The 72,089-nt window shown below is 40.2% G+C and overlaps 2 protein-coding genes and 1 long non-coding RNA gene across 5 annotated transcripts; 2 read left to right on the top strand and 1 right to left on the bottom strand.

The window, feature by feature from the left end:
- Positions 1–29,508: 29,508 nt before the first annotated feature.
- LOC131723324 (uncharacterized) lies at positions 29,509–30,925 on the top strand. The gene is made up of 3 exons (XR_009320228.1): positions 29,509–29,638; positions 30,181–30,285; positions 30,815–30,925. It is a non-coding gene; the product is annotated as an uncharacterized LOC131723324 (long non-coding RNA).
- A 13,478-nt stretch (positions 30,926–44,403) lies between these two features.
- Positions 44,404–45,240, top strand: LOC131723259 (lymphocyte antigen 6D-like). The gene is made up of 3 exons (XM_059016883.1): positions 44,404–44,425; positions 44,488–44,604; positions 45,038–45,240. Exons 1-3 carry the CDS (start codon positions 44,404–44,406, stop codon positions 45,238–45,240), a joined length of 342 nt encoding a protein of 113 aa, XP_058872866.1.
- Positions 45,241–47,355: 2,115 nt separating this feature from the next.
- Positions 47,356–54,428, bottom strand: LOC131723320 (gastrula zinc finger protein XlCGF7.1-like). 3 transcript variants are annotated; one of them, XM_059016944.1, is made up of 2 exons: positions 54,278–54,428; positions 47,356–49,543 (listed from the first exon to the last, which is right to left on the bottom strand). In XM_059016944.1, exon 2 carries the CDS (start codon positions 49,487–49,489, stop codon positions 48,611–48,613), a length of 879 nt encoding a protein of 292 aa, XP_058872927.1. In that variant the 5' UTR covers positions 49,490–49,543; positions 54,278–54,428; the 3' UTR covers positions 47,356–48,610. The 3 variants fall into 3 exon arrangements, with proteins under 3 accessions (XP_058872927.1, XP_058872929.1, XP_058872928.1); XM_059016946.1 differs by having other exon boundaries at positions 54,349–54,428; XM_059016945.1 differs by lacking the exon at positions 54,278–54,428 and adding an exon at positions 51,538–51,569.
- Positions 54,429–72,089: the final 17,661 nt, after the last annotated feature.

The raw sequence follows: 72,089 nt of genomic DNA, 5'->3' as shown, positions 1-72,089 counted from the left end.
TATTTTGTAGCATGGAGCAACATTTCTCATATATATAGGTCTATATTTTTTATGTTCACATAAAAAGTAAAAATATAATTTTTTCTGTCATTGTACACAGTAGAAACTTTATGTTATTTAAAAAAACAAAAAATGTTGCATTATTGTCTACTGTAAAACCAAGGAAATACTTTGTGACAACCAACCCCCTATCGTGTGACAACCAACCCCAGTATGGGGCAGCTTGTCACAGGGGACTGGCGCATTTTCAACCATCTAAATATCATATTTGGAATAAAGTTACGCTGAAATAGAAAACATCAATTTGTACGTGAAGAGTTATTCTTCAATATAACGAGGAAGCTCACAGAATGTCACCAGATCGAGGAAAATAATAAAGAGTAAAAAGTGTGACAACCAGCCCCGGTCTCCCCTTATTGATGTCTTTATATTATAAAGTGACAAGTTGAAGTTGGAATTGTGGTGCTATGATCCAGTTTAGAAAATAAAAACGAATCAGTCAATAATATTGCTATATGTAGTTTATTATAACAAGCAGAAATAAAATGAAACTTTTTTAGAAGTACTGTTAATGTACAAATGCCATTTGTTGGCACAATTTCTCAGGAACATGACATTTAGAGTTGAGTAAAACGCTTAACCCTTCTGGTGTGTTTGGAAGGTTGAATAGCACACAGTTACAGGACTATTACTAGCCTTCCAGTTTCCTGTGCATTTAGCGTTGGAATCTGTGAGTGTCTTAAAGGTGTTTTGACGTTCCTGATACACTATTGCCTGACCCTTAAGCAGTTCTTTGGTCAAACCCAGTTTTTGGCGACTAAATTAAGACTCTGATGAACATATTGAGCAAGATCAAGTATACTGACCCTTATAAAAGTTACCCATCATAGAAGCACAGCAAAGCGTAGTGAAAGAATGGTAAAGCACAGGTATGCATCGCAAAGCCAAGCGAAGTATGGTAAAGCATATTAAAAAGGCATGGTAAATGTATTGTATAACTATAGGAAAACTGCTAAATTACTGTAGAAACTGAACGTAGTCAACTTTTATAAGGATACTGGTGATGATAGAAAATCTTACCATGACTGTGTTACACACCCTGTCTGGTAAATTGTTTGTTTCTTCAATAAATCATTTTAGACAGAGACTAGGATAACAAATTGAAATATATGTGTCCTCGGAAGTGAACAGGGCTAACACCAGCCTTGATTTTTATCTCAGAAAGTGACCAGACAGCAGGGTTGGCGATTTTAAATTTTCTTTTTTTTTTTGAAACCACTAGATTGGCTTTTAAATTGGCCAAGCTGCCTTCATTTTTTATTTACAAGCAGAACATACACATGAGATTGCAACAAAGTTAATAAGCGATTAAATTTAATTAAAACTATATATATGAGTAAGCAATAAGACACGACAGGGTGTTGGTTGTGCTAGAATACACGCATGCCCAGGGGCATAGTAAGGCAGGAGGCTGTAGTTGCTGCGACTTGTTCTTGCCTGTTGATTGTACTGTAACAATGAAATGGCTTGGAATGCCTACCAGCCAATCAGGATGCAGATATCTCCCAACCCACTTTATAATGAAAAATAACCTGTTTGATGCCAGACACACTTTATTCCAATTGTTCTGCATTACTGTATTTACATGAGGCACTTCTGGTTTCAAATGAAAAAGTAAGACTTATAAGACGATGCTGAAGTTGGCTTCTTATTCGCCAGCTTCTTATTCGCATTCCAGCTTCTCATTTGCATCCTGCAAATGTAACACAAATTGAATAAGTGATTGGGGTATTTCAGGGGTTACATTGCTCTGGGCCACTTATTTTAAAGTTGATTCTCACAAAGGGAAACCCCTCTGTGTCACCCATGGGTACCCCAGCCCAAAAACAGACATTATAAATCATTAATAACTACTTTTATAATGTGCTTCAATAATCACAGCTCCATACACCGATTTGTCCTTAATAATCTCATTTATAAATGGTTCTATAGCTATTTATTGCTTGAGCTTTCATATTTATGTGGTATCTATTAATCATTAATAAATGGATAATAAAGTGTTTATTAGCAGACCTTATTATAAAGTGCTTTTGATTATTATTAGTCATTTAGCAGACACTTTTATCCAAAGCAATTTACAAAGACTAGGGGGTGAACTCTGCATTAACATCTGAACAAAGACCTGTCAGTGACAGAGCAGGGAGTTGAACCAGGAACCTGCTGGTATCAAGACCCTTTCTCTAACCACTGGACCACCAAGCCTCCTTGATGAAACCATCCTGACACACTGAAATAGACTTGCAATTTCAAACAAGAAAAGACATGAACCTTGAAACACTCGGGTTTCTACCAATAACAGAAGAATTTAAATATACTTTTGTAAAAGAGCTAGAAAATGACAATACAAGAAAAAGAGAAAACTTGCTGACCAAAAACGTACAAAGTCGTACAGTATTGTGGAAATGTATCGGAACACCTCAAGATGTGTCATTTCTATGCTTTATATTCCTACCTGTGTGATTTACATTTTGCACTCAGTAATCAGTGATATACAAACAATTGGCACTTGTGTCAAAATGTTAGACCACTTTGTGCTTTAATCTTAAACAGCCATGTGCTCCTTTTCTCTTTGTTTTTTTAATGCATTGCATTTGTGGCCTACTGAAGTCATCAGTATATTAGTCCAGTTTTACAATTTAGACTAATTTGCTTATTTTTACAATTTTCCAAGATTTTCAGATTTCTAAAAGCAACCAGCTGTCCAATGATCTCAAAGATAACACAAGTGTAAAGAATTTTAAAAAAGCTTTGCAAAGGACTTTGTAATTGATTTATTTATGTATTTCTTGCAAAGGACTACGCATGTTTTTATTTATTTGTAGTAGCTTCAGTACTTTTTACACCTTGCTTAAAACAACTATCATTTTATGAGTCAAAACGCAATCATTTTAAATGTTTATTAAATGCTGTAAAAAAAACACAACTGAATGAAGAGGTCTCTAAACCCCTCATAATTTTATTTTGTATCTATTTGGTCAAACTAGCTTGACAGGGTAACTGAAGTCTCGCGAGCACCACACCGCAGACGCGATGTGATCTTAAAATTGACAATGAGACACTTTTGGAACGAAATGACCATACAGAAGCGACAGGTTTGAAAACTGCCAGCTCTATACAACTGTTCAAAATTGCTATTGACAAAACTATGATCAAGACTGGTACATATTCTCAACATGACGTTGAAATTACGAGTGTCTTCTCTGAAGGTAGCGATAAATCATACACACACGCCAGTTACTTCGAAATGGACTCCCATATATAGTCTTTCAAATCTGTATCTTTATAATTGTGATGCCCTTTGTTTTTTTTTTTTTTTTAAGTATTTCAGATACACAGCGTGTCTGGTAAATTCTTTGTTTCTGCACTAAATCATTTTATAGAGACTGCTCTAGGATAACTAATTGAAATATTTTCAGAAAAAGAGCAGCTGTATAATATAAAGTACAAATTAAAAGAACCCATTGCTGGTACTGGGAATCCAATACTGGTACGTATACTCGGAAGTGGACAGGGCTAACACCAGAACTGATTTTATATCAGAAAATGACCAGACTGTGCTGTACTGCTTAATTAATAAGGGTGATATGAATGTGTCATTTGAATTCTTCTTGTGCTTTCCTCACAGTGCAAACCCTGTCATGCTATACTTGTGCTGCTGGGACTAATTTTCTCAATTGTAAGAAAAGTATTTCCTGCGCAGCCGGTGAAACATGGTGTTTCAGTACTTACACAGTCAAAGGTAAGACCAGTGCAGACGCACTCTCCTTCTCCACCTTACACCCATACTCTCTCACTCTCTCTTACAATCACACAGACCCACTCTCCCTCTCCACCTTACACCAATTCTCGCTCACTCTCTCTCTTACAATCACAGACTCACTCTCCTTCTCCACCTTACACCCATACTCGCTCACTCTCTCTTTTACAATCACACAGACGCACTCTCCTTCTCCACCTTACACCCAAACTCTCTCACTCTCTCTCTTACAATCACACAGACTCACTCTCCTTCTCCACCTTACACCCATACTCGCTCACTCTCTTTTCTAATCACACAGACTCACTCTCCCTCTCCACCTTACACCAATTCTCGCTCACTCTGTCTTACAATCACAGACTCACTCTCCTTCTCCACCTTACACCCATACTCTCTCACTCTCTCTCTTGCAATCACACAGACTCACTCTCCTTCTCCACCTTACACCCATACTCGCTCATTCTCTCTTACAATCACAGACTCACTCTCCTTCTCCACCTTACACCCATACTCTCTCACTCTCTCTCTTGTAATCACACAGACTCACTCTCCTTCTCCAGCTTACACCCATACTCGCTCACTCTCTCTCTTACAATCACACAGACTCACTCTCCTTCTCCACCTTACACCCATACTCTCACTCTCTCTCTTGTAATCACAGACTCACTCTCCTTCTCCAGCTTACACCCATACTCGCTCACTCTCTCTCTCTTACAATCACAGACTCACTCTCCTTCTGCACCTTACACCCATACTCTCTCACTCTCTCTTGCAATCACACAGACGCACTCTCCTTCTCCACCTTACACCCATACTCTCTCACTCTCTCTCTTACAATCACACAGACTCACTCTCCTTCTCCACCTTACACCCATACTCGCTCACTCTCTTTTCTAATCACACAGACTCCCTCTCCCTCTCCACCTTACACCAATTCTCGCTCACTCTCTCTTACAATCACAGACTCACTCTCCTTCTCCACCTTACACCCATACTCTCTCACTCTCTCTCTTGCAATCACACAGACTGACTCTCCTTCTCCACCTTACACCCATACTTGCTCATTCTCTCTTACAATCACAGACTCACTCTCCTTCTCCACCTTACACCCATACTCTCTCACTCTCTCTCTTGTAATCACACAGACTCACTCTCCTTCTCCAGCTTACACCCATACTTGCTCACTCTCTCTCTTACAATCACACAGACTCACTCTCCTTCTCCACCTTACACCCATACTCTCACTCTCTCTCTTGCAATCACAGACTCACTCTCCTTCTCCAGCTTACACCCATACTCGCTCACTCTATCTCTATTACAATCACAGACTCACTCTCCTTCTGCACCTTACACCCATACTCTCTCACTCTCTCTTGCAATCACACAGACGCACTCTCCTTCTCCACCTTACACCCATACTCTCTCACTCTCTCTCTTACAATCACACAGACTCACTCTCCTTCTCCACCTTACACCCATACTCGCTCACTCTCTTTTCTAATCACACAGACTCACTCTCCCTCTCCACCTTACACCAATTCTCGCTCACTCTGTCTTACAATCACAGACTCACTCTCCTTCTCCACCTTACACCCATACTCTCTCACTCTCTCTCTTGCAATCACACAGACTCACTCTCCTTCTCCACCTTACACCCATACTCGCTCATTCTCTCTTACAATCACAGACTCACTCTCCTTCTCCACCTTACACCCATACTCTCTCACTCTCTCTCTTGTAATCACACAGACTCACTCTCCTTCTCCAGCTTACACCCATACTCGCTCACTCTCTCTCTTACAATCACACAGACTCACTCTCCTTCTCCACCTTACACCCATACTCTCACTCTCTCTCTTGCAATCACAGACTCACTCTCCTTCTCCAGCTTACACCCATACTCGCTCACTCTCTCTCTCTTACAATCACAGACTCACTCTCCTTCTGCACCTTACACCCATACTCTCTCACTCTCTCTTGCAATCACACAGACGCACTCTCCTTCTCCACCTTACACCCATACTCTCTCACTCTCTCTCTTACAATCACACAGACTCACTCTCCTTCTCCACCTTACACCCATACTCGCTCACTCTCTTTTCTAATCACACAGACTCACTCTCCCTCTCCACCTTACACCAATTCTCGCTCACTCTCTCTTACAATCACAGACTCACTCTCCTTCTCCACCTTACACCCATACTCTCTCACTCTCTCTCTTGCAATCACACAGACTCACTCTCCTTCTCCACCTTACACCCATACTCGCTCATTCTCTCTTACAATCACAGACTCACTCTCCTTCTCCACCTTACACCCATACTCTCACTCTCTCTCTTGCAATCACACAGACTCACTCTCCTTCTCCAGCTTACACCCATACTCGCTCACTCTCTCTCTATTACAATCACAGACTCACTCTCCTTCTCCACCTTACACCCATACTCACTCTCTCTCTCTTACAATCACAGACTCACTCTCCCTCTCCACCTTACACCAATTCTCGCTCACTCTCTCTCTTACAATCACATATACTCACTCTCCTTCTCCACCTTAAACCCATACTCTCTCTACCAGAATCACACAGACTCACCCTCCTTCTCCAACTTACACCCATACTCTCTCACTCTCTCTTACAATCAAACAGACTCACTCTCCTTCTCCACCTTACATCCATACTAGCTCACTCTCTCTCTCTTCTAATCGCACTCACTCTCCCTCTCCACCTTACACCAATTCTCGCTCACTCTTTGTCTTACAATCACACATACTCACTCTCCTTCTCCACCTTACACCCATACTCTCTCACTCTCTCTCTTACAATCACACAGACTCACTCTCCTTCTCCACCTTACACCCATACCCTCTCACTCTCTCTTACAATCACAGACTCACTCTCCCTCTCCACCTTACACCCATTCTCGCTCACTCTCTCTTGCAATCACACAGACTCACTCTCCTTCTCCACCTTACACCCATACTCGCTCATTCTCTCTTACAATCACAGACTCACTCTCCTTCTCCACCTTACACCCATACTCTCACTCTCTCTCTTGCAATCACAGACTCACTCTCCTTCTCCAGCTTACACCCATACTCGCTCACTCTCTCTCTCTTACAATCACACAGACTCACTCTCCCTCTCCACCTTACACCAATTCTCGCTCACCCTCTCTCTTACAATCACACATACTCACTCTCCTTCTCCACCTTACACCCATACTCTCTCTCACAATCACACAGACTCACTCTCCTTCTCCAACTTACACCCATACTCTCTCACTCTCTCTTACAATCAAACAGACTCACTCTCCTTCTCCACCTTACATCCATACTAGCTCACTCTCTCTCTTCTAATCACACTCACTCTCCCTCTCCACATTACACCAATTCCTGCTCACTCTTTCTCTTACAATCACACATACTCACTCTCCTTCTCCACCTTACACCCATACTCTCTCACTCTCTCTCTTACAATCACACAGACTCACTCTCCTTCTCCACCTTACACCCATACTCTCTCACTCTCTCTTACAATCAAACAGACTCACTCTCCTTCTCCACCTTACACCCGTACTTGCTCACTCTCTCTCTTACAATCACACAGACTCTCTCTCCTTCTCCACCTTACACCCATACTCGCTCACTCTCTCTTTTCTAATCACACAGACTCACTCTCCCTCTCCACCTTACACCAATTCTCGCTCATTCTCTCTCTTACAATCACAGACTCACTCTCCTTCTCCACATTACACCCATACTCGCTCACTCTCTCTCTTACAATCACACAGACGCACTCTCCTTCTCCACCTTACACCCATACTCGCTCACTCTCTCTTACAATCACAGACTCACTCTCCTTCTCCACCTTACACCCATACTCTCTCAGTCTCTCTTACAATCACAGACTCACTCTCCTTCTTCACCTTACACCCATACTCTCTCACTCTCTCTTACAATCAGACTCACTCTCCTTCTCCACCTTACACCAATTCTCGCTCACTCTCTCTCTTACAATCACAGACTCACTCTCCTTCTCCACCTTACATCCATACTAGCTCACTCTCTCTCTCTTCTAATCACACTCACTCTCCCTCTCCACCTTACACCAATTCTCGCTCACTCTCTCTCTTACAATCACACAGACTCTCTCTCCTTCTCCACCTTACACCCATACTCGCTCACTCTCTTCTAATCACACAGACTCACTCTCCCTCTCCACCTTACACCCATACTCGCTCATTCTCTCTTACAATCACAGACTCACTCTCCTTCTCCACCTTACACCCATACTCTCTCACTCTCTCTTGCAATCACACAGACTCACTCTCCTTCTCCAGCTTACACCCATACTTGCTCACTCTCTCTCTTACAATCACACAGACTCACTCTCCTTTTCCACCTTACACCCATACTCTCTCACTCTCTCTTACAATCACACAGACCCACTCTCCTTCTCCACCTTACACCCATACTCTCTCGCTCTCTTACAATCAAACAGACTCACTATCCTTCTCCACCTTACACCCGTACTTGCTCACTCTCTCTCTCTTACAATCACACAGACTCACTCTCCTTCTCCACCTTACACCCATACTCGCTCACTCTCTCTTTTCTAATCACACAAACTCACTCTCCCTCTCCACCTTACACCAATTCTCGCTCACTCTCTCTTACAATCACACAGACCCACACTCCTTCTCCACCTTACACCCATACTCTCTCACTCTCTCTTACAATCACAGACTCACTCTCCTTCTCCACCTTACACCCATACTCTCTCACTCTCTCTTACAATCAGACTCACTCTCCTTCTCCACCTTACACCAATTCTCACTCACTCTCTCTCTTACAATCACACAGACTCACTCTCCTTCTCCACCTTACACCCATACTCTCTCTCTCTTACAATCACACAGACTCTCTCTTCTTCTCCACCTTACACCCATACTCGCTCACACTTTCTCTTACAATCACACAGACTCTCTCTCCTTCTCCACCTTACACCCATACTCTCTCACTCTCTCTTACAATCACACAGACCCACTCTCCCTCTCCACCTTACACCAATTCTCGCTCACTCTCTCTCTTACAATCACAGACTCACTCTCCTTCTCCACCTTACACCCATACTCGCTCACTCTCTCTTTTACAATCACACAGACGCACTCTCCTTCTCCACCTTACACCCATACTCGCTCACACTTTCTCTTACAATCACACAGACTCTCTCTCCTTCTCCACCTTACACCCATACTCTCTCACTCTCTCTTACAATCACAGACTCACTCTCCTTCTCCACCTTACACCCATACTCTCTCACTCTCTCTTACAATCAGACTCACTCTCCTTCTCCACCTTACACCAATTCTCACTCACTCTCTCTCTTACAATCACACAGACTCACTCTCCTTCTCCACCTTACACCCATACTCTCTCTCTCTTACAATCACACAGACTCACTCTCCTTCTCCACCTTACACCCATACTCTCTCTCTCTTACAATCACACAGACTCTCTCTTCTTCTCCACCTTACACCCATACTCTCTCACTCTCTCTTACAATCACACAGACCCACTCTCCTTCTCCACCTTACACCCATACTCTCTCGCTCTCTTACAATCAAACAGACTCACTATCCTTCTCCACCTTACACCCGTACTTGCTCACTCTCTCTCTCTTACAATCACACAGACTCACTCTCCTTCTCCACCTTACACCCATACTCGCTCACTCTCTCTTTTCTAATCACACAAACTCACTCTCCCTCTCCACCTTACACCAATTCTCGCTCACTCTCTCTTACAATCACACAGACCCACACTCCTTCTCCACCTTACACCCATACTCTCTCACTCTCTCTTACAATCACAGACTCACTCTCCTTCTCCACCTTACACCCATACTCTCTCACTCTCTCTTACAATCAGACTCACTCTCCTTCTCCACCTTACACCAATTCTCACTCACTCTCTCTCTTACAATCACACAGACTCACTCTCCTTCTCCACCTTACACCCATACTCTCTCTCTCTTACAATCACACAGACTCTCTCTTCTTCTCCACCTTACACCCATACTCGCTCACACTTTCTCTTACAATCACACAGACTCTCTCTCCTTCTCCACCTTACACCCATACTCTCTCACTCTCTCTTACAACCACACAGACCCACTCTCCCTCTCCACCTTACACCAATTCTCGCTCACTCTCTCTCTTACAATCACAGACTCACTCTCCTTCTCCACCTTACACCCATACTCGCTCACTCTCTCTTTTACAATCACACAGACGCACTCTCCTTCTCCACCTTACACCCATACTCGCTCACACTTTCTCTTACAATCACACAGACTCTCTCTCCTTCTCCACCTTACACCCATACTCTCTCACTCTCTCTTACAATCACAGACTCACTCTCCTTCTCCACCTTACACCCATACTCTCTCACTCTCTCTTACAATCAGACTCACTCTCCTTCTCCACCTTACACCAATTCTCACTCACTCTCTCTCTTACAATCACACAGACTCACTCTCCTTCTCCACCTTACACCCATACTCTCTCTCTCTTACAATCACACAGACTCTCTCTCCTTCTCCACCTTACACCCATACTCGCTCACTTTCTCTTTTCTAATCACACAGACTCACTCTCCCTCTCCACCTTACACCAATTCTCGCTCACTCTCTCTCTTACAATCACAGACTCACTCTCCTTCTCCACCTTACACCCATACTCGCTCACACTTTCTCTTACAATCACACAGACTCTCTCTCCTTCTCCACCTTACACCCATACTCTCTCACTCTCTCTTACAATCACACAGACCCACTCTCCTTCTCCACCTTACACCCATACTCTCTCACTCTCTTACAATCAAACAGACTCACTATCCTTCTCCACCTTACACCCGTACTCGCTCACTCTCTCTCTCTTACAATCACACAGACGCACTCTCCTTCTCCACCTTACACCCATACTCACTCACTCTCTCTCTTACAATCACACAGACTCACTCTCCTTCTCCACCTTACACCCATACTCGCTCACTCTCTCTTTTCTAATCAAACAAACTCACTCTCCCTCTCCACCTTACACCAATTCTCGCTCACTCTCTCTTACAATCACACAGACCCACACTCCTTCTCCACCTTACACCCATACTCGCTCACTCTCTCTTACAATCACAGACTCACTCTCCTTCTCCACCTTACACCCATACTCTCTCACTCTCTCTTACAATCACAGACTCACTCTCCTTCTCCACCTTACACCCATACTCTCTCACTCTCTCTTACAATCAGACTCACTCTCCTTCTCCACCTTACACCAATTCTCACTCACTCTCTCTCTTACAATCACACAGACTCACTCTCCTTCTCCACCTTACACCCATACTCTCTCTCTCTTACAATCACAGACTCACTCTCCTTCTCCACCTTACACCCATACTCGCTCATTCTCTCTTACAATCACAGACTCACTCTCCTTCTCCACCTTACACCAATTCTCGCTCACTCTTTCTCTTACAATCACACAGACTCTCTCTCCTTCTCCACCTTACACCCATACTCGCTCACTCTCTTTTCTAATCACACAGACTCACTCTCCCTCTCCACCTTACACCAATTCTCGCTCACTCTCTCTTACAATCACAGACTCACTCTCCTTCTGCACCTTACACCCATACTCTCTCACTCTCTCTTGCAATCACACAGACTCACTCTCCTTCTCCAGCTTACACCCATACTCGCTCACTCTATCTCTTACAATCACACAGACTCACTCTCCTTCTCCACCTTACACCCGTACTCGCTCACTCTCTCTCTTCTAATCACACAGACTCACTCTCCCTCTCCACCTTACACCCATACTCGCTCATTCTCTCTTACAATCACACAGACTCACTCTCCTTCTCCACCTTACACCCATACTCGCTCACTCTCTCTTACAATCACACAGACGCACTCTCCTTCTCCACCTTACACCAATACTCGCTCACTCTCTCTCTTACAATCACACAGACTCATTAAATTGTTAACATTGGACAAGTGGGGGGGAGGGGGAATTAAACAAAACAAACCAAAAAAACACTTGATGATGAAGTTTAAAAGAATGAAGAATCTTCATTTCATCCTCACATCGGGTGGAAGAATTCTTTACCAAAAACATGTGTTAAGGAACAAGATAATGAAACAAACAATGACAATGATGTATAGAAAACTAAAACCAGGGATTTAACACTGTGTATAATTTGTTACCTTAAGAAAATGTTGAACGATGGACAAAGCATCTTCAGTTTGTGGTTATGGGATCTCTGAACAGTTTGAATTTCTTTCTGCATTGCTCTCTTAGCAAACTCCATCACTGTTGAAAAAGGCTGCAAGGCCGCTTGTGCTGACACGGAGAACCCAAGAACATCCTGTTGCCTTAAGGACAACTGCAATGGTAAGCCTTTTACTTGTACTATTCATGTTAACACTAGCATGCCTCCTACTGTCGTCTCACTGTGCTGTTGATATCAGTACTTTAGACAAGAACTCTAAAGAATGTCTCCCCAATTGAGAAAATAAAGATCTGAATTTAGCTTACATTTCATTTATAGTCAGAAAGCAGGTATTTTATTGCATCAAATACAGGCACTTTGTTTTTAACAAGAGGTTGAAACAACTGACTTTGATGTAAAGCTGTGTCACAAAGTTCTTTCCAGATAATCAGCCAGCACGCTGCACACCAGCCACCATGGGTCATATCCTAGGGGCTCTGCATCTGGATGCAGCCACAATATGTTCTATTAGCTTGGGATCTGCTGACAAATGGCTAATCTGATTTGCATGTGCACTGTACACACACATGCACACACGCACATGCACATGCACACTCACACTTGAATGTTAAAAGACCTCAAAGTCCATAATGTTATACCAAATAGAGTTCTACATTTTCCTTAATTTAATTTAAATTGTATTTTTACTAAATCTGCTGAAAATGATGTTATTAATCACATTGTACACAGGGACATTTTAACATTGTAATCCTCTTTTTTCATTTAAAATGTGAAGCCTATTGAAAGACCTTTTGAAGATTTAAGGAGACAATGTCAAAAAGTGTTTATGTTCCGAAGGAGATTACTCAACCACCTACCATTGCAGAGATATTATTGTACTGAATTCATAGAACAAGTTGAAACCATAATAACCATTGATAAATAATAGACTCTTTAAACTGGGTTTTATGGCAGTTTTTATTTTCAGGCAATTTCATTTGTGATTAACTTGCTACATTTCAACACTACTAAAACATGTTTGATAATATAATATAATATAATATAACATAATATAATATAATATAATATAATATAATATAATAATTGCTTATCATCCCCAGTACTTCCCAGCTCTGCAGTTGAGGGCATCCTTTCAGCCCTAGTGAAGCAGTCCATTTGCCAATCGCTACTGCAATATTCACCAGGTCCCACATTCTTGTTTTTTAGTGGAACAGTTGAGATGCTACACCTGCCCTGAAACGAGTGATGAATCAACATGTACTGTATCCGTCTGCGACCTTACACAGACTACGTGTATGAACACCTACAAGAAATCTGGAACAGGTAAGTGGTGACAGCAGGGTGTCCTGTCTGTCTCGAGACTCTCTCTGTCCCTCTGCCTGTTTCTCTCCATTCATTGCTTTCTCTCTTTCTTACACTTTGTTCTGCTTTTATTTTGCTAAACTGGTATGAGTTATACTGTGTGTTTGGATACAAACATCAATCACATATATTAACAGTATTTTAAAATGATCATATATCAGAAAACATAATATACATTGTCATTCATATATATATATATATATAATATATATATATATACAGTACTGTGCAAAAGTTTTAGGCAGGTGTGAAAAAATGTTGTAAAGTAAGAATGCTTTCAAAAATAAACATGTTAATAGTTTATATTGATCAATTAACAAAATGCAAAGTGAGTGAACAGAAGAAAAATCTACATCAAATCAATATTTGGTGTGACCACCCTTTGCCTTCAAAACAGCATCAATTCTTCTTGTCTATTTTTGAAATATATATATATATTATACACACACACACACTCTATATGATTATATACAGCATTATTTCTACCACAACGTGCGATTACTCCATGACGAAGATGAAACTCTTTCTTCTTGGTCTCTCATCACTTCCCGTGCTGCTGTTCAGTTTCACTCCAATGCTCAACAGTAGTTGGATATTTTGAAATACACATGTTGAGCTTTCAGTATTCCCTTTATAGGAACAAACCCCACCTACTCCGTGACAAATACCTGTGCTACCATAGGGACTTGTACTGAAAAAATTGATGCATTTCCTCGAGTGTTATGCTGCGGACAACCCAGGTGTAATGGTAAGACCCTTTGTGTTAATCTGGTAGTTATTTATTCATATTAAATAATTATGTTATCTAATATGTGTAGGCTGTGTAAGTTGCTTTGGATAAAAGTGTCTGTGTGGAAGGATGGTGGGTAATTCACTGAAACACAAGGGAGAGGTTTTATTTGAAAACCCTGCACTGGCGCCCAGTTTTAATATTTTGGATATTTCTTTTAGGCCGCAGAGGGCGCTGTTGTCCGTGGCCTGAGTACCGACAACGGTAAACAGGACCACAGAAATACCAATACTGGTAAACAGTTAAAAGCTGGCACAATCACAGGTGCTCAAAATAATAATGAAAACAAAAGGAGAAATGAAAAAGGAAAATAAAACACAGTAATAAAACTATAAAATAAAGGTGCTGCTTACGCAGTGCCTCCACTGCCGCTAAGCCGGTCAGCTCGGGATCTCCGTCCTACGCTGTTATGCACTCTACACTGGGGTGGCCAAGGTTCCCCTATCACTACACACGACCCCTCGGGTACGTAACAATATATTTTAATAAATGGTTTATTTATTACTGGCTGTCTTCCTCAGCCGGCTTGCCTATTTTGGTCACTCGCTCCAACCACTGGCGTTCTTGCCTGGTCTATGTTTACACTGGCCTTCTCAGCCAGCGTCTCTGTGTATTCCCAATCACGGCCACCCAAATGCACAACCAAGCACAGTACATTCCCCGAAGGCCCGCCTCTCAGCCACTCAGAGAGAGGGAAAGCCAACACACCCTCTTCCGCACCTCCCCGTATCACTGCCATGACTGACAGGCGGATCTACGAGGCTGCTGCCCCATTTCTGCAGTACCACGCATGCGCCACAGAGTCAACACAGATCTCTGTTTTAGTAAGGAAGCAAGTACCACTATTTTTAGGATTTATAGTGTTCTGAAATACTGTCTACTTAGGTTTATTTAATGTTTAAACAGGTCTGCGAAATGTCTGCGAAATCTTACTTTTATTCAGCAACATACCCATGAAAAATACATAAATTTACTGTGATTTAAGTAGACCCCTATTTATGAGTCTGATTTCTCAAGTACCGTTACCACAGATAATCCCCAATGAAACGCATGCACTAGAATGTCAGATTAATACGTAGTTATTAATAAACCGTACCATTATTTATTCTCTTACCTGATGGGGAGCATTTACAATTTGCTTCTTAGTAAATGGGATTTGAAGCCATTTGTACTTAAGATATTTATGTGATTGTTTCGAAATTTCACACCATTGAGTGTTGTAGTGTAATGGATTCGGTTGTAGGGTCTGTAAGTTTTATGTATTAAGTAGTTTTATTTTTAAACTGATATAGAGATTGAAGATGTTCTTTATAAGAGGAAAGGAACCATGTGTGCCTGTTAAGACTTTCATCTTTATAAACATCTGTAAAGCTCTATATTATTATTAATTAGTTATTTAACAGATGCTTTTATCCAAAGCAACTCAACAACTGCTGCTGCAGACTCACTTCCAATAGAACCTCCTTTGTTTTAATGTTTTCAAGTCCTAATAAAAATGCCCTCCCCCACCCCCACCAAGATGAACATGGATGGGTCTACTGGTAACTGGAATATTACATATTTCATTTTAGGTAAATGCAATTCGTATTTGTAAATGATTTAAGTTTAGCAGACCCCCTTCCAATAACCCTGTCTACCCTTTTATTTGATAATGATAAATCCCCACAGCTTTGTTTCATACGTCTTGGTGGTTTTACAGCGATATTCACTTGCTTCACATGTGATGAAACAACCGATGAAAGTTCCTGTACTCCAACTTTCTGTGAAGATGGACCATTCTGCAAGAGTGACTACAAACTGAACGGGGCAGGTAAACGCTTCTCCTTCATTTGGGGTTTCTATTTTTTGTGTTTCCAGTTTGGTGCTTGTGAATTCCAGCTGGTGAACGGAGGCCGTTGAGAGCAGTTGTGTTCATGTCTAAGGAGTCCATTCCTAGCAATCCTTTTCGTAATCCTCAAATCTAACATTACAAACACCTCACTGCTTCATTGCTACTTTGCAGCCACATTTCCCATATTTAGAGATTTAAATTACATAACATTCTTATCATTAACTGACTATTATTAAGCATGGTAGAACCCTGTTTTAGAATAACGGAACACATAACTTTGTACAGTATCTTATGCCTCACATATTAACTTTCAGTGGACACTTTCTTTTTTCCAAAGCATGGAATATTGTCCCACATGGAAAATTAAAAGCAGTATAGTGGAACCATAATATGTACATGGTACTGTTTAGTCACCGAGGATTTGATTCTGTATAAATGCCCTGCTTATTGATTTGTCAGAATCACTGATTTGGCACTAGCTGGTTATGTCACCACTAACCTTGCTTTTCTCCACTTTACAGGAGTGCCTGTTGTCACTAAGTCCTGTGCAGCTGATTGCAAAGCTGTTGACAATACAGCAGACAAAAGGGTGAGGACAACTTGCTGCAAAACAGGATATTGTAATGGTAAGGCTGCTATTAACTGATAAAATGGTTCAATCCAATTTTTTCACTTTAATCTTGGATATGTATATAGTTTAAAAACACCATGAGATGTTTTATTAATTATATTTTTATTACATTTTTGAAGAGAGATAATGTAGGTTTATGTTACAAAATGAGAAACAAGGACATAATATTACGAAGGTGTTCTTAAAGCCCTTTTTGGGGTTTAAAATTAATATTCAAGTGATCTAATCCCTAAATCCTCTCTTCGTTTGTATCATGAAGACAGCCCAAATCCCCGCTCACATAGTTATTTCTACAGGAAGAGGTTTGACTTTCTTAATCTTGCCACACAAAGCATCAGGCTCCTAGTTTAATTAGCCATTACAGTTCGACCACAGTTTAGCTCAATTGAATAGCCCTCCATGCCTTTGATTCTAGATGGCAGTGCAATGAGCTGCTGGAGACCTATTCATTAAACCCCTGTGTTTGTCTTTCAGAAAACGCCTTGAGTTGCAACACTTGTACTAATGAAGCTGACGAAACTAAATGTGCAGCAACAGCCTGCTCTCCAACTGACACACAATGTCAGAGCACTTATACCCTCACTGCCCCAGGTAAGCTGTGATCACAAGGGGAAAGGTGACTGATACCTGTGTCTCTGTCACCAGCTCGTTCCTCCTCTGCACATTTAAAGGACAAGTATGTTGTGGTATTTGTGAAGTACAGTGAGAGTCTTGAAGGTTGCAGGTTCATGATTACACTCTGAGTTGACCTATAAACAACAACATTAATACAATAGTTAACTGTGGTTTTCCAGACCTGTAATTTGCTCTTTGGCACTTTATCACAGACCTTTTTGCACTGTATTTTAATAAGGGGTTGATATATCACCCAGGCTGTGGGAATCACTTGTGAGATTAATGAAGAGTTCATACGATGGTGGTATTGAGCTCTATATTTACATACATTACATGCAATGGTGTTGTGCCTTCCAAGACCCCCTTGACAATAAGAATACATTCAATGTCAATTGATTGCTAAGGGTGTCTGGTGCCTAACCTCGTTTGTTGTATTCCTTTTATAGATGTTCCAGTATCAAAGGCATGTGCTCAGGATTGCACACCATCCGCTACTGTGAAGTGCTGCGGTACATCTCAGTGTAACGGTAATGCTAACGTTATTGTTAATTATACAATGGCAGTCACTGAGGCGGCACACTGATTGGTCACATGTTCACATGTTCTAACTGGAGAACTTTAACAAAACACCACCTGGAGGCAAACAAACAAAACAACGGGAATCAGAAATAAAATAAAAAATAAAAGGGCTGTAATCATCCTCCAGTGTAGCTGCTCTCACTCAAACTTGAAACCTTATTGAATACTTGCACTGCACTGTCTCTTTGTGTAGTCACACAACTTCACCCTGGTAAATGGGATCTCATTGCAGAAAGAGATTGCTAAAAAATAGTTATCGTTCAAGTTAATAGTTACAACTCAGCTGCATCCGGGTTAGGCTTTTAGCAGAGATACTGAGATGAGATGGGCTGGGTAACAGTCAATGATAAGGGGAGCAGTGAAATGTTCACATTTACAAATGTCAAGTAGACAGTAATGTTTTATCAATAGGACTTTATCAATGTTTCATTATGAAGAGATTGATAAACGTATTGAAACACTATCAGGTATGTGTCTAATTGAGCCAGCCGTAGCACAGCCTCTCCTTCATTATTCATTGGCTCTCCCTGGCTTGTTTTGCAGTGGACCTCTTGAAATGCTACACCTGCACTGACTTGACAGATGAATCTAATTGTAAAGATATAACAGTCTGTGGGTACGGTGACAAGTTCTGTAAAACCACTTACAAACTAACTGGAACTGGTAAGTAATGATCCCGAAGGGCCGGGTTTCTCTGACTATAACAAGTTTAACTGGCTTCTCTTTCTCTCGTCAATTCCTACTTAGTGTTGGGATTAACATGGATTTTTCCAGCAGCTTCTTTCTAAATAAGGACAAGAACATCTTTGCAGCCATTACAAGAGTCAAGTTTACATTGCACTAATGTTTTCCACATTCAAGTTGCCATCCAATCAGCTAACAATAGTATTCAAGCCAGATAAATGGATCTCTACAATCAGGGCTGTTTTGTAAATGTACCTCCACCTACAAATCCAAGCTAAAATACTTTTTATTACATGCTTCACATTGTTTTTATTCTCTAATACGATGTTTGAAATGGCAAGAGTAACAAAGCCCTATGTCAATTGATGAGATAATAGTTATAGAATTATGACTAACTTTCTTTTTGGATTCGTTGATAGGTGTCACCGTCAGCAAGGGATGTGCATCAACTTGTACTGTAACAACAGCTTTCCCGCGAGATGAGTGCTGTGAGGGAGAACTGTGTAACGGTAATACAGATACTATTGTAATATTATTAATAAAATCACTAACAGCTACCACCAAATCAAAACTACAGAAGCAATGGGGAGTTCTAATACATTTTTTTGACTGCATATATATTTATTATGAAACGTACATATATTATTATTATTATTATTTGTTTATTTAGCAGACGCCCTTATCCAAGGCGACTTACAGAGATTAGGGTGTGTGAACTATGCATCAGCTGCAGAGTCACTTACAACTACATCTCACCCAAAAGACAGAGCACAAGGTGGTTAAGTGACTTGCTTAGAGACACTCAATGAGTCAGTGGCTGAGGTGGGATTTGAACCGAGAACCTCCTTGTTACAATCCGATTTCTTTAACCACTGGACCACACAGCCTCCGATATAAACAGAGCAGTCAGTACTTTTTTTACACCTTGCTTAAAACAACTATGAAAGCACTTATGAGTCAAATGGCAATCATTTTAAATGTTGATGCAATGCTGTAAAAAAAAACAACTGAATAGAGAGGTCTGTAAACCCCTCTTAATTTTATTTTGTATCTATTTGGGTAAACTAGATTGACAGGGTACCTTCCAGCAGAACCCAGCTGTTAATAAATGATCGCTTGGTACAGCCTTCAGTTACAGTAGAAAGCTCACTGTTGATGTCTCGCGAGCACCATTGCAAGAGACACTTTTGGAATGACATGACCATACATACCAGAAACAACACAGAGGCGATGCGACAGGTTTATAAACACTGTCATATATATACAGTATATATATCTGACAAACTAGTCATTTCTAAAGCCTCTGTTATTCATGTGTCTTATCTCTCAAGTACCGTTATCACAGAATGCACTAGAATGTCAGATTAATACATAGTTATTAATAAACGGTACCATTATTTATTCTCTTATCTGATGGGGAGCATTTACAATTGCTTCTTAATAAATGGGATTTGAAGCCATTTGTACTTAAGATATTTATTTGATTGTTTCGAAATTTCACACCATTGAGTGTTGTAGTGTAATGGATTCGGTTGTAGGGTCTGTAAGTTTTTATGTATTAAGTAGTTTTATTTTTAAACTGATATAGAGATTGAAGATGTTCTTTATAAGAGGAAAGGAACCATGTGTGCCTGTTAAGACTTTCATCTTTATAAACATCTGTAAAGCTCTATATTATTATGAATTAGTCATTTAACAGATGCTTTTATCCAAAGCGACTCAACAACTGCTGCTGCAGAGTCACTTCCAATCGGACCTCGCTTGTTTTACGTCTCATCCGAAGGACAGAGCACAAGGAGGTTAAGAGACTTGCTTAGGGTCAGACACACTCAGAGGGACTCGATGGCTGAGCTGGGATTTAATCTTTAACCACTGGACCACCAAGCCACCTACTAAGTCAAACGTATTGTTTAAACTAGGTCTTGCTTGTTTTACAGATAAATTCACTTGCTTCACATGTGCTGAAACAACCGATGAAAGTTCCTGTACTCCAAGTTTATGTGCAGCTGGAACATTCTGCCAGAGTGACTACAAACTCAACGGGGCAGGTAAGCGCTTCTCCTTCATTTGGGGTTTCTATTCTTTGTGTTTCCAGTTTGGTGCTTGTGAATTCGGCTGGTGAAAGGAGACCGTTGAGAGCAGTTGTGTTAATGTCTAAGGAGTCCATTCCTTGCAATCCTTTTCGTAATCCTCAAATCTAACATTACATACACCTCACTGCATCATTGCTACTTTGCAGCCACATTTCCCATATTTAGAGATTTAAAATACATAACATTCTTATCATTAACTGACTATTATTAAGCATGGTAGAACCCTGTTTTAGAATAATGGAACACATATCTTTGTACAGTATCTTATGCCTCACATATTAACTTTCAGTGGACACTTTCTTTTTTCCAAAGCATGGAATATTGTCCCACATGGAAAATTAAAAGCAGTATAGTGGAACCATAATATGTACATGGTACTGTTTAGTCACAGAGGATTTGATTCTGTATAAATGCCCTGCTTATAGATTTGTCAGAATCACTGATTTGGCACTAGCTGGTTATGTCACCACTAACCTTGCTTTTCTCCACTTTACAGGAGTGCCTGTTGTCACTAAGTCCTGTGCAGCTGATTGCAAAGCTGTTGACAATACAGCAGACAAAAGGGTGAGGACAACTTGCTGCAAAACAGGATATTGTAATGGTAAGGCTGCTATTAACTGATAAAATGGTTCAATCCAATTTTTTCACTTTAATCTTGGATATGTATATAGTTTAAAAACACCATGAGATGTTTTATTAATTATATTTTTATTACATTTTTGAAGAGAGATAATGTAGGTTTATGTTACAAAATGAGAAACAAGGACATAATATTACGAAGGTGTTCTTAAAGCCCTTTTTGGGGTTTAAAATTAATATTCAAGTGATCTAATCCCTAAATCCTCTCTTCGTTTGTATCATGAAGACAGCCCAAATCCCCGCTCACATAGTTATTTCTACAGGAAGAGGTTTGACTTTCTTAATCTTGCCACACAAAGCATCAGGCTCCTAGTTTAATTAGCCATTACAGTTCGACCACAGTTTAGCTCAATTGAATAGCCCTCCATGCCTTTGATTCTAGATGGCAGTGCAATGAGCTGCTGGAGACCTATTCATTAAACCCCTGTGTTTGTCTTTCAGAAAACGCCTTGAGTTGCAACACTTGTACTAATGAAGCTGACGAAACTAAATGTGCAGCAACAGCCTGCTCTCCAACTGACACACAATGTCAGAGCACTTATACCCTCACTGCCCCAGGTAAGCTGTGATCACAAGGGGAAAGGTGACTGATACCTGTGTCTCTGTCACCAGCTCGTTCCTCCTCTGCACATTTAAAGGACAAGTATGTTGTGGTATTTGTGAAGTACAGTGAGAGTCTTGAAGGTTGCAGGTTCATGATTACACTCTGAGTTGACCTATAAACAACAACATTAATACAATAGTTAACTGTGGTTTTCCAGACCTGTAATTTGCTCTTTGGCACTTTATCACAGACCTTTTTGCACTGTATTTTAATAAGGGGTTGATATATCACCCAGGCTGTGGGAATCACTTGTGAGATTAATGAAGAGTTCATACGATGGTGGTATTGAGCTCTATATTTACATCCATTACATGCAATGGTGTTGTGCCTTCCAAGACCCCCTTGACAATAAGAATACATTCAATGTCAATTGATTGCTAAGGGTGTCTGGTGCCTAACCTCGTTTGTTGTATTCCTTTTATAGATGTTCCAGTATCAAAGGCATGTGCTCAGGATTGCACACCATCCGCTACTGTGAAGTGCTGCGGTACATCTCAGTGTAACGGTAATGCTAACGTTATTGTTAATTATACAATGGCAGTCACTGAGGCGGCACACTGATTGGTCACATGTTCACATGTTCTAACTGGAGAACTTTAACAAAACACCACCTGGAGGCAAACAAACAAAACAACGGGAATCAGAAATAAAATAAAAAATAAAAGGGCTGTAATCATCCTCCAGTGTAGCTGCTCTCACTCAAACTTGAAACCTTATTGAATACTTGCACTGCACTGTCTCTTTGTGTAGTCACACAACTTCACCCTGGTAAATGGGATCTCATTGCAGAAAGAGATTGCTAAAAAATAGTTATCGTTCAAGTTAATAGTTACAACTCAGCTGCATCCGGGTTAGGCTTTTAGCAGAGATACTGAGATGAGATGGGCTGGGTAACAGTCAATGATAAGGGGAGCAGTGAAATGTTCACATTTACAAATGTCAAGTAGACAGTAATGTTTTATCAATAGGACTTTATCAATGTTTCATTATGAAGAGATTGATAAACGTATTGAAACACTATCAGGTATGTGTCTAATTGAGCCAGCCGTAGCACAGCCTCTCCTTCATTATTCATTGGCTCTCCCTGGCTTGTTTTGCAGTGGACCTCTTGAAATGCTACACCTGCACTGACTTGACAGATGAATCTAATTGTAAAGATATAACAGTCTGTGGGTACGGTGACAAGTTCTGTAAAACCACTTACAAACTAACTGGAACTGGTAAGTAATGATCCCGAAGGGCCGGGTTTCTCTGACTATAACAAGTTTAACTGGCTTCTCTTTCTCTCGTCAATTCCTACTTAGTGTTGGGATTAACATGGATTTTTCCAGCAGCTTCTTTCTAAATAAGGACAAGAACATCTTTGCAGCCATTACAAGAGTCAAGTTTACATTGCACTAATGTTTTCCACATTCAAGTTGCCATCCAATCAGCTAACAATAGTATTCAAGCCAGATAAATGGATCTCTACAATCAGGGCTGTTTTGTAAATGTACCTCCACCTACAAATCCAAGCTAAAATACTTTTTATTACATGCTTCACATTGTTTTTATTCTCTAATACGATGTTTGAAATGGCAAGAGTAACAAAGCCCTATGTCAATTGATGAGATAATAGTTATAGAATTATGACTAACTTTCTTTTTGGATTCGTTGATAGGTGTCACCGTCAGCAAGGGATGTGCATCAACTTGTACTGTAACAACAGCTTTCCCGCGAGATGAGTGCTGTGAGGGAAAACTGTGTAACGGTAATACAGATACTATTGTAATATTATTAATAAAATCACTAACAGCTACCACCAAATCAAAACTACAGAAGCAATGGGGAGTTCTAATACATTTTTTTGACTGCATATATATTTATTATGAAACGTACATATATTATTATTATTATTATTTGTTTATTTAGCAGACGCCCTTATCCAAGGCGACTTACAGAGATTAGGGTGTGTGAACTATGCATCAGCTGCAGAGTCACTTACAACTACATCTCACCCAAAAGACAGAGCACAAGGTGGTTAAGTGACTTGCTTAGAGACACTCAATGAGTCAGTGGCTGAGGTGGGATTTGAACCGAGAACCTCCTTGTTACAATCCGATTTCTTTAACCACTGGACCACACAGCCTCCGATATAAACAGAGCAGTCAGTACTTTTTTTACACCTTGCTTAAAACAACTATGAAAGCACTTATGAGTCAAATGGCAATCATTTTAAATGTTGATGCAATGCTGTAAAAAAAAACAACTGAATAGAGAGGTCTGTAAACCCCTCTTAATTTTATTTTGTATCTATTTGGGTAAACTAGATTGACAGGGTACCTTCCAGCAGAACCCAGCTGTTAATAAATGATCGCTTGGTACAGCCTTCAGTTACAGTAGAAAGCTCACTGTTGATGTCTCGCGAGCACCATTGCAAGAGACACTTTTGGAATGACATGACCATACATACCAGAAACAACACAGAGGCGATGCGACAGGTTTATAAACACTGTCATATATATACAGTATATATATCTGACAAACTAGTCATTTCTAAAGCCTCTGTTATTCATGTGTCTTATCTCTCAAGTACCGTTATCACAGAATGCACTAGAATGTCAGATTAATACATAGTTATTAATAAACGGTACCATTATTTATTCTCTTATCTGATGGGGAGCATTTACAATTGCTTCTTAATAAATGGGATTTGAAGCCATTTGTACTTAAGATATTTATTTGATTGTTTCGAAATTTCACACCATTGAGTGTTGTAGTGTAATGGATTCGGTTGTAGGGTCTGTAAGTTTTTATGTATTAAGTAGTTTTATTTTTAAACTGATATAGAGATTGAAGATGTTCTTTATAAGAGGAAAGGAACCATGTGTGCCTGTTAAGACTTTCATCTTTATAAACATCTGTAAAGCTCTATATTATTATGAATTAGTCATTTAACAGATGCTTTTATCCAAAGCGACTCAACAACTGCTGCTGCAGAGTCACTTCCAATCGGACCTCGCTTGTTTTACGTCTCATCCGAAGGACAGAGCACAAGGAGGTTAAGAGACTTGCTTAGGGTCAGACACACTCAGAGGGACTCGATGGCTGAGCTGGGATTTAATCTTTAACCACTGGACCACCAAGCCACCTACTAAGTCAAACGTATTGTTTAAACTAGGTCTTGCTTGTTTTACAGATAAATTCACTTGCTTCACATGTGCTGAAACAACCGATGAAAGTTCCTGTACTCCAAGTTTATGTGCAGCTGGAACATTCTGCCAGAGTGACTACAAACTCAACGGGGCAGGTAAGCGCTTCTCCTTCATTTGGGGTTTCTATTCTTTGTGTTTCCAGTTTGGTGCTTGTGAATTCGGCTGGTGAAAGGAGACCGTTGAGAGCAGTTGTGTTAATGTCTAAGGAGTCCATTCCTTGCAATCCTTTTCGTAATCCTCAAATCTAACATTACATACACCTCACTGCATCATTGCTACTTTGCAGCCACATTTCCCATATTTAGAGATTTAAAATACATAACATTCTTATCATTAACTGACTATTATTAAGCATGGTAGAACCCTGTTTTAGAATAATGGAACACATATCTTTGTACAGTATCTTATGCCTCACATATTAACTTTCAGTGGACACTTTCTTTTTTCCAAAGCATGGAATATTGTCCCACATGGAAAATTAAAAGCAGTATAGTGGAACCATAATATGTACATGGTACTGTTTAGTCACAGAGGATTTGATTCTGTATAAATGCCCTGCTTATAGATTTGTCAGAATCACTGATTTGGCACTAGCTGGTTATGTCACCACTAACCTTGCTTTTCTCCACTTTACAGGAGTGCCTGTTGTCACTAAGTCCTGTGCAGCTGATTGCAAAGCTGTTGACAATACAGCAGACAAAAGGGTGAGGACAACTTGCTGCAAAACAGGATATTGTAATGGTAAGGCTGCTATTAACTGATAAAATAGTTCCAGCCCAGCTTTAAAATCCACCAAATTGATACATTTTGGTTTGCTTGTGTGTTTTTTTTCACTTTAATCTCGGATATGTATATAGTTTAAAAACACCATGGGATGTTTTATTAATTATATTTTTATTACATTTTTGAAGAGAGACAATGTAGATTTATGTTACAAAATGAGAAACAAGGACACAATATTACTAAGGTGTTATATAAACCCTTTTTATTGTTTAAAATTAATATTCAAGTGATCTAATCCCTAAATCCTCTCTTCGTATGTATCATGAAGACATCCCTTCTCCTCGCTCACATAGTTATTTCTACAGGAAGAGGTTTGACTTTCTTAATCTTGCCACACAAAGCATCAGGCTCCTAGTTTAATTAGCCATTACACTTCGACCACAGTTTAGCTCAATTGAATAGCCCTCCATGCCTTTGATTCTGGATGGCAGTGCAATGAGCTGCTGGAGACCTATTCATTAAACCCCTGTGTTTGACTTTCAGGAAATGCCTTGAGTTGCAACACTTGTACTAATGAAGCTGACGAACCTAAATGTGCAGCAACAGCCTGCGCTCCAACTGACAAACTATGTCAGAGCACTTATACCCTCACTGCACCAGGTAAGCTGTGATCACAAGGGGAAAAGTGACTGATACCTGTGTCTCTGTCGCCAGCTCGTTCCTCTTTTGCACATTTAAAGGACAAGGTCCTGTGGGTCCACTCCATAGTAAATGTATGTTGTGGTATTTGTGAAGTACAGTGAGAGTCTTGAAGGTTGCAGGTTCATGATTACACTCTGTGTTGACTTATAAACAATAAAATTAATACAATAGTTAACTGTGGTTTTCCAGACCTGTAATTTGCTCTATATGGCACTTTATCACAGACCTTTTTGCACTGTATTTTAATAAGGGGTTGATATATCACCCAGTCTATGGGAATCACCTGTGAGATTAATAAAGAGTTCATACGATGGTGGTATTGAGATCTATATTTACATCCATTACATGCAATGGTGTTGTGCATTCCAGGACCCCCTTGACAATGAGAATACATTCAATGTCAATTGATTGCTAAGGGTGTCTTGTGCCTAACCTCGTTTGTTGTATCACTTTTATAGATGTTCCAGTATCAAAGGCATGTGCTGGGGTTTGCACACCATCCGCTACTGTGAAGTGCTGCGGTACATCTCAGTGTAACGGTAATGCTAACGTTATTGTTAATTATACAACGGCAGTCACTGAGGCGGCACACTGATTGGTCACATGTTCACATGTTCTAACTGGTGAACTTTAACAAAACACCACCTGGAGGCAAACAGACAAAACAATGGGAAACAGAAATAAAATAAAAAATAAAAGTGCTGTAATCATCCTCCAGTGTAGCTGCTCTCGCTCAAACTAGAAACCTTATTGAATACTTGCACTACACTGTCTCTTTGTGTAGTCACACAACTTCACCCTGGTAAATGGGATCTCATTGCAGAAAGAGATTGCTAAAAAATAGTTATCGTTCAAGTTAATAGTTATAACTCAGCTGCATTCAGGTTAGGCTTTTAGCAGAGATACTGAAATGCATCCAGGTTAGGCTTTTATTATTAGTAGTAATTTAGCAGACACTTCTATCCAAAGTGACTTACAGAGACTAGTGGGTGAACTATGTATCACAACTGCTGCTGCAGAGTCACTTCCAATAGGACCTGGGCTTTATGTCTCTGAAGGACGGAGCACAAGGAGGTTAAGTGACTTGCTCAGGGTTACACACAGTGAGTCAGTGGCTGACCATGGAACCTCCTGGTAATAACCTACTTTCTTTAACAACTGGACCACCAAGCCTCCTTTGTATCAAAGGTACTGAGATAAGGGGAGATCTAGTCAATAATAAGGGGAGCTCTGGAAATGTGAAACTTACAAATGTCAAGTAGACAGTAATGTTTTATCAATAGGTCTTTATCAATGTTTCATTTTGAAGAGATTGATAAATGTGTTGAAACACTATCAGGTATGTGTCTATTTGAGCCAGCCGTAGCCCAGCCTCTCCTTCCTTATTCATTGGCTCTCCCTGGCTTGTTTTGCAGTGGACCTCTTGAAATGCTACACCTGCACCGACATGACAGACGAAACTAAGTGTAAAGATATAACAGTCTGCGGGTTCGGTGACAAGTTCTGTAAAACCACTTACAAACTAACTGGAACTGGTAAGTAATGATCCCTATGAGCCGGGTTTCTCTGAATATAACAAGTTTACCTCACTTCTCTTTCTCTCGTCCATTCTTACTTAGTGTTGGGATTAACATGGATTTTTCCAGCAGCTTCTTTCTAAATAAAGACAAGAACATCTTTGCAGCCATCACAAGAGACAAGTTTACATTGCACTAATGTTTCCCACATGCAAGTCACCATTCAATCAGCTAACAATAGTATTCAAGCCAGATAAATGGATCTCTACAATCAAGGCTGTTTTGTAAATGTACCTCCACCTACAAATCCAAGCTAAAACACTTTTTATTACATGCTTCCCATTGTTTTTATTCTCTAATACAATGTTTGAAATGGCAAGAGTAACAAAGCCCTATGTCAATTGATGAGATAATAGTTATAGAATTATGACTAACTTTCTTTTTGGATTTATTGATAGTTGTCACCGTCAGCAAGGGATGTGCATCAACTTGTACTGTAACAACAGCTTTCCCGCGAGATGAGTGCTGTCAGGGAGAACTGTGTAACGGTAATACAGATACTATTGTAATATTGTTAATAAAATCACTAACAGCTACCAACAAATCAAAACTACAGAAGCAACGGGGTGTTCTAATACATTTTTTTTGACTGCATATATATTTATTGTAAAACGTACATATATAAACAGAGCAGTCAGTACTTTTTTTTACACCTTGCTTAAAACAACTATGAAAGCACTTTTATCTGTCAAATGGCAATTATTTAAAATGTTGATTAAATGCTGTAAATAAAAAAAAAAAAAACAGAATGAAGAGCTCCCTCAATTTTCAAGTACCATTACCACAGATAATCCCCAATGAAATGCATGCACTAGAATGTCAGATTAATACATAGTTATTAATAATCGGTACCATTAATTATTCTCTTACCTGATGGGGAGCATTTACACTTGCTTCTTAGTAAATGGGATTTGAAGCCATTTGTACTTAAGATATTTATGTGATTCTTTCTAAATTTCACACCATTGAGTGTTGTAGTGTAATGGATTCGGTTGTAGGGTCTGTAAGTTTTATGTATTAAGTAGTTTTATTTTTAAACTGATATAGAGATTGAAGATATTCTTTATAAGAGGAAAGGAACCATGTGTGCCTGTTAAGACTTTCATCTTTATAAACATATTTATAGCTCTATATTATTATGAATTAGTTATTTAACAGATGTTTTTATCCAAAGCGACTCAACAACTGCTGCTGCAGTCACTTCCAATCGGACCTCGTTTGTTTAACGTCTCATCCGAGGGACGGAGCACAAGGAGGTTAAGAGACTTGCTCAGGGTCTCACACACTCAGCTTGACACGATGGTTGAGCTGGGATTGAATCTTTAACCACTGGACCACCAAGCCCCCTACTTACTCAAATGTATTGTTTAAACTAGGTCTTGCTTGTTTTACAGATAAATTGATTTGCTTCAAATGTGCTGAAACAACCGATGAAAGTTCCTGTACTTCGAGTCCATGTGCAGCTGAAGCATTCTGCAAGAGTGACTACAAACTGAACGGGGCAGGTAAGAGCTTCTCCTTCATTTGGGGTTTCTATTCTTTGTGTTTCCAGTTTGGTGCTTGTGAATTCCAGCTGGTGAACGGAGGCCATTGAGAGCAGTTGTGTTCATGTCTAAGGAGTCCATTCCTAGCAATCCTTTTCGTAATCCTCAAATCTAACATCACATACACCTCACTGCTTCATTGCTACTTTGCAGCCACATTTCCCATGTTTAGAGATTTAAAATACATAACTTTATTATCATCAACTGACTATTATTAAGCATGGTAGAGCCCTGTTTTAGAATAACGGAACACATAACTTTGTACAGTAACTTATGCCTCACATATTAACCTTCAGTGGACACTTTCTTTTTTCAAGAGCATGCAATATTGTCCCACATGGAAAAATAAAAGCAGTATGCTGGTACCGTAATATGTACATGTTAGTGTAGAGTCACCGAGGATTTGATTCTGTATAAATGCCCTGCTTATTGATTTGTCAGAATCACTGATTTGGCACTAGCTGGTTCTGTCACCACTAACCTTGCTTTTCTCCACCTTACAGGAGTGCCTGTTGTCACTAAGTCCTGTGCAGTTGATTGCAAAGCTGTTGACAATACAGCAGACAAAAACGTGAGGACAACTTGCTGCAAAACAGGCTATTGTAATGGTAAGGCTGCTATTAAACGTTAAAACAGTTCCACCCAAGCCTTAAAATCCACCAAATTGATACATTTTTGGTTTGCTTGTGTATGTTTTATTTTCACATTAATCTTTGATATGTATATAGTTTAAAAACACCATGGGATGTTTTATTAATTATATTTTTATTACATTTTTGAAGAGAGACAATGTAGGTTTATGTTACAAAATGAGAAACAAGGACACAATATTACTAAAGTGTTATATTAACCCTTTTTATTGTTTAAAATTAATATTCAAGTGATCTAATCCCTAAATCCTCTCTTCGTTTGTATCACGAAGACAGCCCTTCTCCTCGCTCACATAGTTATTTCTACAGGAAGAGGTTTGACTTTCTTAATCTTGCCACACAAAGCATCAGGTTCCTAGTTTAATTAGCCATTACAGATCGACCACAGTTTAGCTCAGTTGAATAGCCCTCCATGCCTTTGATTCTGGATGGCAGTGCAATGAGCTGCTGGAGACCGATTCATTAAACCCCTGTGTTTGACTTTCAGGAAATGCCTTGAGTTGCAACACTTGTACTAATGAAGCTGACGAACCAAAATGTGCAGCAACAGCCTGCGCTGCAGCTGACAAACTATGTCAGAGCACTTATACCCTCACTGCACCAGGTAAGCTGGATCACAAGGGGAAAGGTGACTGATACCTGTGTCTCTGTCACCAGCTCGTTCCTCTTTTGCTCATTTAAAGGACAAGGGCCTGTGGGTCCACTCCATAGTAAATGTATGTTGTGGTATTTGTGAAGTACAGTGAGAGTCTTGAAGGTTGCAGGTTCATGATTACACTCTGAGTTGACTTATAAACAATAAAATTAATACAATAGTTAACTGTGGTTTTCCAGACCTGTAATTTGCTCTATATGGCACTTTATCACAGACCTTTTTGCACTGTATTTTAATAAGGGGTTGATATATCACCCAGGCTGTGGGAATCACCTGTGAGATTAATAAAGAGTTCATACGATGGTGGTATTGAGATCTATATTTACATACATTACATGCAGTGGTGTTGTGCCTTCCAGGACCCCCTTGACAATGAGAATACATTCAATGTCAATTGATTGCTAAGGGTGTCTGGTGCTGAATCTTGTTTGTTGTATTACTTTTATAGATGTTCCAGTATCAAAGGCATGTGCTGAGGCTTGCACACCATCCGCTACTGTGAAGTGCTGCGGTACATCTCAGTGTAACGGTAATGCTAACGTTATTGTTAATTATACAATGGCAGTCACTGAGGCGGCACACTGATTGGTCACATGTTCACATGTTCTAACTGGAGAACTTTAACAAAACACCACCTGGAGGCAAACAAACAAAACAACGGGAATCAGAAATAAAATAAAAAATAAAAGGGCTGTAATCATCCTCCAGTGTAGCTGCTCTCGCTCAAACTAGAAACCTTATTGAATCCTTGCACTACACTGTCTCTTTGTGTAGTCACACAACTTCACCCTGGTAAATGGGATCTCATTGCAGAAAGAGATTGCTAAAAAATAGTTATCGTTCAAGTTAATAGTTATAACTCAGCTGCATCCGGGTTAGGCTTTTAGCAGAGATACTGAGATGAGATGGGCTGGGTAACAGTCAATGATAAGGGGAGCACTGAAATGTTCACATTTACAAATGTCAGGTAGACAGTAATGTTTTATCAATAGGACTTTATCAATGTTTCATTATGAAGAGATTGATAAACGTGTTGAAACACTATCAGGTATGTGTATGTTGAGCCAGCCGTAGCCCAGCCTCTCCTTCCTTATTCATTGGCTCTCCCTGGCTTGTTTTGCAGTGGACCTCTTGAAATGCTACACCTGCACTGACTTGACAGATGAATCTAATTGTAAAGATATAACAGTCTGTGGGTATGGTGACAAGTTCTGTAAAACCACTTACAAACTAACTGGAACTGGTAAGTAATGATCCCGAAGGGCCGGGTTTCTCTGACTATAACAAGTTTAACTGGCTTCTCTTTCTCTCGTACATTCCTACTTAGTGTTGGGATTAACATAGATTTTTCCAGCAGCTTCTTTCTAAATAAGGACAAGAACATATTTGCAGTCATCACAAGAGACAAGTTTACATTGCACTAATGTTTCCCACATTTAAGTCACCATTCAATCAGCTAACAATAGTATTCAAGCCAGATAAATGTATCTCTACAATCAGGGCTGTTTTGAAAATGTACCTCCACCTACAAATCCAAGCTAAAATACTTTTTATTACAGGCTTCACATTGTTTTTATTCTCTAATACAATGTTTGAAATGGCAAGAGTAACAAAGGCCTGTGTCAATTGATGAGATAATAGTTATAGAATTATGACTAACTTTCTTTTTGCATTCATTGATAGGTGTCACCGTCAGCAAGGGATGTGCATCAACTTGTACTGTAACAACAGCTTTCCCGCGAGATGAGTGCTGTGAGGGAGAACTGTGTAACGGTAATACAGATACTATTGTAATATTGTTTATAAAATTAAAACTACAGGTGTTATAATACATTTTTTTTGACTGCATATATATTTATTGTAAAACGTACATATATAAACAGAGCAGTCAGTACTTTTTTTTACACCTTGCTTAAAACAACTATGAAAGCACTTTTATCTGTCAAATGGCAATTATTTAAAATGTTGATTAAATGCTGTAAATAAAAAAAAAAAAAACAGAATGAAGAGCTCCCTCAATTTTCAAGTACCATTACCACAGATAATCCCCAATGAAATGCATGCACTAGAATGTCAGATTAATACATAGTTATTAATAAACGGTACCATTAATTATTCTCTTACCTGATGGGGAGCATTTACACTTGCTTCTTAGTAAATGGGATTTGAAGCCATTTGTACTTAAGATATTTATGTGATTCTTTCTAAATTTCACACCATTGAGTGTTGTAGTGTAATGGATTCGGTTGTAGGGTCTGTAAGTTTTATGTATTAAGTAGTTTTATTTTTAAACTGATATAGAGATTGAAGATATTCTTTATAAGAGGAAAGGAACCATGTGTGCCTGTTAAGACTTTCATCTTTATAAACATATTTATAGCTCTATATTATTATGAATTAGTTATTTAACAGATGTTTTTATCCAAAGCGACTCAACAACTGCTGCTGCAGTCACTTCCAATCGGACCTTGTTTGTTTAACGTCTCATCCGAGGGACGGAGCACAAGGAGGTTAAGAGACTTGCTCAGGGTCACACACACTCAGCTTGACACGATGGCTGAGCTGGGATTGACTCTTTAACCACTGGACCACCAAGCCCCCTACTTACTCAAATGTATTGTTTAAACTAGGTCTTGCTTGTTTTACAGATAAATTGATTTGCTTCAAATGTGCTGAAACAACCGATGAAAGTTCCTGTACTTCGAGTCCATGTGCAGCTGAAGCATTCTGCAAGAGTGACTACAAACTGAACGGGGCAGGTAAGAGCTTCTCCTTCATTTGGGGTTTCTATTCTTTGTGTTTCCAGTTTGGTGCTTGTGAATTCCAGCTGGTGAACGGAGGCCGTTGAGAGCAGTTGTGTTCATGTCTAAGGAGTCCATTCCTAGCAATCCTTTTCGTAATCCTCAAATCTAACATCACATACACCTCACTGCTTCATTGCTACTTTGCAGCCACATTTCCCATGTTTAGAGATTTAAAATACATAACTTTATTATCATTAACTGACTGTTATTAAGCATGGTAGAATCCTGTTTTAGAATAACGGAACACATAACTTTGTACAGTAACTTATGCCTCACATATTAACCTTCAGTGGACACTTTCTTTTTTCCAGAGCATGCAATATTGTCCCACATGGAAAAATAAAAGCAGTATGCTGGTACCGTAATATGTACATGTTAGTGTAGAGTCACCGAGGATTTGATTCTGTATAAATGCCCTGCTTATTGATTTGTCAGAATCACTGATTTGGCACTAGCTGGTTCTGTCACCACTAACCTTGCTTTTCTCCACCTTACAGGAGTGCCTGTTGTTACAAAGTCCTGTGCAGCTGATTGCAAAGCTGTTGACAATACAGCAGACAAAAACGTGAGGACAACTTGCTGCAAAACAGGCTATTGTAATGGTAAGGCTGTTATTAAACGTTAAAACAGTTCCACCCAAGCCTTAAAATCCACCAAATTGATACATTTTTGGTTTGCTTGTGTATGTTTTATTTTCACATTAATCTTTGATATGTATATAGTTTAAAAACACCATGGGATGTTTTATTAATTATATTTTTATTACATTTTTGAAGAGAGACAATGTAGGTTTATGTTACAAAATGAGAAACAAGGACACAATATTACTAAAGTGTTATATTAACCCTTTTTATTGTTTAAAATTAATATTCAAGTGATCTAATCCCTAAATCCTCTCTTCGTTTGTATCACGAAGACAGCCCTTCTCCTCGCTCACATAGTTATTTCTACAGGAAGAGGTTTGACTTTCTTAATCTTGCCACACAAAGCATCAGGTTTCTAGTTTAATTAGCCATTACAGATCGACCACAGTTTAGCTCAATTGAATAGCCCTCCATGCCTTTGATTCTGGATGGCAGTGCAATGAGCTGCTGGAGACCGATTCATTAAACCCCTGTGTTTGACTTTCAGGAAATGCCTTGAGTTGCAACACTTGTACTAATGAAGCTGACGAACCAAAATGTGCAGCAACAGCCTGCGCTGCAACTGACAAACTATGTCAGAGCACTTATACCCTCACTGCACCAGGTAAGCTGGATCACAAGGGGAAAGGTGACTGATACCTGTGTCTCTGTCACCAGCTCGTTCCTCTTTTGCACATTTAAAGGACAAGGGCCTGTGGGTCCACTCCATAGTAAATGTATGTTGTGGTATTTGTGAAGTACAGTGAGAGTCTTGAAGGTTGCAGGTTCATGATTACACTCTGAGTTGACTTATAAACAATAAAATTAATACAATAGTTAACTGTGGTTTTCCAGACCTGTAATTTGCTCTATATGGCACTTTATCACAGACCTTTTTGCACTGTATTTTAATAAGGGGTTGATATATCACCCAGGCTGTGGGAATCACCTGTGAGATTAATAAAGAGTTCATACGATGGTGGTATTGAGATCTATATTTACATCCATTACATGCAGTGGTGTTGTGCCTTCCAGGACCCCCTTGACAATGAGAATACATTCAATGTCAATTGATTGCTAAGGGTGTCTGGTGCTGAACCTTGTTTGTTGTATCCCTTTTATAGATGTTCCAGTATCAAAGGCATGTGCTGGGGTTTGCACACCATCCGCTACTGTGAAGTGCTGCGGTACATCTCAGTGTAACGGTAATGCTAACGTTATTGTTAATTATACAACAGCAGTCACTGAGGCGGCACACTGATTGGTCACATGTTCACATGTTCTAACTGGAGAACTTTAACAAAACACCACCTGGAGGCAAACAAACAAAACAACGGGAATCAGAAATAAAATAAAAAATAAAAGGGCTGTAATCATCCTCCAGTGTAGCTGCACTCGCTCAAACTTGAAACCTCATTGAATCCTTGCACTACACTGTCTCTTTGTGTAGTCACACAACTTCACCCTGGTAATTGGGATCTCATTGCAGAAAGAGATTGCTAAAAAATAGTTATCGTTCAAGTTAATAGTTATAACTCAGCTGCATCCAGGTTAGACTTTTAGCAGAGATACTGAGATGAGATGGGCTGGGTAACAGTCAATGATAAGGGGAGCACTGAAATGTTCACATTTACAAATGTCAGGTAGACAGTAATGTTTTATCAATAAGACTTTATCAATGTTTCATTATGAAGAGATTGATAAACGTGTTGAAACACTATCAGGTATGTGTCTATTTGAGCCAGCCGTAGCCCAGCCTCTCCTTCCTTATTCATTGGCTCTCCCTGGCTTGTTTTGCAGTGCACCTGTTGAAATGCTACACCTGCACCGACTTGACAGATGAATCTAAGTGTAAAGATATAACAGTCTGTGGGTACGGTGAAAAGTTCTGTAAAACCACTTACAAACTAACTGGAACTGGTAAGTAATGATCCCTATGGGCCGGGTTTCTCTGAATATAACAAGTTTACCTCACTTCTCTTTCTCTCGTACATTCCTACTTAGTGTTGGGATTAACATGGATTTTTCCAGCAGCTTCTTTCTAAATGAACACAAGAACATCTTTGCAGCCATCACAAGAGTCAAGTTTACATTGCACTAATGTTTCCCACATTCAAGTCGCCATTCAATCAGCTAACAATAGTATTCAAGCCAGATAAATGGATCTCTACAATCAGGGCTGTTTTGTAAATGTACCTCCACCTACAATTCCAAGCCAAAATACTTTTTATTACATGCTTCCCACTGTCTTTATTCTCTAATACAATGTTTGAAATGGCAAGAGTAACAAAGCACTGTGTCAATTGATGAGATAATAGTTATAGAATTATGACTAACTTTCTTTTTGGATTTGTTGATAGATGTCACCGTCAGCAAGGGATGTGCATCAACTTGTACTGTAACAACAGCTTTCCCGCGAGATGAGTGCTGTCAGGGAGAACTGTGTAACGGTAATACAGATACTATTGTAATATTGTTAATAAAATCACTAACAGCTACCTCCTGCTGTCAGTACCAGTCTTCCTTCTCACTGTATATCTGAAACCTGCCCCCAACACACATGCACACCAACTGGACTGTATAAGAGAGTGTCTTTGCAATGTGACCTATAACTTATGCTCAGTAACCTGTGGGTGGAAAATACCTAAGTGCTAAAGTTTTTAAGAGTGTCAAAGAGGGAGGGGGCGGGGGTTAAAGGTCAGCGCTGGTGCACGAGTTCAGCTGCTGCTAAACTCAGAGCAAAAGCATGTTGTAAGCAAACTGCAAAATCAGGCGACGGAGCAGGAAATGGAACAGCACGTGGTAAGAGTAATGTTCTGTGGAAACAACTCTGCTGAGAAGAATTTATACATAAGAGGTCATTTTAGCACAGCACACAGGCCTGTTTGTCTGTATAAACTGGGAGTGCACACAAGCGTCAGAAGACAGACTTCTGAGACAGCTTCCATTCTCCTCCCCGGGCATCGTGCTGAGGTGTGCCCAACGTGACTCCCAATGGGAAGGTAATCTGGCCGACTACCTAACTATGGTTTAGAGCCTAGTGACCATTTTAACATTCTAATATTGTTCTCTTCTGATGCATAAGTGCATCGGAATTATACTTTGTCAAATGAATCAGTATTATAAATGTAAGAAATTAAATCCACAACCTTACACTCACAGTCTGCTTTACCACCAGATTTGTTTTGCTTAGCACAAGCAACAGTTTATCACAGCATGTCAATCTGTCCCTTTATTGCATGAGAATCCACACTTTGTTTTTTTTTTCTGGTCGCTACTATGACCAGGAACAATAAGAGAAGATATATCTCACTTCAAGGATAAATAATACAAACATTGAAATCCACATTCCTTTCCATTTCTGCTTAGCTGGTTTACCAAGATGATGTCAATTTTCAGTCCTGAAAAAGATCAAAGATGATTTAGAAATGACCACTAAACCTGAGGGAACACAAAGTCTTTTGGCTTGAAACTCTCTTCTGGGATGTCACACATCAATAATTATCCAGGGGGCAATCAAATCAGTCATTCTGAGCCTTGTATTTGAATAAGGCTAAGCACTAGGAACAAAATAAATTGTATCTCTACATTCCAATGACAGACTTCAAAAACATCATTGCATTTTTTGTTGATTTGCTATTTGTGGTTTTATTGAATTCTGACTTTTCTATGATTTTCTCTTCATACTGCAAAATTATTCAAAGTCAGGAAATATACGGTACATTATGTTTAATTATGCCAAAAATGAAATGAAATCTTTATACTAGAAACATTTTAAAAACCTGTGTGACACAGTTAATAAATGAATTACCAGACAACAGTATTTTCTGTTTTTTACCACTTTATGTTACTTTGCAGACAGAGTTGTGCAAACGTACATTTCTGGTGGGGGTGTCTTTGGTATATTTCTTTCAAAACTGATGATTCAGTACGACACAGACCCTCCATGCACAACTCATACTGGGTAAAACTACTGCACACCTGCCTTATTATTGATTGTGTCCCCTGTGCTTGCTTTGCAGTAAACACCTTGAGTTGCCTGCAGTGTGATGCTCAGACTGATGAAACTCAGTGCAAGGCGGGCGTGTGCACTGTAGGCACTTTCTGTCAGAACAGCTACACCTTCACTAACCTTGGTAAGCAGTAAACAGCAGGGTTAACTGTGCAAAGCTGTTTCCTCTGTATGGCTTCCTGCAGTCCATGTTACAAGCCTCTTGCCTTATTGCTGCTGTATAAGCCTCCTTCTTGTCAATACTGACAGATTTATCTAGAAATAGTACATACAGTAGTACTGGGATAAACTTGGTATTCTCATGTTCAAATATCTGTTCAAAATTCAGACAGCTACTTGGATATTCGTTCATTTACAAAACATTGTCAAAGTCATCATATTTAAAACGATATTAAAGTTAAAAATAAATAGGCCAGAAGAATAGGTTGTCAAAGCCTTACTTTACCCTCCCCTCCCTGAATTATCTACAAAGCAAAGAAATAAAAAGTCAATAAAGCAGATATCACTTTTTTTTTTAATTCCTGCCATTGTCACTTCTTTGCAATAAACAAAGTGGCAAAAGACACATTTTCATGAAGTAATATCATCACTGAGGTTTATTTATGCCTTTTATGGCTGAACAAGCAAGTGAAAACTCGAATTTAAGTAAAAAAATATATATAAAATAAAATAAATGAATCCAACTGCTATTGAGTGAGATTTCCTGCTCAAATGTAATAATGCTGGCGTTTAAATTAGGAATTCATTAGCATGTCATACTCTCTAAACAAGCTGGGATCCCTTTCAGGAAATGTACTGCACAAGATTGTATGCCCAGCAGTCACTGGAAACACATGGCATGTGAATCTTTGAAAAATATAACCCTAGCTATCTGTACAGAGTGTGCAGAACCTCGTGGGTGTGTGGCCTCTAACATTCTCTCTTGTATCTCTATCACAGCCAGCATCAAAGTCACAAAGACATGTGAGTCCGCTTGCACAGCGACCAACACAGTGAACTGCTGCCAAACATCCAACTGCAATGGTAATGCTGACATTACTCTTAATCACGGAACTAACTCTGGTCTTTCTAGTTTCATAGTCTCTCAGGTATCACCCAACAACCCTTTCTGCGTTATTCATTGTGTCTCCTTTGCTTGTTTTGCAGTGAAAGCCTTGTTCTGTTATACCTGTGACAAACAGAGTGATGAAACGCTGTGTACAACTGTAAAAGCCTGCGGATCAGCTTCGGGAAAATGTTCATCTGTTTATGAAACAGGTGTAGATGGTAAGCAATGATTGATATGGGCAGCTTTGGAGATAATACTGTACCCTGTCCTTCTCTGTCTGCCTCTTATATAAATCCTTTCCCTTTCAATGTACATTTTTTTCTGTTTTACTCAGTGTGAACAATTGCAGGCTTGGTGGTCCAGTGCTTAGAGAAAGGGACTTGTTACCAGGAGGTTCCAGGTTCAATCCCAGCTCAGCCACTGACTCACTGTGTGTGTGTGTGTTACCCTGAGCAAGCCACTTAACCTCCTTGTGCTCCGTCCAGATGAGACGTAAAACAAACAAGGTCCTATTGGAAGGGACTCTGCAGCAGCAGTTGTGATGCATGGTTCACCCTCTAGTCTCTATAAGTCGCTTTGGATAAAAGAGTGCTATATGATTAATGAAGAACTTAACTGTAGTAAAAGTTTAACCTCCAAATCATGCAGTTAAATTAAATTAATTGTAGATCATTCCATGAAGCCATTTTGCACCTCCATTAGCTATATGCAGATTTAAACAGTGCACATTATAGCACACATGTATTTAAATTAGAAAACATGCTATCTGGTTCTACTTTAGGTTAAAGGAGACTCTTCATTTCTATTCCTTTTTCTTGGTCCGATGTTTGCACTTGTACTCACTCGGTCATTTCACCTCAGCAGTGTCTTCTGGTTGAAAGCATAATACTGCTGAAAGTGTGTCAGTCAATAGCGGAAGCAGCTGATTGGTTATTGAGTTGAAAGAAGCCAGTGAAGGGGTGGGAACAATTTCACTCTCCTGGTGAAATGACCCAGGAAGTAGAAGACAGTCAGAAAGCATGGCTCCCAAATAGTTTTCTTTAACCAAGTGTAGCACCAGAGATCACGCTGTGAAATGAAAATACACATGTGCTACAACATCTGTTTTTGGCCGTTTGAGACGCATAGATGTGCACTGCCTAGACATTTAATGGAACTCGTTCTTTTAGTTACTTTAAATAAGAACAAAACACACTTACAATTGAGCTCAGAAAAAGTCATGGAATTCATATGATTGATTGATGAAACTTAACATGTTTTTTTGTGCCTGAGCAGTGAGTGAGTGGACTGATGAATGTTTTATTTTGACTTCACTGTTAGGTAAACTCACTGTGACAAAGGGCTGTGAGGCGTCTCGTGGTGCCTGTGTACCCGGAAGAGTGGGCAACAAGCAGACAACATGCTGCGATACGGACCTCTGTAATGGTAATACCAATACTGCTAATTTCACTGTATTTACTTAACCTCTATTCCCACTGTTAAGACAATAGCCTCTTTTTACCTGCTGAACCTAGCGGCTTGTTAATCAGCTGAATCCTGGAGGTTCGGGCACAGCCTGGCTTGTGTCAGTAGGGGTCGCTATAGATGTGGACTAAACCAGAAGATTTTCCTCCCCAACCCACAGGGACGCAAACAGCAATGGGCAGCCACGCTTAGCACCTCAGCACAAACAGGATTTGAACTAGCAACCTTGTGAATGCATGCCATGCCCTCGATGTGGCCTTGCCTCATCCCCCTTAGTAAATTCTTTCATAATGTGTTTGCACTGAATAGCTTTTTCATTATTAACATTACACAATTTGTAAGAGTTCATGTTACGTGGTACTGCACCATGATATTATTTTATTATTATTATTTGTTTATTTAGCAGGCGCCTTTATCCAAGGCGACTTACATAGACTAGGGTGTGGGACTATGCATCAGCTGCAGAGTCACTTACAATTACGTCTCACCCAAAAGACGGAGCACAAGGAAGTTAAGTGACTTGCTCAGGGTCACACAATGAGTCAGTGGCTGAGCTGGGATTTGAACCGGGGACCGCCTGGTTATAAGCCCTTTTCTTTAACCACTGGACCACACAGTATCCTATTTACATGTAAAAATTCCACCTATTTACATGTAAAAATTGAAAGTTTGATGTATGTTTGGGCCCTAAATAATCCTCATCTCTGATACACTCAATACCGTGTGGGCCTTATTTAAATTGTTTAAACTCGGGAGTATTTAATTGCTTCCCCCTTTTTAAATCAAACAAGTGCTTTTGTTTTCCAGCTAATTCAATGGCCCAGTTTCACAGAGCCAGTTTCTCACTACTCTTGGAGTGCTAATCAGGGTCCGTGAAACCAGCTTTAAACGTGTTTAAGTTCAAACATTTAGGAAATGGAATGAATTCTAACGTGCCTAATTAGCACAAGTGATCAAATGCCAAGACTCCCTTATTTGCATGCATTTTATAGTTGAGTTTGGAATGCGCAGACATTTCAAAGACAATGGGAACTGCACTGTTGGTTCTTGTTAGCCAGTCCGCTAACAGCAATCAGTCTGTGGGACAGTCAAGGTACCAGGTTGTATCCGTATGTCTTTTGCGTTGTAATTGAAATGTTTGCTAATGATTAACTTTTTTACAAAGAATTGTGAGGGTCTGGAACCAACTCCCCAGTAATGTTGTTGAAGCTGACAGCCTGGGATCCTTCAAGAAGCAGCTTGATGAGATTCTGGGATCAATAAGCTACTAACAACCAAACAAGCAAGATGGGCCGAATGGCCTCATCTCGTTTGTAAACTTTCTTATGTTCTTAACTAAAAAATAACCATCGCCTGTCCCTCCTCGATGTGCAGTTATTACACAAACCCTCCTGCATATTCATTATCTCTCTCATGCTTGTTTTTCAGTACCAGTTTTGAAATGCTACACTTGCAACAAAATTAAGTCTGAAACTGACTGCACTGCCTTAACTGCATGCGACTTCAGTGTCAGGTTCTGTTTTGCCTATTACGATACAACTCCAACAGGTGAGTCATTACGATACAACTGCAACAGGTGAGCCATTACCATACAACTCCAACAGGTGAGCCATTACGATACAACTCCAACAGGTGAGCCATTACGATACAACTCCAACAGGTGAGCCATTACGATACAACTCCAACAGGTGAACCATTACGATACAACTCCAACAGGTGAGTCATTACCATACAACTCCAACAGGTGAGCCATTATGATACAACTCCAACAGGTGAGTAATTATGTGTGAGTGCACATGTATTTACTATGTAACTATTATGTAAATGCACAGTAATTTGACTATTTTGTTTAGACACCATTTACAAAACTATTACTTATACCCTGTAGATTTATCAAGCTTTTAGGCATTTATAGAAATAAACACCATTGTTAAAAAGCATACTAATATGTTGCCCAGTACATGATATCACATTTGCAATCTTAGTAAAGTTAATATCTTACCCATGAAAAGGAACTTCTCATTACACCCAACCCCCCACACAGACAGTACTGGGTTAAAGAAAGGTATAGTCTGTCTGCACCACTTTCTTATTAACTAAAGGGGGACCTCAACACACACTGAATGGCTGCTAAGCCATGCTGTATTATTTGCTTTAGCACACTCTAGAAACAGCATCACTGCTCCATCGTTTTTTTTTTCTTTCTGTGCTGCTGGTCAATCCAATGGTCTTGCATAACATCACATTCTAAACAGTAAGTAGCGGGGTTCTGAAAAATATAGCATTGCACGTCCCCACGTGTTACTGCAACTGTTTAAATAACTCACCTGTCATTTCTCTTTTCATTGTTAACATCCTGACATATTTTTTACACTTCTAACTTTAAAGTCTGTTTCAAAGCTCTTTTTACAATGTCCGCTCTAGTGCAGTGATAGTGTCAGGATTGTTGCCCACATTGTCAAACCAGTAATACAGCAATAACAATCCATGATGTGGTACGGAACAGAAAAGTCAGGGCACTTGTTCGGGTTTATTAATTTTTTGTTTTATTGCTCTTGCTGCAGTGATTTAGAGGACAGATCTCAAACCTCAGGGCACTAGAGCAGACATTTTGAAAAGAGCTTTAAAAAGTTAGAAGTGTAAACAAGATGTCAGGATGTTAACAATGAAAAGAACTGACAGGTACATTATTTAAACAGTTGTAGCAGCACTCGGGGACGGGTAATGCTACAACGTTGTCATTCTTGACTGAGACATGATAGTTCTTGATTTATATAGGTGATAAAGGCTATACAGTAGACTGAAAACTAACCAGACTCTCACAGTGCAGTGTGCTTAATGCAACCTGCAGAGCAGTGACTGTTTCCAGCACCACTGTAGGGGTGATTTCAAGAAAGGTTACAAGAGGCTGTTGTGGCTGCACACATTCACCCTGTTGACTGCATTTCAGAAACACTGATATTCTTGAGTGGGTGAAGGCTAATCATATTCTTTGAACCCGCTCATAGGAACGACCGTCAGAAAGGGCTGTGACAGAACCTGTGCCAGTCTTGAAGATCTGTCAAGGAGGAGAACTTGCTGCACTACAGACCTGTGCAATGGTAAGACAGACCCTACATTTTTCAAAAACACTTCCACAAAGAAAGAGATGATTCTGTTTCTGTTTAGATGAGTAAGTGCTAGTGTAACAGGGCGTAGGCTGGGCGTGAACGGGCGACACCCGGGCACCGCACGCGAGCGTCTTAACCACAATGCTAAAACAGCCGGGCTCGTCTGCGCTCGTGGTTTTAGAGCTTTTAATCTCATCTGACTGACAGGGGACAGAGTCCATAACGACAGTGCATCTCACACCCGTTACACTAGTACCCACCCTGGTTTTCCCTGGCAGATCTCAAAAGTTCTGTGATACCTTGAAGGTTCTCCTGCCTCAATCCTACTTAATTTGCCAAATCAGAATCAGAAAGTGTCCAATGATCCTGAAATGGATCAAAGGTAAGCTGCTTCTAATAGTTTTACATCTTGTGTTTACTGTGTTTCTTGTGCTTGTTATGCAGAGCCTAAACTGAGTTGCTACACCTGTAATGGACTGGCAGATGAAAAGCAATGTACCACGGTCACAGCATGCAGTGCTGAAAGCAAGTTCTGCAAGACAGTTCGCAGCACCATTGCAGGTAAGCATCCTCTTAACCCCAGCACTAGGGATTGAACTGAGTGATCCACGTGCGGTCTAGAATATAAACATGCAGAATTCATAACAAAGATCCTTAGCACAAACGTGGACCAGAGATTGTTGGGGTGGATTATCTGTGGAGAGATCAGGAGAGGTAGGCAGTCAAAAAATAAAAAAGGGCAGACTCCTTTTTTATATCTAACCTGGCCGTGTTTGTAGAAATCGCATCTCTGTATGGCTGGTCGCTCTAACTTTCTGGACAGGTTATGTTTTTGGACAGATGGTATGTTACTGTTGCCCCTTGAAGAGACCTCACAGGTTGACTGGAGCTCCTGACTCTGAAGCAGTTGGGATGTTTAAATCTTTGCTTTCTGATTGGAGAACGCACTTAGTCTGGGGGAAGGTTAACCTTCTTTGTAAATTCTTCCTCTCAGGAAAAGCGACTGCTGTCACGAAGACCTGTGAGGCCACTTGCACAGCATCGAGCACAGTCTTCCAAACTGTAGAGTGCTGCCAGGCCAGCCAGTGTAACGAATACCAAGAAAGGGGTACAGGTGCGTCCCCGTCCACCCAAGCCAGCTCCCTCCTGCTGGCCGTGTCGATCAGCCTGCTCACCATGCTGCTCAAATCAGCATGAGAGGATTCTACCACCAAAAACTCTGAATGCAATGAATTGGTTGACAATACAATGAGTCATTCAGGTTGTGAAAGATATACATTAAAAACAATTACTTAGGTATTTAGTACCAGAGCATATATTACACAGTACTCACTCAGGTGTTATGTGGTAGCTATAGTTTAGTTTAAAGGGAAGGAAGGTAACTTTGTAAAGAATTATGTAGGTGGGTTGTAACGGTAGTAAGTGGCACCAAGGCTTAGTTTTCTGTGCTTCAGTGTACGCAGTCTTGTCACTAAGCCCCTCTTTCGTTGTGGTGGAAATCATTTGTTTGTTTGTAATTTAATTGAGGATTTATATTTCAGACAACTGCCTGACATGAATTAAAAAAATAGAACCAAAACCAGAACCAAATGATAAGAAACACTAGAAAGGGGGGCCTGTGATAATGCTGCTCCAGCTAATGCAAAGCCACAGAGAGGAGTTTCTTTAATTCTAGGCTTTGGGATTTCTTATAGGACTTGTACTCTGCAGTAGTTACTGTCTAGCTTGTGTTTCAGAATATGTTGTTCATGTATCGTGTTTCGTACAATAAACACTATTTTTCTGATGCTATCATTGTTAAATCAGACCTCTTTTTTCTGTGTAAATGTTTTTTGTCTGCTATGCAGAGTTGGGGGTAACACAACGCATTACTGTAATCATATTGCTAATATTGCATTAGATTTGTAATGGGAGTAATAATATTTACTACCTTCCACAAAACAAAGTTACCTTTTCTCTGTGGTACAATTACAATAGTGGTCTTTTCAGTTGTAATGATAAACTGCTGTTGATATTCTTTACAGACGCACCCTCTCTTTCTACTCTGTGCTTCAGTAACCGAAGCTCCTTTTGATGCAATACAACAGGGACTATTTAGATTTATAAACAAAACGTTTAAAATAGTTTCACTGAATGTGCGCTTTGAAGAACTCGAAATTGCATGCATATGAAACACACTGCAGTATAATTAGCACATATTATATATCAATGCATCTACAAAATACCGGTGTGCATCTATTGTGTGAAGTCATTTTATCCATCTTTTCTATACATTGTCAGTTTTTTTACTTCACGTTTTCATGTTTGGTCTACAGCTGTAAAATGCCATTTTCTGGTCTTTCTACACTTTTTTTCTGCAAACCTTCTTATACCTGAACGTTTGAATATGTCCTGCAAGCTCATTTTCTATTGTACAAACCGAAATACTATAAATTGACGTTTTGATTCTCGAACCATCAGCGCTGGAGGTTAATTCAGCTTTTTGTAGTAATGTTAAGAGTTAGGATTTTAGTTCTGTAAGCCTTTTAAGAAAAAGAAAAAAAGTATATTGATTTGAATTACTTCTATTCTTAAAGCTTTGTTTAGGAAATACATTCTTTTCTGTGTCCTTTTTAATGTTGAACCCTTGCAAATTAACAAAACATGTCCTACTAATTTAGACAAAGCTACCAAGCAGTAAATTATACTTGTTTTACTCTTTTCACACTGAACATTAGATAGAGATAGATAGAGAGATAGAGAGATAGATAGATGGATTGTAGTTTAAAAAAAGAAAAAGCACAGAGATTTAATTATTATCATTTTTTGCTTAAAATCATAGCATTTGAATTATTGAAACACTAGTAATAGTCAGCGAAACTTTGACATCATAAAGCTCTATAACAAGACAACATATTCCTAATTCTTAAACTGATTCGTTTATTTTACCCGACAGTTAATACAATTGTTTTAATTAAGATACTTTAAATATATATATATATATATATATATATATATATATATATATATATATATATATATATATATATTATATAATTTACTTACACAATACTTACATTTTCCTAATTTAAAAAACAAAAAAAAATCATAATACAGGTTAAATATTTGTATGCCCATTAGACTGTGTTAAACATCTATCCTCATTGCAGCTGTGTAACAGTAAAACCACTTGCAAATCTCACTTTCTCCTCCTCGAGCTGTCTTCTACTCCACATTTGCTTATTTTCCCCTTATTTTTATGGATCTCCAGTAGATTTGGTTTGACCCATGGTCCGCGCTGTTGTGATAATTTAGAGCGCGTTTTAAAACAGTGCCGTGAATCCAACAGAACCCGCAGTTGATTGCAAAAAATAGAAAAATTCTATTTAGGCTACATAGTTGTTAATTAAATTAGATTTCTAACAGCAACCAGAATTATCCCGGGTTTAAAAGGGGACTTTTTTGACCTGAAAAAAGAAACAAGGACCAGGGGTCACAAATGGAGATTAGATAAAGGGGCATTCAGAACAGAAAATAGGAGGCACTTTTTTCCACAGAGAATTGTGAGGGTCTGGAACCAACTCTCTGGTAATGTTGTTGAAGCTGACATCCTGGGATCCTTCAAGAAGCTCCTTGATGAGATTCTGGGATCAATAAGCTACCAAACGAGCAAGATGGGCTGAATGGCCTCCTCTTGTTTGTAAACTTTCTTATGTTCTTCTTATTATTCTTGAATTAGCAGGTCTTTAGTGGGCCTCAAATTTATCCGTGTTGTTATGGTTACCAAACTAGTCTCCCTTTCTCATTCTGGGTATATATATTTTTGAAGGCGCAGCACAATTATCATTAACTCAAGAAAGGGGCCCTGGTTGTCATAGAGACCAGGCCAGCTGACTTTTAGAAGGACACTGGATCCAATGAGTCTCTTCTGTTCCAACAGTATTACCTGTAGCACTTAGAGTCGGGTGCAAATGTATTCAAACTGCTCAGGGCCTTATCGAGCAATGTATTCTGCAATTTTGAATACTGACTTGGGATACTGTTTTAAAATCTGTGTGTTTTTTTTTTCTTTTGGCACAGTTTTGTGCATGGATAACATTTTGAATTTATTTTGCTGTTGGGTCCTTAACGAGGAATTTTACACACTGCTACAGTATGTACTGGATTTCAAAGTATGTCCTGTATTACAGTTAACATGTCGTCTCTTTAATTTTGGCAAGTGATATTTTCAGAATCCTATCGTCCTGAATTAAAATACTAATGTTGAAATTATAGTACTGTACCAACAAAACCAATACATCTAAATGGAAGCCTACTTATTTTAAAACAGTCCTTTCAGATATGTATTTTTTAATGGCCAATGCCCAATGAGAAAAGCTACTTTTTTGTTCATGTCTGGCAACACAATGTACTGCATATGAAAAATACTGGACTGTGAGGCTGGATTTCAAAGATAATACTACAGCAGAGTGGCTAAGCATTACAGGGTTAAGCAGAGGGTGGGGTAACACAGACAACAAATCCACCACAAAAAGTCAAGGGACAAATTATTATTATTATTATTATTATTATTTTTTACATTCCAGTTTTATTTATGAACTCGTTGATGTTTTTTAAGGTTTCCTAACAGATTAAAATTCTTCCCACATTCCGTACAGTGAAACGGTTTCTCTCCCGTATGAACTTGCTGGTGAATTTTAAAGCTATTTAAATGTCGGAAACTCTTCCCACAATCTGGACAGCGTAGCGGTTTCTCTCCCGTGTGAATTCTCTGGTGGATTTTAAGATTGTAGAAATCCCTAAAGCTCTTCCCACACTCCGTACAGATATACGGTTTCTCTCCCGTGTGCGTCTGTTGATGTTTTTTCTGGCTTCCCAGTTGACTGAAACGCTTGCCACATACGGAGCAGCGAAACGGTTTCTCTCCCGTGTGAATTCTCTGGTGCCTTCGAAGGTGTCGCAATTCTTGGAAGCTCTTCCCACACTCTGTACAGGAATGCGGTTTCGCTCTAGTGTGACTTCCCAGATGCTTTTTAAGGTCGTTTATCTTCTTGAAATTCTTCCCACATTCTATACAGCGATACGGCTTCACGTCCGTGTGAGTTCGTAAGTGCCGTTTGAGCGATTTTAAGAGACTGAAACACTTTCCACATTCAGCACACTGATGGAAGTTGCCAGCAGTTTGTGAATGGTTATCAGATACTGGATTCACTGTCGAACCATTTCTTGATTGTAAGGAGGGATGTATTTGGATGGGGTGTTTAAATGGAGTGGGACCCATCTCAGCCTCCTCTTCAGTATTGGGACCCATGCTGTTACTTAATACAGCTTCTGGGGTCTCCTCTTTAATGTGGATTAATCCCAGTTCACTGATATCCTTTGCAAACTGCACAGGTTCTAGGTCAGCAGGCTCCTCCTTAATGTGGACAGGTTCTAAAACTTCCTGCTTTATGTTCACAGCCTGCATCTTTACTGCTGGGTTTAAACCAAGGAAAGCTAGTTGGTTTTCAGCAGCCCTGTACTGGAATAAAAAAACATAATTCAGGATTTTACAATGTCTTTGTATATATTGCACATATTCACCATACATACATGCAATGGGAAGTATCGATCTTGAACAATATGCTTTGAACTTTATGGTTTTTGTTCTGATATGAACAAAAACCACAATCCAAACCCAACTGTATAAATGGGTAATTGTATGTAAAAAATAATGTGATATCTTGTAACAATTGTAAGCCACCCTGGATAAGGGCGTCTGCTAAGAAATAAATAATAATAATAATAATAATAATAATAATAATAATAATAATAATAATAATAATAATAATAAATGGAGGAATAAGAAGGGTACATCCATCCATCCGTTCCCATGGCGTTGCTATTGTAAAAAAACGTAGTTGAATAGATAGAAAAGAGTTAACTTTCCAGGTAACATTAGCATTTTTGTTTTATTAATAAATTTGGTGGCACTTTATGAAGTAAACACTCTTGAATTAACATAAATGTTTAAATAAAAAAAGATGGTATGTATTCATTAGTGCTGGGACGATCACGGCATTTTCATGTTCAGATATTCACTTATAAAAGGCATGTCGTATGCAGACAGGCTAAAAGAATTGAATCTATTCAGTCTTGAACAAAGAAGACTACGTGGCGATCTGATTCAAACATTCAAAATCCTAAAAGGTATAGACAATGTCGACCCAGGGGGCTTTTTTGACCTGAAAAAAAAAAACAAGGACCAGTGGTCACAAATGGAGATTAGATAAAGGGGCATTCAGAACAGAAAATAGGAGGCACTTTTTTACACAGAATTGTGAGGGTCTGGAACCAACTCCCCAGTAATGTTGTTGAAGCTGACACCCTGGGATCCTTCAAGAAGCTGCTTGATGAGATTCTGGGATCAATAAGCTACTAACAACCAAACTAGCAAGAGGGGCTGAATGGCCTCCTCTCGTTTGTAAACTTTATGTTCTTATAATTTAAATATTCGTTTGTTTTCAAAGTAATAAAAGCCATTATATTAATGTGAACGCAGGTAGAGATGCTAGCAGCAGGGGGCGTGGCCCTTGTGTGTGACTTTACAAAAAATACCTTAACACAAAAATAGAGAAATATCCGAGGATTAAAGCATATGTTGTGTAGGTCTTACTTTACCCCAGTGAATGAACTACAAAACAAAGGATGCCAAATAGCAGCTCAAGTCAAACGTTGTTATTCCCGAAATAAATAGAACATAAAGCTGACACCTGATAGGATAATAATTCAAGAGGTATGTCTTCCGGACACATAGCATTAACCAAGTATATCATCTTTGTTTTTCGAAATACCGTCCCAAAAAATGTTTTTTTTTTCCGACTTCAGAACGTTACCTTTGCTGTTTAAACTGCCTGGCGTTCAGCACAGGAGACAAACTCGTAATTCAAATTCAAAATATTTACATTTTGTCAATAAGCTTTGTAGGAAAAACGTAACTATAGTAAATGCACTCGAAAGCTTACTGCTAAAAGTAAAACACCTTATTTTTAAAATAAAAATATTAGTTTACCACTGTACTTATTTAAAATCGCCGTTTTTAAAATGTATTTTAAAAATGACATTATACCGTGGTGTGAAGATAACTGCGGTATATTTTTTGTTGGTTATTAACGTTGTGAACAATGCCTTCGTCACAGTATTAACGCTTTGAAATGCGCTGCTATTACAAGCATTACAGTACATCTGCACGCCGCCTCCACTCAGCAGAACATTGGTAAATAACTCATTTTACTGCATGGATATTTTATAATCCTGACACTTACATTTAAACCATCATTCTCTAATAGTGAAAAGTATTGCATCTGTTTTTGTTTTGTTTTTTTTTAAATCCCCTTTGAATAGGACGGTTGTGGGACATGTCTCCAATTCCTAATGGACAGATTGATTCGTGACGTCAACAGCCAAGGCAGGGCACCTTAAGAAACACACATCGAGCAAGCACACAATTAAAAGAAAGAAAATATTATACCCTACCGTTATTATCTAGTAAATAAAAAGTAGCTGCAATCTCTCTCTCTCTCAGATTCTGCAAATTTGGGTAAACAGCATGATTTTCCTGTGTGAGTCACAGGAATTACACTCCCCCTGCTTCCCGCACATTAGTTCCGCCTAACTTTGGTTCCCTTTAGTACAAATAACGGTGTGTTTGTAACCACAAAGGATGATTAATAATGTGCAAAGTAATGCGTGTAATGAGCATATTTGTATAATGTCTAAATGTGGTTAGCTAAAATGATTGAGGAGTGGTCTAAAATGAAGTATTTTCAGATCTATATGATATAGGCGATACATAAATGGGAAATTAAATAGAAGTCAACATGTTTGCAGAAATATACGTTTGGGGCCACTTTCCTGCTCCCAGGCAGAATATCTCTCTGTAAACTCTTCATGTTGCATTCACCAGTCAATCTGTGTGTCATTACTGTATAATACATGGATGAAGGCTATATTTGCATCCTGAGCCATTCAAAAAAGGCATAAAACCACAGTAGTGACGTCAAGAAGTGATGAGTCCTCTCTAGAGGAAAATATACTTGAACTTTGACCCATTCGACTCCTCTAGACCGTCGCTTTCAATTCAAACACAAAATGTTTCGTTTTCAATCACACGACAACACAGAAATGTTCATTAATGACCAACAAAATGAGAATACATAAAAAAAAATGATGTAAACTGACACATGTGTATCTCAGCGAAACTGGAGAGGAACAGGAAATTAAAACAAGGTAAAGGCAATCATCCAATCATACAGCTGAAGCGCTAAAGGATAACGACACAGAACGTCTGTACAGCACTGAAACAAGGTTTTTAAAAAAACAACTGTACTGCTGAACCTCGTCTTCTTTAATATTAGCATCACAAGGGTATCAGTGGATTATAAAAACTAATAGATGGGCCTCTTCAGTGAGTCACAGGGAAACAATTCCACCTGGGGTTTGTGTGACAGTTATTTTTATAAACTGTAACAGAAACCCGAGATATAACTGTTTTCCTGTAACTCACTGAAGAGACCCATCTATTATTCTATATATAATATTACTATCGCCTAAATACAACGTGGATAATCCATCTCTCTCTCGGAGTTCTCCTCGTTGTTCAGGACTCAGGAGTCCACTCCAAATATGTCTTAAAATAATGTCCAACCGTCACACGCAGCTATTAGAACATCACCCGCGCTCACGTTTAAACATGTCTCCGCCCACACAAGACAACCAACGAATCACTGACGACCAGCTGGAGCGACAGCCAATCCCAGAGGCGAGGAAAATGGTTCTATTTTAGCTCGAGGTTTGACCAGTCGATTTGATTGGCTGTTTGGCTGTCTTCTGATTTATACTCATGAATATGCATTTCAGTTCTATTAATATGATTGGCCAGTTGGGAGTCTCCTTGCAAATCGCAGCCCTGAACTCGACACAACCCTCAACTCCACTAGCTGCTTGCCAATCGGGCACCGTCTGAAATAAACCTTCAAGTATCCCAATGGCTTCAAATGCAAAAGTCAAATGCATCTAAATACACCAGAACAGAGTTTTCTGGTTTGGGGGTTTATTTTTGAGAGCTATCAGCACACAACGAAGGATGCAAAGCGTTTTATTTTGCGGCAAAGCAATTTGTAAAAGGACCTAAATGAAGAATTATTAGTATAATTTGCACCGAGGCCCGTGCCTCTAGCTGGCTCCGGCTGCAAGTTCATTCAATCCACACAGTGCTTGTCATTAAGAAACACAGACTCAAGTTGGGACAGGCCGGGAAACGCTTGTTCTCCTGTAACAAAAAATGAACGCGCTTCTTTGGTGTGACGTCACATCCACGGTGATTGTTGCTAGGCGGTTCCAAACAAACAGGCGAGTGTAAGAGTAATTAGTGCGTTTTAAAACATCTGTGCAATTGTATAGTAAGAGAATAATGAAATGAGACGCCCATTTCACATCTAAGCCATTCTAGATTGCGTGGTGACCTTAATCATTCAGAAACAGTTAAGCTTGTTACTAATTAATGTATCTATTGTTCGGGTCTGCTCTTTGCGATAGAGTATTGGAAATCTGCTTCACGAAAACAAGAATATCAGATTAACAAAGGCTTTCCACTCAAAACACGTATTACAATATTCTGAGGTAATGTGTCCATACGGAGAACAACGAAGTGAAACTCTTAATTTATAGCAGACTAATACATCGGTGACCGCTATTGCACGTCTTTCTCAATAATATTATCTACTATTATTATTATTGTTTAAAAATGGATTTTTAAAGCATTTTATATCAAACGATAAAGTCTGAGAAAGTTACCTAAACATCGTAAGTTTTAGCCTTCATAACGGCATTAACTTTGGCTTTCAAGACACCAAGTCTGCCATCATATAAGAATGATTGAAATTCCCCTCATTTGAGGGAGTTCTCTCCCTTTTTAATTCGTTGTTCTTCCAAAACATTGACAGCGTCATGTTGTTGGTACAGTTGTGTTATTTAATTTATATTTCCCCAAACGTTTTAACATAACAATGTACTAATAGAAACGGTAACTGTACAAACGTAATGTATATCAAAATACGGAGTTGAAATACAAAGCAAAAAATAAAATAAACTATATACGACACACACATTAAAAAAAAAACAAACATAGTACTACATCCAGAACAACACACACACACACACACGAATACAGTAAATATAAATCTATGGTTAACGGGTGACATTATTTCAAGCATACCGGTTTAAGTTATTTTGCTTCAAAAATGTAACCCCGGTTCCCTGAAAGAGAAGATGACCGCCAAACCATACTTTTGGGAAAGTATACCAAAGCCGTCACGAGGTAGAATGAGCGGACAGCATCTGAAGGACATCTCGCTACCGCCATCTAGTGTTGGTGGTGAGAGCGTGCAACCTAAAGGACCCTGGTGCCTATTGAAGGCAAAGAGGGATCTACGACATTAAGTCGGTAGAACCTGGACAGTGTCTGCTTACAGAGGGCGTGACCTGGGGTAACCATGACAGATGAAGAGCTGGTCAGACTGATGCAGTGTTCTCGTTCTATCCACATAGCATCTCAATGCCCGAACCAAGCATAGGGAATTCAATCTCCTATCCGACTCCTCTGCCAAGGGACTAACAAACCCTATTATTAATTTAATTGATCTTAAATGATTCATTCATTAAATTAGTCTTATCTATACAGAACACGATCATCTGGCCAGGTTTCTGTCACTCAGTTAAGTGCAGCACGCAGCAAAATTCCTTATGCTGTTGTGATGTAGCCAATGCTACAAGTTCACTCCCATCAATATACAGAACTAAGTAACACTTTCCATGAAGTGTCTCTAATGTGTATTTACAGAGCAGTGACTTAGTAAACACATGTGCACTTACACATCATTACAATGCTATCATGCATCCTTACAATGGACTTAACGTGTAAAACTGAATGGAAAGTGTTACAAAGTACTGAAATACAGGACAATGCAGATATTACCATTGTCATTTACAACCGCAACATTGCAACTGCTAGGAGGCTTTTGAGAGTTTGCTAAGAGTGATTTACAGCACCTCCACACACTGCAGTTCTTTTCTCCTGACAGTAGATGGCAGTGTCTCGCTCAGAATGGCAGCACTGGAACAGAACAAAGTTCAATGTGAAAACACTGCAGGCTGTGTATTACTGAGCTCCAGAGTAACAATGAGAGCAGCCTGCTGTGCTTCCCTGCAAAACAGATTCACACTCCCCCACCTAATCAGCTCACTGCAGCATGGATGTGTGGAAGACTGCATGTGTGCAGCATGGATTTATGCACGGAATATCTGCTTTGAACACATTTCTCCAGATCTCTAACATGCAGGATCAAGGAGATGGAATTAAAACAGTTTACTTGTGAATTTTCAAAAGAAATATTGAAAAAAGTTTATTTCCTAAAATCAATAAGGGGTGTATATTTCAAGCCTGATGCCTGTGCCAGTTACCCTTTAAACAATGATCTGTGTGAATCAATCAGGGCCCAGGTGTTTGCTAATAATCTGTGCTAATGGGCTGATTGTTCTGTTAGTGCTCAATACACAGTCTAGGCTGAGTCTAAACTGATACATGGGACTGAATCAAAGATGAGAGAATCCCTCCTTGAAATACTCAAGGTCCTGATTAGAAATGAGAAATGATCAATTATAAAACACATGGCTTGAGTTGATGAGAATAATCAGATTTGTTTGACACATTTCTCCAGCCCCTCTGTGTTTGAAGAGGGATTCCAGTGTGCAGTGTTTCTGGGAGTCAGCAATATAAACAAGCTGCTTTAAATAATGCAGAGAAACGTATGCAAATGTCCAGGGCTTCACTTCCTATTTAACTCTGCTGCAGTGCAGATAGGAGCAGGAGGAGAGGTAGCCTGTCTGCTGGTTACAACACTTTCTTCTTTCAATAACCACAATACTGCAGTACAATGGGGATTTTAACAGCTCTCTGTATAATAATGACAGCTCTATCAAGTAAGTATCTGACACTTGTGGAAATTAGCCTGCATTGATTCTGTATATTACTTGATGTTTTAGCAGTAGTTACTGTACGTTGTTTGCTTTTTTCCTCAAGGTGTCCGGTCTGATGTAGTGTTGACTGAGTCCGGACCAGCAGTTGTAAAGCCGGGAGAGTCCCATAAACTGTCCTGTAAAGCCTCTGGATTCACATTCAGCAGCTACTACATGGGTTGGGTTCGACAAGCTCCTGGAAAGGGTCTGGAATGGGTGTCTTCTATAAGCTATGATGGTAGTGGTACATACTATGCCCAGTCTGTCCAGGGAAGATTCACCATCTCCAGAGACGATTCCAACAGCATGCTGTATTTACAAATGAACAGCCTGAAGACTGAAGACACTGCCGTGTATTACTGTGCTCGAGAGCCACAGTGATGCAATCAAACCAAGCAGCCGTACAAAAACTCCTCTCTTCAGGACTGCAGCACTGATCACTCACAGGTTCTGCTTTCTTTTTCATGGTTGAGTTGTGGTCGATCAACCATGAGATTCAGACTCTTGTCTGTTAGAAAACCACACACTCAATTTCAAAGAAAACACAAACAAGTGTCAGCTTCTATCTGTCGTGTTTTACTTGTACCTGCAGTCAGGGCCAGCGTGACCATATAGGCAGAACAGGGCGGCAAATTGAAGGGGGCGGCAAAAACGCGACATAATTACATTTTATACTTCATTTCTTTAATCGTAAAATGTTCCACAACTCAGATCACTGTTTCTTGTTCTGCCGGGGTGAAATCTGCTCTCCCCTGGGAACAGGCTCGTGGCTGTTGAGCCCGTTGCTAAGCAAAGGACGCTTTGAAGTTCCTTGCGTATTCAAAAGGGGCGGGGTTTCATTCGTCGCACCCCTCGCTCCAGCGCCCCTGGTTGTTTGATATTTAAGCATTTTTATAACACATCAGTAAAGATTCTTTCATTCTTTAAAGGATCTGCCTGTATTAAAAAGTACCGGATGATCTGCTGTGCACGATTATATGATCACTAACCTACACGTTAGATACAGTTTTATAGTAGTTAAGGAACGCAGTACGGTGCTGTACAAATAAGGACCGATGAAAATGCGATGTGTTTGAAGCAGCCTGCGTATCCTGTATCAAGTGTTATTTATAACTCTAAGCTCATGCATGGTGGTAGAATCCATTGATCATAAATATTGTCATTGTAAAACCTGTTTGTAACCAGTGATGATTGGATATAGTTGTATATCGTTTTGTGACGATGTAAAAACACATACTGTGGTGTACAGTAATTTGTTTACACGTTGATCTGTATTGTAAGGATCCTGGCGATGGCCTCGTCCTGCACATTGGGTTTGTCTTGTGTGTCTTGTTTGTTGGGTCTCGTTTAGTGTTCTGTGTATTGCAGGGCTGTAGCGAGGGGTACATTTTGACCTTCGAAGGTTCGGAACACGTCACCGAAGGAAGGTTCTGGCAGCAGGAGCTACTATATGAACTGGATGAGACAAGAGCCTGGGAAGAGTCTGGAGTGGCTCGCAAACATGAGAGGAGACAAAGCTTACACTAACAATGCCGACTCCATCAAAGTTCATCTACTACTCTATACCTGCAGATGAACAGCCTGAAGCCTGTGTGTGTGTGTGTGGGTGTGTGTGTGTGTGCGTGTATTTACGTTTTTTTGTCACATTTGATGTAAGAGTGTTTCAGTCTTTTGGTACAGATGGTAATTCTAAGTGATTTAGTTTTGCCGCTGCAACATGGTGAAAACAGCTAAACTCTTGGAGCTGTATAGAGACTCTCGGTCGTTTCAAACACGTTTTTCTAACTCCTCTCAATCCCATGACTAAAACATTGTCAATGTAAAAAAACAAGTTAGAAAAACGCAACAGCCGTTTAAAGGGGTGATATAAAACACAAAAGCCCAAGTTAGGAGAAGCAATTAGGCCAATCTTGTCAAGCATCAAGCAAATAGGCACACCTGGAAAGGAAGTGGGGAAGCAGCCATGTTGGTGAGGGAAGCTTTTATTGACTTCCCTGAGTACTGACTTCCTGTAGTCAGGGCAGTACCTGTAGAAGATATTGAAAGGAGGGAGAGCTGATTTTAAGTACGTTTCCCTCTGCTTGTTTGGAAGCATAGTTTGAATGCACGTGTTAGATTAATGTTTACATATATATATATATATATATTCATTGATTTGTTTCTTTTTGAATATTTTATTTATTATTGATAACTGTTTGCTGGTTTGTTTCTATATACCCACCTGCATAATGGTTTATTCTGGGGGAGGGGGAGGTCTGGAAGGGTATAAAGGCTGTTAGTTTTGTTCAGTCAGGATCGTCTTTTTGTGCAGATCAGAGGGCAGTTTTGCAGCTCTAGGGTTGGACTCAGTTATTGGAGTCAGTACCTGTGATTAGGTGACTAGAAATAGTTCTTTTCGTTTTTCACTTTTTCTCTCCTGAAATTGTTTGATATTTTGTTCAATTAGCTTTTTGTTTATCATTGTTCTTAAATAAAAATAATTGGTTTGGCACCAAACTTCTCTGTGATCCGTGTGCGCGTGTGTGTGTCTGTGTGCGGGTCAGTACCTGTGTGTGTGTGTGTGTGTCAGTCACACACACACACACACACACACACAGACACTGAGATACACACACACTGTGACACTCACAAGCTGAGTCACACACACACCGAGACACACACTGAGACACTCACACACTGAGACACACACACCGAGACACACACTGAGACACTCACACACTGAGACACAAACTCACCAAGACACACACACAGAGACACACACTGTGAGACAAACACACTGAGACACACACACACTGTGAGACAAACACACACTGAGACACACACACACTGAGACACACATACAGGCACTGACTCACACACACACACACACAAACACACGCTAAGCGGGCTGAGCTCATTTGCATACAAACTCCAGATTTAGCTGCCAGTTAAATATTTAACTAAATGTTAAATCTAGCTAAGAGATTTAAGATGTATTTAAATATTTAACTAAATGTCAACTCTAGCTAAGAGATTTAAGATTTATTTAAATATTTAGCTAAATGTTAAATTTTGTTAAGAGATTTAAGAGTTATTGAGACACACACTGAGACACACACTGTGAGAGAAACACACACTGAGACAAACACACTGAGACACACACACACACTGAGACACACACAGGCACTGACACACACACTGAGACACACACTGTGACACAAATACACTGAGACACACATACAGACACACACACTGAGACACTCACACACTGAGACACACACACACTGAGAGACAAACACACACTGAGACAAACACACTGAGACACACACACAATCTGAGACACACACACACTGAGACACACACTGTGACACAAATACACTGAGACACACATACAGACACACACATTGAGACACTCACACACTGAGACACACACTCACCGAGACACTCACACACTGAGACACACACACACAGAGACACACGCTGAGACACTCACGCACAGAGACACACACACTGAGACACACACACACCGAGACACACACTGAGACACACACTGAGACACATACACACCTTGACACACACTGAGACACTCACACACTCAGACACAAACACACCGAGACACACACTGAGACACTAACACACTCAGACACAAACACACTGAGACACACACACTGAGACACACACACACACCGAGACACACACTGAGACACTCACACACTGAGACACAAACTCACCGAGACACACACTGAGACACTCACACACAGAGACACACACTGAGACAAACACACACTGTGAGACAAACACACACTGAGACACAAACACTCTGAGACACACACACACAGACACACACACACTGTGAGCCAAACACACACTGAGACACACACACACAGGCACTGAAACACACAAACATTGAGACACACACACTGAGACACACACACACTGAGTCACACACACTGAGACACACACACTGAGACACACACACACTGAGACACACACACACACACTGAGTCACACACACTGAGACACTCACACACTGAGACACAAACTCACCGAGACACACACTGAGACACTCACACACAGAGACACATACTGAGACAAACACACACTGTGAGACAAACACTCTGAGACACACACACACAGACACACACACTGTGAGCCAAACACACACTGAGACACACACACACAGGCACTGAAACACACACAGAGGCACTGAAACACACAAACATTGAGACACACACACTGAGACACACACACACTGAGTCACACACACTGAGACACACACACACTGAGACACACACACACACACTGAGTCACACACACTGAGACACACACACTGAGACACAAACACACCGAGACACACACACACACACTGAGACACAGATACTGTGAGACAAACACACTGAGACACACACACACTGTGAGACAAACACACACTGAGACAAAAACACACTGACACAAACACACAGACAAAAACACACACACTGACAGACACACACACACACACACACACACACACGCTAAGCGGGTGGAGCTCATTTGCATACAAACTCCAGATTTAGCTGCCAGTTAAATATTTAACTAAATGTTAAATCTAGCTAAGAGATTTAAGATTTATTTAAATATTTAATTAAATGTCAACTCTAGCTAAGAGATTTAAGATTTATTTACATATTTAGATGAATGTTAAATCTTGTAACTAGATTTCTAAATGATATCTGAATGCACACATTTATAAAAAGCTGTATTTATTTTCTCCTCATTTCTGGCAGCCCATACTAACGGCGCTCGGAACTTTCGCATTTTTAAATCCTAACGGTCTCTGCTCAGCGGAGTGGAATGTTCAGGAGCCGGTTGCCTAGCAGCGTCTCCGCCTCCTTCTCTGCCCCGCCCCCTCTCTCCCTCTCTCGTTGCTCCAGCTAGGAGTTCACATTCAGCTTCCTTAGATTATATAGCGCCATTCTTTACTAACTTTTACAAATGAGCTTATTGGAGGCTTCGTGTTTTTAAGATGGTTCAGGTGCAGTCCGGGCAGACTGACTGCAGCATCATTACAGTATACCGCACTGCGCTCGGCTTTGTGTGGAGGCTGATACACAAAATAATGAACGACTGGTAAAGAAATCACATGGGTTGCTTTTTAATGCTAAATGTGTATCTGGTATTCTAAGTATTACCTACAGTTAATAACTCAGCTATATTCGTATTCAGAATGTGATACAGTATTAAGACAGGGTCCAGTATTAGAAATAAATAAACACGCTTTAAGAGAAACAGCAGTGATGTTTATTGACCATTCCCATCCATTCTCTAGATGTTTCTACATTGTGGTTGCAATCCACAGGGACAAGGGACTCAGCGATGTTAAATAAAAAAACTAGAGCCCACAATTAACCAATATAGAAAGGAAGGGGGGAGAAATGTATTGCCTGCATGCAGTACCTTCCACTTTCCTCTATTAAATGTCATTTGCCATGTGTCTGCCCAGTTCTGAACGCTGTCTAGATCATTTTGAATGGCCTTTGCTGCTGCAACAGTGTTTGCCACTCCTCCTGTTTGGAACTGCAAACACAAGTCAAAAAGGAAGATAGAAAGGCCAAGAGAGAGACAAAAATGAACATTGCTAAGGGGGTGTGAGGGAGGAGACGCTCACATTGTCTCAGTATGTATCTGGACATTTACTGCAAATGTTTTGAATCTGTTTTTGTATGGTGTTGCTGATCCTTGTGTCTAGTAAGGAAAATAATAAAAACAAAATTCACTTCCCTGTTGTACGGGGACTGGAGGCCTGTGGTTGAGACTGTCCTGAAAAACAAAAGAAAGATTAATGAAGAGTACGGTTTAGAGAGCTGGTTTGGAAGGGAGCACACTTCCAGAACAATGGATTGCAGTACTATTGTTAAGATAAACTTTTAAAATGAACAACAGCTATTTTAATGTGCATGTTTTTGATATGCAATGGTTCAGGTAACCTGAGTTGGGTGTGGTGGTGAGGTCCTCCATCTTGACAGGAAGTGGGGAAGCAGCCATGTTGGTGAGGGAAGCTTTTATTGACTTCCCTGAGTACTGACTTCCTGTAGTCAGGGCAGTACCTGTAGAAGATATTGAAAGGGGGGAGAGCTGATTTTAAGTACGTTTCCCTCTGCTTGTTTTGAAGCATAGTTTTAATGCACGTGTTAGATTAATGTTTAGTTATATATATATTCATTGATTTGTTTGTTTTTGAATACTTTATTTATTATTGATAACTGTTTGCTGGTTTGTTTCTATATACCCACCTGCATAATGGTTTATTCTGGCGGAGGGGGAGGTCTGGAAGGGTATAAAGGCTGTTAGTTTTGTTCAGTCAGGATCGTCTTTTTGTGCAGATCAGAGGGCAGTTTTGCAGCTCTGTGGTTGGACTCAGTTATTGGAGTCAGTGCCTGTGATTAGGTGACTAGAAATAGTTCTTTTTGGGTTTTTTTCCCTCAAATTGTTTAATATTTTGTTCAATTAGCTTTTTGTTTATCATTGTTCTTAAATAAAAATAATTGGTTTGGCACCAAACTTCTCTGTGATCCGTGTGCGCGTGTGTGTGTCTGTGTGCGGGTCAGTACCTGTGTGTGTGTGTGTGTCAGTCAAACACACACACACACACACACACACTGAGTCAAACACACACCGAGACACACACACTGAGAGACACACACTGAGACACACACACTGAGAAACACACCGAGACACACACTGAGACACAAACACACCGAGACACACACTGTGACACACATACAGGCACGGACACACACTCACACACACGGCTACTGACACACACACACACACACGCACACACACACACACGCTAAGCGGGAGGAGCTCATTTGCATACAAACTCCAGATTTAGCTGCCAGTTAAATATTTAACTAAATGTTAAATCTATTTAAGAGATTTAAGATTTATTTAAGTATTTAACTAAATGTCAACTCTAGCTAAGAGATTTAAGATTTATTTAAATATTTAGCTAAATATTAAATTTTGTTGAGAGATTTAAGAGTTATTGAGACACACACTAAGACACACACTGTGAGACAAACACACACTGAGACTCTCACACACTGAGACACACACACACACCGAGACACACACTGAGACACTCACACACTGAGACACACACTGAGACACATACACACCGAGACACTCACACACTGAGACACTCACACACTGAGACACAAACTCACCGAGACACACACTGTGAGACAAACACACTGAGACACACACACACAGAGACACACACACACTCTGAGACACACACACACAGACACACACACTGTGAGCCAAACACACACACACAGAGACACACACACACTCTGAGACACACACACACACAGACACACACACTGTGAGACAAACACACACTGAGACACAAACACACTCTGAGACACACACACACAGACACACACACTGTGAGCCAAACACACACACACTGAGACACACATACAGGCACTGAGACACACACACACTGAGACACAAACACACTGACACACACACACACACACGCTAAGCGGGTGGAGCTCATTTGCATACAAACTCCACATTTAGCTGCCAGTTAAATATTTAACTAAATGTTAAATCTAGCTAAGAGATTTAAGATTTATTTAAATATTTAGCTAAATGTTAAATCTAGATAAGAGATTTAATATTGTAATATTGTGTTAAATCTTGTAACTAGATTTCTAAATGATATCTGAATGCACACATTTATTAAAAGCTGTATTTATTTTCTCCTCATTTCTGGCAGCCCATACTAACGGCGCTCGGAACTTTGGCATTTTTAAATCCTAACGGTCTCTGCTCAGCGGAGTGGAATGTTCAGGAGCCGGTTGCCTAGCAGCGCCTCCGCCTCCATTAAGTCGGTAGAATCTGGTAAATATACATGGGGTAGTTCAGCTAGTGAAACCGTGTCCACAATCCAATGGGACAGTCTCTGCTTACAGAGGGCGTGACCTGGGGTCACCATGACAGGTGAAGAGCTGGTCAGACTGACGCAGTGTTCTCGTTCTATCCACATAGCATCTCAATGCCCGAACCAAGCATAGGGAATTCAATCTCCGATCTGACTCCTCTGCCAAGGGACTAACAAACCCTATTATTAATTTAATTGATCTTAAATGATTCATTCATTAAATTAGTCTTATCTATACACAACACGATCACTTGGCCAGGTTTCTGTCACTCAGTTAAGTGCAGCACGCAGCAAAATTCCTTATGCTGTTGTGATGTAGCCAATGCTACAAGTTCACTCCCATCAATATACACAACTGAGTAACACTTTCCATGAAGTGTCTCTAATGTGTATTTACACAGCAGTGACTTAGTAAACATGTGCACTTACACATCATTACAATGCTATCATGCATCCTTACAATGGACTTAACGTGTAAATCTGAATGGAAAGTGTTACAAAGTACTGAAATACAGGACAATGCAGATATTACCATTGTCATTTACAACCGCAACATTGCAAATGCTAGGAGGCTTTTGAGAGTTTGCTAAGTGTGATTTACAGCACCTCCACACACTGCAGTTCTCATCTCCTGACAGTAGATGGCAGTGTCTCCTTCAGAATGGCAGCACTGGAACAGAACAAAGTTCAATGTGAAAACACTGCAGGCTGTGTATTACTGAGCTCCAGAGTAACAGTGAGAGTAGCCTGCTGTGCTTCCCTGCAAAACAGATTCACACTCCCCCACCTAATCAGCTCACTGCAGCATGGATGTGTGGAAGACTGCATGTGTGCAGCATGGATTTATGCACGGAATATCTGCTTTGAATGCATTTCTCCAGATCTCTAACATGCAGGATCAAGGAGATGGAATTAAAACAGTTTACTTGTGAATTCTCAAAAGAAATATTGAAAAAGCTTCTTTCCTAAAATCAATAAGGGGTGTATATTTCAAGCCTGATGCCTGTGCCAGTTACCCTTTAAACAATGATCTGTGTGAATCAATCAGGGCCCAGGTGTTTGCTAATAATCTGTGTTAATGGCCTGATTGTGCTATTAGTGCTCAATACACAGTCTAGGCTGAGTCTAAACTGACAAATGGGACTGAATTAAAGAGGAGAAAATCCCTCCTTGAAATACTCAAGGTCCTGATTAAAAATGAGAAATGATCAATTGTAAAACACATGGCTTGAGTTGTTAAGAAAGATCAGATTTGTTTGACACATTTCTCCAGCCCCTCTGTCTTTGTAGAGGGATTCCAGTGTGCAGTGTTTCTGGAAGGCAGCAATATAAACAAGCTGCTTTAAATAATGCAGAGAAACGTATGCAAATGTCCAGGGCTTCACTTCCTATTTAACTCTGCTGCAGTGCAGATAGGAGCAGGAGGAGAGGTAGCCTGTCTGCTGGTTACAACACTTCTTTCAATAACCACAATACTGCAGTACAATGGGGATTTTAACAGCTCTCTGTATAATAATGACAGCTCTATCAAGTAAGTATCTGACACTTGTGGAAATTAGCCTGCATTGATTCTGTATATTACTTGATGTTTTAGCAGTAGTTACTGTACGTTGTTTGCTTTTTTCCTCAAGGTGTCCGGTCTGATGTAGTGTTGACTGAGTCCGGACCAGCAGTTGTAAAGCCTGGAGAGTCCCATAAACTGTCCTGTAAAGCCTCTGGATTCACATTCAGCAGCAGCTACATGGGCTGGGTTCGACAAGCTCCTGGGAAGGGTCTGGAATGGGTGGCTGCAATGGGCACTTCTGATACATACTATGCCCAGTCTGTCCAGGGAAGATTCACCATCTCCAGAGACGATTCCAACAGCATGGTGTATTTACAAATGAACAGCCTGAAGACTGAAGACACTGCCGTGTATTACTGTGCTCGAGACCCACAGTGATGCAATCAAACCAAGCAGCCGTACAAAATCCCCTCTCTTCAGGACTGCAGCACTGATCACTCACAGGTTCTGCTTTCTTTTTCATGGTAGAGTTGTGGTCGATCAACCATGAGATTCAGACTCTTGTCTGTTAGAAAACCACACCCTCAATTTCAAAGAAAACACAAACAAGTGTCAGCTTCTATCTGTCGTGTTTTACTTGTACCTGCAGTCAGGGCCAGCGTGACCATAAAGGCAGAACAGGGCGGCAAATTGAAGGGGGCGGCAAAAACGCGACAGAATTACATGTTATACTTCACATTCCTTTAATTGTAAAATGTTCCACATCTCAGATCACTGTTTCTTGTTCTGCAAAACTTATTGCTGATGTTATGGATCCACATCATGAGCAGGGGTGTAGTACTAAAGCTGGGGGGGGGGGGTGATCATGCCGGGGTTAAATCTGCTCTCCCCTGGGAACCGGCTCGTGGCTGTTGAGCCCGTTGCTAAGCAAAAGACGCTTTGAAGTTCCTTGCGTATTGAAAAGGGGCGGGGCTTCATATGCCGCACCCCTAAACATTACCATTGTATTACAAATAAAAAATACACAGCTGCAGTTCATGAGCGCAGACTTGTCTTTGTAATTTAGTTGTAAAACTGTTATAGTTATAAGAACCTTTTATATCATCCGATACAGGTTTAGACTCCTACAGAAAATATAGTGAGTGGACTCTAGGGCACGCAATGTGGACCAACAGTGCATATTCTCCTACGCAGGGGTCTGGGATCAGGCTACCCCAGTGGGGTCTAGGGTCCAAGCCCCTGGGGATTTTTTCTCATTTACAGTGTCAGTGCAGTCCATTTTACCCCTAAAAAGATGAAGATGTTAATAGGGGAGCCTGGGTCCATGACAAATCATACTGTTATTTGGATGGGAAAATGTTAATTTGCATATAAATAATTATATTATATTAAGTTTTAGGCTACCAATAATTTGTATAATAATTAGAATTAATGATTGAACACGCTCAATTGTAAAATGCTGCCAATCTCACTGTTGGGTAGATTGTCTATGGAAGCTTCCCAGCCCAGAATAAAAAAGGAGACTCTCACTGTAAACTAGGAGGGCTATCCTTGCCTGTTCTATATTATTTGGCTGCAAAGATATATTCGGCAATACCGGATTTTCAAAAATGTTAATGCCGGATGTACCCACATGAAACCATTTGGAAAACAATCTGACAATTCAGATTTCTGAACTGGTCCCAAAGAAAAGGGTTAAACATTTAAAAAAATAAAATAAAATAAATAAAAACAGTTATTAAATACACTAAATGGCTGGTATAATGTTTAAAACAGTGTTAGGGTTAGACAATGATTATTTAAAAACAGAGAACAAAGATAAATCTCACACAAAAAGAGAGGCAACTAACAAGGCCTTGATGTAACATGTCCACTGTAATGATGAACATCCTTCCTGCTTTCCATCATCGGTGTGTTACTTATTGATACTACTACTACTACTAATAGTTCCTCTTCCTGTGCTGCATCACGAGGAGTGGTTTCTGGTACGGAAGGAGTGTTGAGTTCATGTTTAATGTGTTGTTTCTGTGCACCCGAGCGCACTCCCTGTGCTGCTTCACGTCGGGGAGAACACTTCCTGTCTCCTCATTGCTATAATCCACTCACTGATCAGGAGGAGTGAAGAGCAACAAGCAAACCGTTTCCAAGCTGAAGTTCAGCTCCTAGACACTGTTGTAAAGGGTTATGAAATCATTGCTTTCCACTTGTACTTGCTGCATACACGACCTTTGCTGACAGTAGGTTCTAGAGGTCACCATCTGTTCTAGAATCTGGCATTCATGACATCATCTCCAGATTCTCAGCCTCTGGAGACACCAGTGAATTGTTACTTTGGGGTGATTTTAATGAGGACTGTCTTTCTGCTCAATCTAATGCTTTCAAATGCTTACACTTGGCATTGGGGCCAATCCAACTGAGAGATGTGCCGACCAAAAAGATGCAACTAAATCTGGTTTAATTGAGTTGGGTTTCACAAATACTCCTGACAGTTTGGCTGGGACATGTTGTAACATGGGAAACGCATTGGAAACCTGCAGAGATACTGTGCAGCAATACTGCTGTAAACTATTACAAGGGACTCAGCTGGGATGAGCCCCTAACACTGGGCAATTTAAATGTCCCAGCTGACCTGCTAGTATCAGTCCTGTGTATATATCTGCTTCATTCTTTCCTTGGATAACACAGAATAGCCCCCTGCCTGCTTTATAATGAAACATGCCCAATGCATCAACTCCCTGTTTACTGTGAAGGATTGTATTCCATGTGAAGAAGAATCCTCACCTCTCTTCCCTGATAAAATAGACACGAACTCCATTTAAACAAAAGCAAAAATGACACACAAACTCAATGTGTTCAAATCCCCTCCTATCTGTGTGTCTGTTAATGAATCGCCACCCGCACATGAAAACTCCCAGCGCAGTGGAAGCAGTGACACAGTGGGAGTGTGTGCTTCTGCTATACTGGGACTTACTAAAAGACGAATTACTTATTCACATAGACTTCAATACGTTCCTATGTTCCTACCTTCGTACACAAATGTTGCCCTTTGATCATTGAAAAGAGAGCTTGGTGTTTTATATGAAAAGCCTCAGCAGCATCTATTTGAATAGACTGCACACAAAGCCTCTATGCAAAGCTGCTAGCAGCTGCTCTCAGTATAAATAGCAGAAGCCAGCTCTCATACAGCAGTCAGTGGAGACATACACACCTGATACAGCTGAAGACAAGCCTTCACACAATGTGTTTACTGAGACATGTGTTGCTGCTCTGCTTGGGTTTGCAATGTAAGCTTTTCACAATATACTATGAAAAACAATGATTTTAATAATTATCATCATTCGAATTAATGTTAAAACTTGTGTGTGTTTGTTATTTTCAGATGCAGGCTGTGCTGATGTTATAACCCAGTCCAGTCCTGAAGTCAGAAAGCCAGGAGAATCTCTCAAGCTGTCTTGTAAAATCTCTGGATACTCTTTGACTGACAGCAGTAGCTGGTTATGCACAGCTTGGATTCGGCAGCCAGTCGGGAAAGCACTGGAGTGGCTGGCAGATATCTGCTATAATTCAGACACATATTATGCACAGTCAATCCAGGGCCGGTTCACAGTCAGCAAGTCTGATTCCAGCAACACTGCCTTTATAGAGATGAACAGCCTGAAGACTGAAGACACTGCCGTGTATTACTGTGCTCGACGACCCACACAGTGAAAGAAAGCAGTGCAGGACTCGTACAAAAACTATTCCATTAGATACATGTGCATAGAAAGAGGAAGTGTGACTGGTAACTGGTATTCTGGTCTCTACATGAACTTCATAAAGTGCAACAAACTTTATTAAATGTGTTCATGAGAATGAACATAAAGAGAGCCCCTGATATTATTGAGTCTAGTCACAGAACATAGGCCTGTGTGTCTCAGTCACAATGCTGGTATTGTGTCTAGGATCAGCTCCATTACTGTGTGTCTCAGTCACAATGCTGGGATTGAGTTCAGGATCAGCTCCATTACTGTGTGTCTCAGTCACAATGCTGGGATTGAGTTCAGGATCAGCTCCATTACTGTGTGTCTCAGTCACAATGCTGGGATTGAGTTCAGGATCAGCTCCATTACTGTGTGTCTCAGTCACAATGCTGGTATTGAGTTCAGGATCAGCTCCATTACTGTGTGTCTCAGTCACAATGCTGGTATTGAGTTCAGGATCAGCTCCATTACTTGTGGAAGGATTGGCTCACTTTTTCAGTTCCAGGGCACATGTTATTCTGTAGTAATCACTGAGGAACTAGAAGGAAAGCATACTTAGTGTAATGCTGAAACAATGCCCTTCTAATTCCATTAATTCCACTGCAGTTACCACATGTCTATGTTGTCACTTCAATGGAATGTGTGCCCTGTAAGTGAAAGTCTCTCTGCAGTCCAGTCTAGAAGCATTGTTCTAAACAGCTGTCCACATCCCTGGAGGAGATTCATGCAGACTCACAGGGCTTCATTCTCCAGTGATCACACTGCACTGAGGAGGTTCATGCAGACTCACAGGGCTTCATTCTCCAGTGATCACACTGCACTGAGGAGGTTCATGCAGACTCACAGGGCTTCATTCTCCAGTGATCACACTGCACTGAGGAGGTTCATGCAGACTCACAGGGCTTCATTCTCCAGTGATCACACTGCACTGAGGAGGTTCATGCAGACTCACAGGGCTTCATTCTCCAGTGATCACACTGCACTGAGGAGGTTCATGCAGACTCACAGGGCTTCATTCTCCAGTGATCACACTGCACTGAGGAGGTTCATGCAGACTCACAGGGCTTCATTCTCCAGTGATCACACTGCACTGACACAGGGATTATCAGCATCACCACAATCTAATAATCATTTCAGCTGTTAGAAATGGAGCTCTTCAGCGCATGCTTCTCATCTGCACTGTGATCGCTTCTTCTAATGATTGTATTAGGAATGACTTCCTCAGCATTGCACAAGAGCACAGGGCATTTAAAACCATGTCCTTCTCACAGATGTCCAGTTGGAAGAGTCTGAACCAGCAGGTAAAAAGTGTGGGAGCCCACCAGTCTGAATCTGCCCATTCATGTCAATGTGGAATTCATCACATCTGCTGTGTCAGTAAATACATAACGGCATCATTAAAGTAACACAGAGTGAATATATCACTGTGATTTCAAATAGCCAGCGATTGACTGAAGAGATGAATCCCCTCATGTGCTCCACATCAAGCAAGACAAGAGAGAGGTTTAAAAAACAAGAAGACTTTGAACAAGGACTGAGAGAATGAATAAAGGGTTACAAATCAAACATCTGTCCTGTTTCAATGTTTATTCAGTTCATTTTTCTTGAGCTCATAATAAAACCTATTGGCAAATGCTAGGAGGCTTTTGAGAGTTTGCTAAGTGTGATTTACAGCACATCAACACACTACAGTTCACATCTCCTGACAGTAGATGGCAGTGTCTCCCTCAGAATGGCAGCACTGTAACAGAACAGAGTTCAATGTGTAAACACTGCAGGCTGTGTATTACTGAGCTCCAGAGTAACAGTGAGAGCAGCCTGCTGTGCTTCCCTGCAAAACAGATTCACACTCCCCCACCTAATCAGCTCACTGCAGCCTGGATGTGTGGAAGACTGCATGTGTGCAGCATAGATTTCTGCACGGAATATCTGCTTTGAACGCATTTCTCCAGATCTCTTACATGCAGGATCAAGGAGATGGGATTAAAACAGTTTACTTGTGAATTCTCAAAAGAAATATTGAAAAAAGTTTATTTCCTAAAATCAATAAGGGGTGTATATTTCAAGCCTGATGCCTGTGCCAGTTACCCTTTAAACAATGATCTGTGTGAATCAATCAGGGCCCAGGTGTTTGCTAATAATCTGTGCTAATGGGCTGATTGTTCTATTAGTGCTCAATACACAGTGTAGGCTGAGTCTAAACTGACACATGGGACTGAATTAAAGAGGAGAAAATCCCTCCTTGAAATACTCAAGGTCCTGATTAGAAATGAGAAATGATCAATTATAAAACACATGACTTGAGTTGTTGAGAGTAATCAGATTTGTTTGACACATTTCTCCAGCCCCTCTATCATAGTCGAGGGATTCCAGTGTGCAGTGTTTCTGGGAGTCAGCAATATAAACAAGCTGCTTTAAATAATGCAGAGAAACGTATGCAAATGTCCAGGGCTTCACTTCCTATTTAACTCTGCTGCAGTGCAGATAGGAGCAGGAGGAGAGGTAGCCTGTCTGCTGGTTACAACACTTTCTTCTTTCAATAACCACAATACTGCAGTACAATGGGGATTTTAACAGCTCTCTGTATAATAATGACAGCTCTATCAAGTAAGTATCTGACACTTGTGGAAATTAGCCTGCACTGATTCTGTATATTACTTGATGTTTTAGCAGTAGTTACTGTACGTTGTTTGCTTTTTTCCTCAAGGTGTCCGGTCTGATGTAGTGTTGACTGAGTCCGGACCAGCAGTTGTAAAGCCTGGAGAGTCCCATAAACTGTCCTGTAAAGCCTCTGGATTCACATTCAGCAGCTATGGAATGGGCTGGGTTCGACAAGCTCCTGGAAAGGGTCTGGAAT

The sequence above is a fragment of the Acipenser ruthenus genome, chromosome 54 (assembly GCF_902713425.1).
Source record: "Acipenser ruthenus chromosome 54, fAciRut3.2 maternal haplotype, whole genome shotgun sequence".
Classification (NCBI taxonomy): Eukaryota; Metazoa; Chordata; class Actinopteri; order Acipenseriformes; family Acipenseridae; genus Acipenser; species Acipenser ruthenus.
The sequence above is the reverse complement of the archived record's forward strand: the minus strand, read 5'-3'. Positions and strand labels throughout refer to the sequence as shown.

Bases quoted from the DNA above. Each gene is read 5' to 3' on its own strand.
- LOC131723259 (XM_059016883.1), top strand. From the start codon at position 44,404: ATGATCCTGAAATGGATCAAAG. The intron at 44,426-44,487 runs GTAAGCTGCTTC...CTTGTTATGCAG, and splicing joins GATCCTGAAATGGATCAAAG to AGCCTAAACTGAGTTGCTAC. The intron at 44,605-45,037 runs GTAAGCATCCTC...TCTTCCTCTCAG, and splicing joins AGTTCGCAGCACCATTGCAG to GAAAAGCGACTGCTGTCACG.
- LOC131723320 (XM_059016944.1), bottom strand. From the start codon at position 49,489: ATGCAGGCTGTGAACATAAAGCAGGAAGTTTTAGAACCTGTCCACATT.